This window comes from Rattus rattus, chromosome 17 (assembly GCF_011064425.1).
Source record: "Rattus rattus isolate New Zealand chromosome 17, Rrattus_CSIRO_v1, whole genome shotgun sequence".
Taxonomy (NCBI): Eukaryota; Metazoa; Chordata; class Mammalia; order Rodentia; family Muridae; genus Rattus; species Rattus rattus.
In genome coordinates this window covers 10,082,373-10,154,461 of record NC_046170.1, presented here as the reverse complement: position 1 = coordinate 10,154,461, position 72,089 = coordinate 10,082,373, and the positions used below count along the sequence as shown (strand labels likewise).

At 37.9% G+C, this 72,089-nt stretch overlaps 1 pseudogene; it reads left to right on the top strand.

Annotated features, from left to right (window-relative positions):
* Positions 1-34,200: 34,200 nt before the first annotated feature.
* Positions 34,201-57,881, top strand: LOC116886601 (annotated as a pseudogene).
* Positions 57,882-72,089: the final 14,208 nt, after the last annotated feature.

Here is a 72,089-nt window from a genome sequence, read left to right as displayed (position 1 = left end):
CCCTACCCTGAGGAAACAAGCCTTCAGAGGACCAAGGGCTTCTCCTCCTATGGACGCCAGACAATGCTGTCCTCTGTAATGTATATAAGGCTGAGCCATCGTCCTCCATCCATGACTGGTGGTTTAGTCCCTGGAGCTCGGGGGGGGCAGGGCCTGGCTGGTTGATATTATTGTTCTTCCTATGGGGTTGCAAACTCCTTCAGTTCACAGACACTGTTGTCCTCAAGCGGTTCACTCTGCCTGATTCCCTTGACCCTCTTCCCTTTCCGGGAAGGGCGGTTGATCCTTTGCAGTGCTTGCTCCTCCTGTCCAGTGTATGCTCACACCCTGCTTTTGCGAGCCTCATGGTGCTCCTGGAGCTTTCCAGGCTTTGACCCTAAGGTGCCTGCTTCTTCCTGTTCCCTGGAGTGCCTCCTGTTTTCTGTGTTGCTGGGTGTTTCGTTTCCGGAGAAGAATAGCAGATTCTGTGCAAGAAGTGTGGAAAAGGGCTGTCCAGGAGAAAGGGCAGTAAAAGAGGTTCTGACATTCATCATTTGAGAAGGGGACGAAGACTCTTCCTTGTTGTGTGAGCACCCACCCGGTGCTCCACTTGCTGCCTGCACCCATAGGCCTGCACATAGAGTGGTGCTGAGTCATCACAGCTGGCCTTTTTAATTTGAAAAAAAAAATAATTTCTCTTAGTTATTCCTCTTTTTTAACTAAGGAAGGACTCTCTAACAAATGCCTACCTTTGTGCACCATAATTGTTGGCCTAGAAAATACATTGCATTCTATATGCAGCTCAGATTATTTTTTTTAATACTTGGATCTTTTTCATGTGTAGAGTACATTTAAGAGTTATGTCTATGATAGCTGCCACAAAGGACTCTAATTATGTTTACTTTTTATTTACAGCCATGCTTTTAGAGCCGAGAGAGTCCTGCATTTTACTTTATATTCTCAGTATCGAAATACACAGCAAGGCATTTGGTAGTGAGATCTTGAATGATGGGTTGACTGAACTGTGAATGGACAAACCTTTAAGAAACACTTTGTTTTATGGTTTCAAGACTTTAAAAATGGACATACATTTTAAAAGAATTGCAAACGTATTTCATATTAGTATTCAAAAAAGCAAGTTTAATTAAGAATACGGTTAAGGACAACATGTAGACTAACAGTGTAGGTTTTTTTCCCTAGTCTTCTATGATGAGACTAAGGGTTTGGATTTTACGTAATCAGGAGTAAATGAGAAGCACAAATTCAATTTTAATGGAGGAAAAGTGGAAAAGAGAGGAAGAATAGGAAGAGACAGGGGAGAAGGAAAGAGAGAGAAGAAGTAGAGGAAAAGGAAGCAAAGGAGTGATGTGTAGGGGAAAGATAGAATAAAATTTGTGGGATAAGAATTGGGTATATTTTGTAGATGTTATTGGAAGGAGAGAGGACGAAAAAATATTTTATGAATTTTTCAAAGAATTAGTACAAGTACTGAAAATGTCTTGTACTATTCACAGGTGTTGATTGATCACAGGATCATGAAACATCCATTCATAATGTCAGGACTGAGTGAATTTAACTCATCTGAAAGTAAAATGTTGGAAGAGATATTATTGAATTGCCTTCTATGATCTGCATTACTTAGAATTTGTTTCTTTTTTTAAATTTGTTCATTATGTGGTTTTCAGTATACACTTAACCTATTCATTCCCCTGCTTCACTAACAGAGATGTATGTTGAAATAAATTGTCTAGTAGTTTGGGGTGAGAAAGGTGAGATGGCACAGAAATACAGTGCATTGGAAGAAGAATATCTGAAAATTTTTCATTTATATTATTTGGAATAATCAGTACATTATTGAGATCTATATATACCCTATTATACTTTAGATTACCAAACTTGTATAGTCTCTCTGGTTGTCCTTTACTGTAATTGTCCAACTCTCTGGTAGTCTAAGACCCTGTTCATCCTAGCAAATAATAACCTCTCTTCTATTCTCTGAATAAGATAAACTTTTCACAATTTCATACATATATGAGATTACTGTATATCTGTCCTTTTGCACCAAATTCCCCAGGTTCATTTCAATCACACACACACACACACACACACACACACACACACACACACACACACACATTCTCACTCTCCTTAAATGCTGGGTGGAATTTTAACCTATTTATATGCTACATTCTCTGATAATTCAAACATTAATAAAATTAGTATGTTGAAGAGATGCTGACACTCATGTTTATTGCAACACTTTTTATCTTATCCATGGTATGGCATCAACAAATTGAGCATAAAAGTATTGATCTTAATATGAATTACATAAATGAAAACAGCATCGAGTAGAAGCAACACTTTGTCTAAGAATTATTGTAAGGAAAACATCAGGGTGTATTGAATTTCTTGAAATAACATACTTAAAATGTGAGTTTGGTACAAATGCAAGAAAAGAATTCTACAGATGCTGAGGGCTGATTTTCAGAAAGCTACTGAAGCCTGAAATTTTCATTTGACAAAAAAAGGCTGTGACATAAATAGGAGATTTATTAAATAGCACAAAGTCTTTCTTGGAGCTTTGCCTTTTGCAGTTTCCAAGTGAGCAAACTTTCAGGGTTAGGATGCCTTACATGAGTCCACAGTAGCCATGTGTGCCACTGATAAAAACGGACTTGGGGACTTGAGAACATTTTGTTGAATGATTGAAAGGAGGTATTTGTGGGGACGATTTATTTTCCTCTGAGCTTTCAATTGTGGTGTCACATTCTTCCACAAGTGTGATAGCCATGGAGTCCATCAGTAGCAAGAGCTCTCCAGATTGACAGAAGTGCATCCTAAATAAATTGCCAGAATAAATACTGCAGTGTGGGAAGAAGAGGCAGAGGGGATAAAAAGGAAGATGTCCTTTCTTGTCTCAAATTCTTCCAACTGGAGAAGTAAAGAGTGTTATGATCAGAGCTTAATTGTAGAGTACATTCTAACATGCACAAATCTTAGTGCTCACTAATGCCACAAGAAACAGGAAAATGAAAACTAAGTCAACAAACGGACTCAAGTAGTTTTTTTACTATGAAAGAATAAACTAGTAGAACTTAGTGGCTTCAATCACTACTGTATTGTTAAGATATTCCGAAACATGTCTTTGGGGAATGGCACTTTAAGAGCCATGTCTGTGCTGTGTGTCACTGGGGTTCTTATGGAAGGTAGAATGACTGGAATGCCTCATACCAGCTCTCCTGGGGTGTATATATCTATTTTACTTTCTCTCTCCTCCTATTCTATTCTCCTGTGTGCTCTTTAAAGTGGCTAGATTCGGTTTTAAAAGCATTTTACCACAGATTAGTTAGAACTTCTTCAGGATCTTTTGAAATTCTGTACGATACAGTAACTTATAGCAGGCCTTGGTTACTCAAAGAACTGTCATCACGACATATCTGTTGTAGGTAATGTAAGTCACAGACAAGCTCAGACCTAAGGAATGGTTTGATAGACACAGTTTCCCAGGGAGAGAGTCTTAAAATTTGTGTGACCATTATTAATCAGCCACACCCAACCGTCTAAATGATGCCAAAACTGTGTTCAAAGAAAGCTGTAGGAAGCAACTCTGTTTTGCCAAATTAAATAAAGCAACAAGCTAAGGAAAAGCCATAGTCTGCAAGCATAAAAATGGCCTAAAGGAAATGAACTTCACTGAAATTATTTGTGTTTCATTGATTTTAAACTCAGTACCTGTTCTTTGAAGAACTTTATCTGGAGTTCCTTGTCTTCTACAGGATTGAATTTACTTATGTCCAAATAAACATCACCAATAAAATTTTGTACCTTTATCTTTATGGAATGAATTGAGAGGGCGAGTTTCATTCAGAGTCTCTACTCATCCACAAGTTGATAACCACCAGAAGTTACACTGATCATTAAATCTCAAAGTTTCTATAAATACTCTGAACACTGGTACCAATCTTGTAGGATTGTTGTGCAAAGTGCACTATAAATCCCATGCAATGGACACCTTTGGACACCTAGTCAAAATCTCTTATTCAATCGATTTTCAGACTTTCCAATAAAAGATCATAATTTGGACAAATTGCTATTGTACAAAGTTGGAAAAATATAAACAAATACACGTATATTAAATCAGCTTCCATGTGGTTTGGATAAATAAAACAGAAATGCCATATTAACTGTCTCTTATTACACTACTACCTTGGTTTCATTCATTTTTATATTAAAAATAATCATGTTATATCACAACTAAACTTCTATCTGTGGGGCTATTTTATGTATTTATTTATTTTTATTTAATCTCTTATTATAGTCCAGACTTTATCCCCCTCCTGGTCCACCCTCTGACTGTTCCATATCCCATACCTCCTCTCCCCTGTTTCCCTGAGGATGTCCCCACCTCCAACCCCACCACACCAGACCTCACACCCCTAGGGCCCTCCAGTCTCTTGAGGGTTAGGTACATCTTCTCTGACTGAACCTGGACTCAGCATCCCTCTGCTGTATATGTGTTGGTGGCCTCATATCTGCTGCCAGGTTGGTAATTCAGTGTCTGAGAGATCTCAGGGATCAAGGTTAGTTGAGGCTGCAGTTCTTTTTATAGGGTAACCCTCTTCCTCAGCTTCTTCCATCTTTTCCACAATTCAACCATAGGGTTCAGCATCTTCTGTTCATGGCAGCATATGAGTAATTGAATATGATGAAAATTTTGGGTGATCATACTGTAAAGTCCTCAAACAAACAAAAAGCATGTCTGGGGTATAATCTTTATTCTGTCAGTCATTACAACATTAATAAATTATCGCACCTCTCTGTGGCTCAGTGTATGCATCTGCAAACACATATGCTGTGAGAATTAAATGGTATCATACATGTAGAGAACATGGAAGATTGCCATGCATACTAAATACTTTTATGTCAGTCAAAGTTACAAGGAAATCAGTGGGACATTGGGAGGTGAAGAAAGATTCAGAGAGGTCTTTAAATTTTACAGGGAGAGATATCTTTTATAGGTTAAAATTGGGAGATATTTGGGTGATACTGAAACTTTTTTCCCCCACAAGAGTAGCATAGTCCCAGCTTTGATTTAAGAAAATATTAAAACATCTTCTAGGTACAAATGTGGTCTTTGCCCAGGCAGAATACCAGTGAGCCACATCTGTCAAATAAAGAGGTGTTTTGCTTTTTTTTTTCTTTTCTTATTTGTAGTTGGCAAAGTTCCTGTATGTACATAGTTAGTTAAAATATTCCATAATCATGATTATTTTAAGTGTATGCCTCATAGTAAAGGAAAGGACCCACCACCCACCCACCCACACATTTCTTCATTCTCCAGGTGTGCATAGTAAAAACCCATGAACATATTTTGGATATAAAGTCCAAATCTAGACTCTTAAGTATGACTTCATGACCTAGATTACATCACTATTTTCTTCTTGAAAATGAAATGGATACTTTCTGTATCCAGACATGGCTCTAAGTCTTCCATGGCAAAAAGACAAAACAATTACCATCCGTCACTTTTTAATGTGTAGATTGAATTTGTGTTTTCTTAGAAAACACCAATGCTATGTATTCTATTTTAATGTTCAACATGTTATTTTAACTCATTTATTTAAGAGACTCATGAAAAAGAAAAACAGAATTGATTCTTATGTGCTCTTAAGATGATAATATTTTCTTCCTGTCTCCGTCTGTGCCCAGAGCTAAGGCTGTCCACATCCCCCTGAACCCAAATCCTGCCATGAGAGAGCTGGTCCCAGGAGTGCCCTAACTTGTAAGCCCACAGGTGAGACCCAACTTCGCTCCAATACTTGTCCATGGTGCAGCCTGGGGCAGGATTTTTCCTGTTTCCATCTGTACCCAGAGTTAAGGCTGTCCTAGAGCCTTCTGAAACCGAATCCTGCCCTGAGAGAACTGTTCTTCTATGAGTGCTCTCACTCCTAAGCAAACAAGTGAGACCACACTTTTGCTCCAATAACTGTCCAAAGAGAGACCCGTCAGGAGCACACAGGGCATAGAAACTGTGGAGGAACAAGGGATAGGATCATTTCAATCTCCATCTGCCCCCAGAGCTAAGGCTATCCCATAGACCTCCTTAATGAAATCTCACCCAGAAAGAGCTGGTCTCCTTGGAGTTCTCTCACCCCTAGGATCACAGGCTCACAGGCACACAGGAATGACAAGCTCATTCAGAGACAGCAAGGCCAACTTACACCAGATATAACCAGATGGTGAGAGGCAAGTGCAAGAACTTAAGCAACAGAAACCAAAGCCACTTAGAATAATCAGAACCCAGTTCTCCCACCACAGCAAGTTGTAGATTACAAAATATACCAGAAAAGCAATATTTGTATTGGGATTGAAAAATCACATGTCATAATGATAATAGAAAATTTTAAGAAGGACATTAATAACCTCCAAACCCAAAACTCCAGCAATTCCAGGTCACAATGAGAAGACCAATCCTCTCAATAACCATAGATGGAGAAACCAAGATATTCCATGACAAAACCAAATTTACATAATATCTTTCCACAAATCCAGACCTACAAAGAATAATAGATGGGAAACTCCAACACAAGGAGGGAAACTACATCCTGAAAAAGCAATAAATTAGTCTTTCAACAAACCGAAAAAATATATCCATACAAACACATTTCTACCTCTATCAATAAAAATAACAAGAAAAAATCACTATTCCTTAATATCTCTTAACAACACTGGACTCAATTCTCCAATAAAAAGACAGACTAACTGACTGGATAGGTAAAGAGGACCCAGCATTTTGCTACATACAGGAAACGCACCTCAGTGACCAAGACAGATACTATGTCAGAGGAAAGGCTAGAAAAAAATTTCTAAACAAATGGTCCCAGGAAACAAAGATACTCTGTTATTTATGCTCATTAATTCTGTGTCAATCCATGCCCATTAAAGTCCAGAAAGAAACCATTAATTTTACTTTATCATACCCCAAGAAGACCTACTGAAAAATGGTGGTAGGAAAATGATGACTCTCTGACATGCAAAAATGCACAATAAAATTCTCAAAAACAGAATCCAAGAATACATCAAAGAGATCATTGACCGTGATTAAGTAGGCTTCATTCCAGGGATGCAGGAATGATTCAATATAAGGAAATCCATCAACAAAATCCAATATATAAACAAACTCAAAAAAGAACCCACATGATCATCTCATAGATGCTGAGAAAGCATTTGACAAAATTCAATACCCCTTGATGATAAAAGTCTTGGAAAGATCAGGAATTCAAGGCCCATACCTAAACATAGTAAAAGTCATATACAGCAAACCAGTAGCCGACATCAAATTAAATGGAGAGAAACTTGAAGCAATCCCAGTAAAACCAGGGACTAGACAAGGCTGCCCACTCTCTCTCTACCTATTCAATATAGTACTTGAAGTACTAGCCAGAACAATTAGACAACAGACGGAGGACAAATGAATGGAAATTGAAAAGGAACAACTCAAAATATCACTATTTGCAGATGATTTGGTAGTATATTTAAGTGACCCCCAAAATCCCACCAGACAACTACAACAGCTGATAAACAACTTCAGCAAAGTAGCTAGATAGAAAATTAACTAGAACAAATCAGTAACTTTCCTTTACTCAAAGGATAAACAGGCTGAAAAAGGAATTAGGGAAATGACACCCTTCACAATAATCACAAAAAATATAAAGTACCTTGGTGAGACTCTAACCAAGCATGTGAAAAATCTGTATGACAAGAACTTCAAGTTTCTGAAGAAAGAAATCGAAGATCTCAGAAAATGGGAAGGTCTCCCATGCTTTTTGATTGACAGGATTAATATAGTAAAAATGGCCATCTGGCGAAAAGTAATCCACACATTCAATACAATTCCCATCAAAATTCCAACTCATTTCTTCATACAGTTAGAAAGAGAAATGTGAAAATTCATTTGGAATAACAAAAAACCCAGAATAGCAAAAACTATTCTCAGCAATAAGAGAACTTCTGGGGGAATCACCATCCCTCACCTCAAGCTGTATTACAGAGCAATTGTGACAAAAAAAAAAAAAAAATACATAGTATTGGCAGAGACACAGGCAGGTACATCAATGTAATAAAATTGAAGATCCAAAAATGAACCCACATTCCTATGGTCACTTGATCTTTCACAAAGGAGCTAAAGTCATCCAGTGGCAAAAAGACAGCATTTTCAACAAATGGTGCTGGTTCAACTAGTGGTCAGCATGTAGAAGAATGCAAATCAATCCAATCTTATCTTCTTGTTCAACGCTCAGGTCCAAGTGGATCAAGGACTTCCAGATAAAACCAGATACACTGAAATGCATTGAAGAGAAATTGGGGAAGAGTCTCGAACACATGGGCACTGGGGAAATTTTCCTTAACAGAACACCAACGGCTTATGAGCTATGATCAAGGATCAACAAATGGAACCTCATAAAATTCAAAGTTTCTGTAAGGCAAAGGACACTGTCAATAGAACAAAACAGCAACCAACAAATTGGAAAAATATTTTTATCAATCCTGTATCTGATAGAGGGCTACTATAAAATATATACAATGACATCAAGAAGGTAGACTCCAAAGAAACAAATAACCCTATTAAAAAATGGGGTGCAGAGCTAAACAAAGAATTCTCAACTGAGGAACACTGAATGGCCATGAAGCACCTAAAGAAGTTTTCAACATCCTTAGTGATCATGGAAATGCAAACCGAAACAACCATGAGATTCTTCACCTCACACCAGTGAGAATGGCTAAGATCAAAAACTCAGGTGACAGCAGATGCTGGCGAGGATGTGGAGAAAGAGGAACACTCCTCCATTGTTGGTGGGATTGCAGACTGGTACATCCACTTCGGAAATGTGTCTGGAGGTTCCTCAGAAAATTGGATATAGTACTACCTGTGGACCCAGCTATACCACTTCTGGACATATACCCCAAAGATGCTCCACCATACAACCAGGACACATGCTCCACCATGTTCATTTTAGCCTTATTTATAATACCCAGAGGCTGGAAACAACACAGATATCATTCAACAGAGGAATAGATACAGAAATTATGGTACCTTTACACAATGGTATGCCATTCAGCCATTGAAAACAATGACTACATGGCATTCTTAAGCAAATGGAACAAACTAAACAATATCCTAACTCAGGTAACACAGTCACAAAAGAACACACATAGATACTTATGGTATGCACTCAGTGATAGGTGATTATTAACTTTAAAACTCAGCATACTCAAGACACAATTCACAGACCAAGCTCAAGAAGCTCAAGTAGAAGGAAGACCAAAATATGGATGCTTCAGTCCTTCTTAGAAGTTGAAACAAAATACTCACTGGCAGAAATACAGGGACAAAGAGTGGAGCAGAGACTGAATTAAAGACCATTCAGAGACTGTCCCACATATGGATCCATCCCATATGCATCCACCAAACCAGGCACTATTTCTGATGCTAAGAAATGCTTGCAGACAAGAGCCTGTTATAGATGTTTCCTGAAAGGCTCTGCCAGAGCCTTACTGATATTGCTTAAGATGCTTGCAGCTAACCATCAGATAGAGAATGGGGTCCCCAATGGAGGAATTAGAGAAAGGACTGAAGGAGATGAAGGGGTTTTCAACCACATAGGAATAACAACAGTATCAACCAACTTGACCCTCCATTCCCAGAACTCCCGTGGACTAAACTACCAACCAAAGTGTTGGAACATGGAGGGACTGGTGGCTTCAACTGTATATGTAGCAGAGGCTGGCCTTGTCTGGTATCAATAGGAGGAGAAGCCCTTTGTCCTGTGAAGGCTCTTTTCTCCAGTGTAAGGGAATGCTGGGGTGTGGAGGTGGGAGTTGGTTGGTGGGATGGAGAACGTCCTCACAAAAGCAAGAGGAGGGGGAGATGAGAGAGAAGGAAAACTGGGAAAAGGAATAACATTTGAAAAGTAAATATATAAAATATCCAATAAAAATAGTAATTTAAAATTAAAACCTAAATAAATATTTTTTAAAAAAAAAAAAAAGATGACAGTATCTCCATGTTAGAGTCATCATTTCCCTATTGCCATTCTTCAGTAGGTCTACTTGGAGTCTGATAAAGTAAAGGTGAAAAGATAAAGAAAGGCTTTCTCTCTGGACTCCAATGGGCATGGATTGGCACAGGTAATACATAGCTGCTCCAGAATTAATGAAGCACAAATAACAGAGTATCTTGGTTCTGTATGTAAGTACAGTATGAGAACCATGCATGACTGATACGGCAAGAAAGTGCTGATGGTCTGTGACTTGCTAGATGACTGTGAGAAAAGTGAGATGAAGGCAATTTACACATGAATCTGATTATGATCAGAAGGACCCCATCTCTCAATACATGTTATGTGAGAAAATTTTATGAGCAGCATTGATGTAAAGTAACTCATGACTAGTTGGTATTTGAACATTACATTCAAAATGGAGACACCAAGAGAAGAACTGGAGAATTAATTCTCCAGTTGGAGAATTAATGTCAAATGAAAGCTTTGTTAGGAAAAGAAAAATGGAACTGTCAATCATCGATCATTTTCTGCCATCATTTGGATGCTTCTGAAGATGCATCTTGTGAGACTGACTTCTGCGATATGGCAATCAATACCACACTTCTCAAATGTGGATTCTAAAGTGACAGGGGATTTTGACAATGTTGTGCGGGCAGGGATAAAGGAAAAAAATCTGACTTTTCCTGTTTCTCAGTGTCTCTCCAGCAGTTAAGCTTTTCATTGGTAGCCTGCAATCATCATCACAATCGTTCTCTAATTAAGACAAAGAGCAAGAAGAAGATACAGGTAGTGAAGGTGATTGTTAGAAATCTGGTATGGGAAGGTCACATATTACTTTTAATCATTTCTTGTTGTCTGTTTTTATTAAATTTATGTAATAAAAGAAGTTTTTATAATAACAGGAAACAGGATAGAAATGATTTATTAAAAAGAAGAAAAGAAAAAAAAAGCAATAGCGCTTCTTCTGCAAGCACAGGTACTCAAATTTGAAGTCCAGTATTCCTGTAGAAACATGGATAGTGAGATTATATGGGTTTTTGATCTGAGATTTGTGAAAGTGAATATGGGCAGTCCATGCCTGGGGCTAAATGCCCAACAACCTATCCTACTTGGCAAGTGCCAAGATCATAAAATGGACCCTCTCTTAAAAAGTAAAGTGGTGTAGACTGAAGAAAATATCAGGATAATATGATTTCAGGCCTCTGTGTACACACGGGCATACCCGCACCTTACTATGGCACACATATGCATACACACACATGCACACATATAATCACAATCACATGCTTCAGTTTATTAAAGTAATAAAAATGAAATAAACTAATTACAAACAGTCTCATAAACAAAAGCTCTTAGAGCAATATTAACTATGGAAATAGGATGAATTGATAGCTGCCTGAATATTTTAATAATATGAAATTTTATATTCTATTGCCCATGCAAGATAAACACAATGGCATAGGTTATTTCAGTTTCCCTTTACAAAAATCATTTTGAAATCCTTAGGTACCATAGAATTAAATGGATTATATGAAATCTCATTAATGAATTTCAGAATTAGTGTATGAACTGAAACTTAGGTTCACAACACAAAATAATATAGATTTCTATGCAAATGGAGTCTGAAGATTAAATTATTTTTCTTAATATAAGGAAAAGAAAAGGAAAATAGGGAATGGTAAAGGTGACAGGGGAGATAATAGCTGTAATTAGACTCAGCATAATAATAGGGCAGATAAAGAGTATAGTAGCAACATCAGGACACCAAACCTAGTTTCAAATTATAGTAATATATAAACTTCTCTAGAATCCTTTAACTCCTAACGTGGCCTTCACATTTCATCATGGAAAACAGCATTAGGGACAGAGAAGATAGATATGTTGGTAAATTGCTTGTATGTCCCTGCAAGCATGAGGATAAAAGTTTGATCCATTTCATCAACATAAAAATTAGCAGGATGTGAGGATGTGTGCATTTAATGCCCGTATTGCTGGAATCCTACTTGATGAGCTCCCAGGCCAGCAAGGGAGACACTGTTACACTGTTAACAAATACAAGCATAATACCTACATAATACATACATAAATACATATATACACACATATATACATAATATAAAAGATTAGCCCAGGAGGATGGATCAGTGTTTAAGAACAATAGTTGTGATTCTTGAGGATTCAGGTTAAATTCCTAACACATGTAATGTACATCACAACCATCAATAACTCCAGTTTCCAGGCATTCAACCTTGTCTTATGCCTTTCTTGCTCACCACTCAGACATATAGGCAGGCAAATCACTCAAACAGAAAATAAATTAACAATAATTGTTGTGGTTTGCCCTGGAGTTATCTGTATTTTGATGCTAATTCCACTGCCCCAAGGACTGCTGCCTAGTCACTACTCAGGAATCAGGTGACTTCACCATAAGGAAGGAGAGACAGGAGGGGGAGAGAGAGAAGCCATGGCAGGTGATGTTCAGATTCTGCTCTGTGTATTTACAGGTTGCTATTAATGTTCTTAAGGGATGGATGGTACTGGGCTCTGTATGTTTAGGTGGATAATTATATCTTATCAATTGGATCTGAGGTTATTGTGTTGTGTGTTCTTTCATGTGCAGATTTAAGTGTAAGGGAGTGTGGGGCGGCTGCTCTGGGCCACTATTGAATTGGAATGTGTGCTTCTGGCAAGATATCTAGCAGATATCTTGGGGCACCGCGGTGTCGGACCTAGTGGGTGATAAAAGAGAGCCATACCTTTTTTTATTTTTATAGTTTTACAACAACAACAATAACAACAACAACAACAGCATCATAATAATAATAATAATAATAATAATAATAATAATAATAATAATAATAAACAGTGTTAAGGAAAAAGAAAATGCACAAATTATTTCTCCTGAGGAACAATACCCAAAGACATTATGGCAAGAGCAATAAAGGCAGCAACAAGAAACATATTCTGGTTGATCTGTGGAGCTTATGTTACTTAGAAATGTTTGCAAAACCATGTCCAGTAGGAGACGAAAGTATATATATAGGTATTTAGTAAACTGCTTGGAAACGACAGTACTGTCATCTTAAAACATTCCAACAATGCTTTATGATTAGTATATCATACAATATTACCTAATACATTATTATTATCATCATTTTTATTAATTTTCCAAATTGCAGTAATACTGATGGCCCAAATAAAATTGCTGAGGCTTGGTTAGCAATGAATATGAATGATATATTTTTAAAACAGGGAGAGTGTACATAGTATTGCAAACAGTGTGCTAAATACATAAAACAATGAGAACTGTGCTAAACATGGATGGTGATGATTCTGTATCATAACATCTACTTAAGCCAAATGTATTAAACACCGTCTGTAAACAAACAGTTTATTAATCGACATTTAAGTAGTCGAAATGGAGCTTTCTCATTGCATCTTTCTTTTTTTCCCTAATGCTCTCTTTTCCTCCCTCCTGGTACTTTTATTGACTTCTCATCCAGGATCATTCTTTTCCCTAAGATAATCAATACGATAGTAATGTCACTTTCACAGAAATGGAAATTTAGCCATAGTGTCATTTGTACATTCCTAAGAATTACACCTGTTAAGTGATAGAACTGGAGATGTATTTACTTGGGTAACACCCAAGCTATCCAGTCAAAATTATTCTTTGTTCATTTCCCATTTTCAACTATCCCCTTCTTCCAGGAGATCAGTTTTTGGTAAAATTCTGAGCCATAATAGTAGAATGATAAAAAATGCTGGTTACTGAAATGCTGAGATTACATGTCAAAGGAGAACCATATTGAACCCAGAACATGTGATGGAAGGTAACACAAAGAATAAGGAAACAGAGACAAAAAGATGAGGATGAAAGACTTCATGTGGATACTGCATGCAAAGGGAAAACACAGGTACTGCTGACTTCTCTGTCAGTTTAATAGTTCTTATCTTTTAGTGGAAAAACTATGTCACCTTGGCCAACTGTGCTGTGCTTGTCCTTACTAAATTTTCTGGATCTCATAATTTTTCAACATAAGAAAGATAGTTCAGGTACATGGGTGTTTGAGGATGAGAAATCTGTAGCAGAAGAGTTAAAATATTAAAGACTTTGCAGACCTTTCTTTAAGGGTGGAAGATGGAAGGATTTTAGAGAGATTCTTTTGATAGTGATGGGGTGGGAAAAGAAAGGTTAGCACATGTGTACTAAATCTCTTCCACATGCCCAAGTGCTCACTGGACCCCTACACAGCCCATTCTTCTTGAATCCCATGGAAACTCTTAGCCCCGTTTTAAGAAAAGGAATTAGGTCTGGGTAATGGTACTTCCCACAGCTTGTAAGTGACCAAGTGATAATTGAAATTCTCCTCATTCCAAAAGCCACAGTTATTCCAGTTTACCAGTTTTTTTCAGACCTAAGAGAAAAGCAAATTTCCTGCTTGCCTTGTTTTCATTTACTTCTAAGATAAAAATAGTTAAAATTGAACTTCTTGCTCAACTTCTTCTTCCCATGGTTGGTTTTTGCATGAGGGAAGGAGTCGGAGATATTGATTTCCAAATCTTAGATGATGAGTCATGCTTTAACATAGAACTTTATAGCATTCAGAGACTGAGTTCTTGGTTAATGTGTAAATGAGAATTATTCTACATTTATGTACATGAATAAGAAAGATGCTTTATTCCATATTCAGAAATGAGTTCTCTTTTGTAAAGCCAGACACCTTTATAGGTGTCTTCAGAATTTAAAAGATTGACATACGTAGTAGTTTCCATAAGCTGCTCAGACACCAAATCATGCAGTCAGGATGTGGCTTTTCTATGGCATTTTGGTCAGCTTTATAGAAGTTGGAAGGAATGCACCAAAAACCTCACAGAGTAATTCACATGCAAACACAGAAAATAAATTAAAATCAAATCAAATTGAGTTGAATGTATTTAAAACATTTTATCTCAAAAGTTATTATACAAATATTCACACTGGTTTTATTACTTCCCAGCAGGTTACCTTAAGCAAGAAATAGCCATTCTACTTCCTCACTTAAATTGGTAGGCAAATACTACACTTATCATATGAGATTACAAGTAAACGTATTTGTGTTCAGAATTGACAAGCATTGACAACAAATTTGGAACATACTGTAATTTGACCTATCATTGACATTCTACTCTTGACTCTTGTTATTGTCCTCACAGTTCTTCTTCTTCTTCTTCTTCTTCTTCTTCTTCTTCTTCTTCTTCTTCTTCTTCTTCTTCTTCTTCTTCTTCTTCTTCTTCTTCTTCTTCTCTCCTCCTCCTCCTCCTCCTCCTCCTCCTCCTCCTCCTCCTCCTCCTCCTCCTCTTTTAGTTGCTCTCAGGAAACTGAAGGCTATGAAGGGATGTGAGAGGTGGTGACCTAATTTGCAACCAAATATTGGAGGAAGAATCTGACAAAAGCCTGTGGAGATAGTGGGAGACTTAAAAAAGCCACAGCATGCTTAACTTTGATACTGAGAGATAACAGAAGGAGGTGAAGGGAGGATAGAAGAGAAGGCTGAAAAAGGGCAAAGTAAAAGAAACAGCATACTTAATTTTAAAAAATCGAAATAAATATTTATTTCTCCCAAAGGTTGCCTACTGACTCAATGTTTCCTTCATGCATTTTGATAGAAATTTAGAACAGAAATAAAGAACAATTTTTATAGTTTTTTCCATCAAAAGTCAAATACACATATTTAAAGATAGTTCCCAAGATGACCATAAGTTATTTTATGCGAAGAATTAGAAGGACTGAATAATTCAATTATAACTCTAATATATCAACGTATGAGAATAATTTCAGTAGGGCCAACAAAATGGCTTAATAAATAAGGATGCTTGTTTCCAGGTGTGCTGAGCTGAGTTTGATCCCAGGACCCAACTGAAAACAGAGAGAACAATTGCTTTCAATTTTTCCTCAGATCTATACAAACTCATACACACACACACACACACACACACACACACACACACACACACACCACCACCCCCACACACACACCACCACACACACACACACACACACTCACACACACACAGCGCACCACACACACTCACACACACACACACACACACACGAATGCACACACTCAAACACAAACTAACTACATCTAACAGTCATGTATTAAAAGATAAATCTCAACAATTCCACATTGTTGTCTTTGAATCTCTGTGTACCACTTTTTGCTGTTTAAATCTCTTCCTTTCTCTATCTATTGAAACTTTGTATTTCTATAGAAAATTATTGCACCCAATCAAAAAAATCAGTTTTAAATGAAAATGTTTAAAAATGTCAGTTCAAAATTAATAACCTAAATGTCATCCTTGTTTTATTTCTTCTCAGCAGGTGACCTTGTACAGCAAGTAGCCATTTTACTTTATTATTTCCTCACCTAAAAAAAAAAAAAGAGAAAATATCTAGGCTAACACTGTGATGTTGAGTAGCTGTGGGAATAAAGAGACATTATGCATCACACAAAAAATCTAGCCTCCTTCTTATACTAATCATCAGAATTTTCTGTTCTCCAGAAATTACGAGACCCAGGCTTCCCAGTACCATACAATTATAGACAGCATTTTCCTCTGATCAGAGCTTCTTGGTGAAATCTTTCCAGTGATGCTGTGAAAGTACAGCCTCCAGCTGGATGTTAAATGTCCCTCTTACTCTGCAAAGATGAACCAGGTCAAGCTACCCACTTGGCATCCTACTTGCAGGCATAAACCATTACCATCCTGACATTGGTGATGGGCATAAGAAATCCCAGAGGACTCAACTTCCAAGCCCACCATAAGCTTAAGAAGTATTTAGTTTCAATGCTCACTTGACTTAGAGACGACCTCAGACTTTGCACTTCACTAGAACCATGGATAGAAACTATTCTTGACCCAATTTTAGATCATTACTTCTTTGACTTAATAGAGAAACCCTTTTGGAAGTCCATTTATGGCAATAAAAATGAAAAGAAAATAAATCTTGTTTGCACACAGCTTCTATAATTGGAATTGTCACTTACACATTTTCCTCTTTCAAACCCTCCCCACTTCTCTTAGTGTCATCAAGTGAATAAGGCATTGGGGAATTATAGCCTTGCCTGTTACAGCTCTATGTTGACATTGCAATGAGGAATATCTTGTTTGTGTGTTTGTTTGTGGTTTTTGTAAACAAAAAGAGCTATTTTATTAAAAACCCCATTCAAGAATATACATTACCTTGAAACAACTATTTTGTATTTGTCAGCACCGGATAAATAAAGTTAATGACATGTATAGATAATATGACTGTAAAACAACATTACTTGGTCTTTTAAAAACAATCTTAAAAGGTTAGAAAATTTTTAGTCATATATGTGATATGTATCAATAGTAAATTGTATTATTAGATTATATTTAATTTGTAGTCTTGTAATTGTAAGCTCTAGGAATTACTTGCAAGATTCCTTGATTTCAAAGGTCTCTCTTTATACTGTGGTCTAAACACCTTATGGAAAAATCTGAGAACTGTACAAAAATAAATAAATAAATAAATAAATAGAGAAAGAAACAAAGGTAGATCAAATAGGTATTATTCTTAAGGTATATCAACCTCTAGTTAAATGAGTAAAGGTATAAAGCTATTTGACTGGTGACAAACATGTGTAAATTTCTAGTATTGTTACATTTCTGAGGTCTTTTGTGATAGTTGATATTGATTGCCATCATGAGAATACCTTGGACCACTGCACAGACAAACATAATTCCATGTCTGTGAAGTAGTTTTTAGACTGGGTTTATGTTGGGGACTGGTCTTGTGCACTGTGTATTCAGATGCTGATTTCTATACCCAGACATCTGTCTACAGTCTGGAAGATGGTATGGTCATGAATCTCTGGTCTTGCTCTCAATGTTATGTAAGAATGTTTTCTATCATCTCTGACATATCAATAAAACGCTGATCCAGTTCATGACTGGGCAGAAGAGATAAGAAGACTGTACTTCATATCCCACTCAGGGTTCCCAGGTAGAAAGAGTAGGACAGAAAGATCATGAGGAAAGAGATCACCTGGAGATGGTACACGAGTGACGAGCAGATTGCCAAGGGATTAACCATTACGATACATATAGAGTAGTGCAAGCCAGGGCAAGACTTAGATGTCAAGTAACACAGGACCTGTGGCTGGGAAGTAAGTAACTTAGAAGGTTAGAATGGATGAATAACTACCTAGTCATAGTGTTTAAAACTTGATAATAAACTCAATAATCTTTGTATCAATTATCTGGGAGCTAGAGTGGGAAGAGGTATGGCTACCATGCTTAAATTACTGATTACTGGTTAATTAAAATGCATAAAAATCATTCTGTTAGTAGGCTACAGCATTTTATGCATTTGGGGATCCAGACATAATAGAAGGGATAAAGGAATCTGAGACCCAGCATTCATCCTTCTTGGCTTCCAGTTTGTAAGTGCAATATAGTCAGCTGTCACGGTGGAAGAACCCCAAACATATTAAAACAAACACTTCCTGCCCGGACCAGCGGAGGATCCCTGCCTTCAGCAGCTCTCTGCTCCCAGGCCCCCCGGAGGGGAGTTCTGGCCCCCTGGTCGGGCGGGCACTCCTGAGGCAGCAGAGCGGAGGAGACCACCAACGCTGCCCACCTCTGCCCACATCCCTGGCCCAGGAGGATACTGTATACGGCCTCTGGGTACCCGTAGAGGAGGGCCCAGGAGCAGCAGATCCACTGCGCCTGAGACACCGCACCTGAAGGACCGACCGGATAAACAGTTCTCTGCACCCAAATCCCGTGGGAGGGAGAGCTAAACCTTCAGAGAGGCGGACACGCCTGGGAAACCAGAAGAGACTGCACGCTGCACACAGTACTGACCCCAGAGGAAAACAAAAGCTATCTGGAACCCTGGTGCACGGAACCTCCCGGAAGGGGCGGCGCAGATCTTCCTGGCTGCTGAGGCCGTGGAGAGCTCATAGGCAACACCCCACTAGCAAACTTGAGCCTGGGGACCACAGGTAAGACAAACTTTTCTGCTACAAACGACTTGCCTGGTGAACTCAAGACACAGGCTCACAGGAACAGCTGAAGACCTGTAGAGAAGAAAAACTACGCCTGAAAGCAGAACACTCTGTCCCCATAACTGGCTGAAAGAAAACAGGAAAACAGGTCTACAGCACTCCTGAAACACAGGGCTTATAAGACAGTCTAGCCACTGTCAGAAATAGCAGAACAAAGTAACACTAGAGATAATCTGATGGCGAGAGGCAAGCGCAGGAACCCAAGCAACAGAAACCAAGACTACATGGCATCATCGGAGCCCAATTCTCCCACCAAAGCAAACACGGAATATCCAAACACACCAGAAAAGCAAGATCTAGTTTCAAAATCATATTTGATCATGATGTTGGAGGACTTCAAGAAAGACATGAAGAACTCCCTTAGAGAAACACAGGAAAACATAAATAAACAAGTAGAAGCCTACAGAGAGGAATCAAAAATTCTAAAAGAATTCCAGGAAAATATAAATAAACAAGTAGAAGCCCATAGAGAGGAGTCACAAAAATCCCTAAAAGAATTCCAGGAAAAGATAAATAAACAAGTAGAAGCCCATAGAGAGGAGTCACAAAAATCCCTGAAAGAATTCAGGAAAACACAATCAAACAGTTGAAGGAATTAAAATGGAAATAGAAGCAATCAAGAAAGAACACATGGAAACAACCCTGGATATAGAAAACCAAAAGAAGAGACAAGGAGCTGTAGATACAAGCTTCACCAACAGAATACAAGAGATGGAAGAGAGAATCTCAGGAGCAGAAGATTCCATAGAAATCATTGACTCAACTGTCAAAGATAATGTAAAGCGGAAAAAGCTACTGGTCCAAAACATACAGGAAATCCAGGACTCAATGAGAAGATCAAACCTAAGGATAATAGGTATAGAAGAGAGTGAAGACTCCCAGCTCAAAGGACCAGTAAATATCTTCAACAAAATCATAGAAGAAAACTTCCTAACCTAAAAAAGAGATACCCATAGGCATACAAGAAGCCTACAGAACTCCAAATAGATTGGACCAGAAAAGAAACACCTCCCGTCACATAATAGTCAAAACACCAAACGACAAAATAAAGAAAAGAATATTAAAAAGCAGTAAGGAAAAAGGTCAAGTAACATATAAAGGCAGACCTATCAGAATCACACCAGACTTTTTCGCCAGAAACTATGAAGGCCAGAAGATCCTGGACTGATGTCATACAGACCCTAAGAGAACACAAATGCCAGCCCAGGTTACTGTATCCTGCAAAACTCTCAATCAACATAGATGGAGAAACCAAGATATTCCATGACAAAACCAAATTTACACAATATCTTTCTACAAATCCAGCACTACAAAGGATAATAAATGGTAAAGCCCAACATAAGGAGGCAAGCTATACCCTGGAAGAAGCAAGAAACTAATCGCCCTGGCAACAAAACAAAGAGAAGAAAAGCACACAAACATAACCTCACATCCAAATATGAATACAACAGGAAGCAATAATCACTATTCCTTAATATCTCTCAACATCAATGGCCTCAACTCCCCAATAAAAAGACATAGATTAACAAACTGGATACGCAACGAGGACCCTGCATTCTGCTGCCTACAGGAAACACACCTCAGAGACAAAGACAGACACTACCTCAGAGTGAAAGGCTGGAAAACGACTTTTCAAGCAAATGGTCAGAAGAAGCAAGCTGGAGTAGCCATTCTAATATCAGATAAAATCAATTTTCAACTAAAAGTCATCAAAAAAGATAAGGAAGGACACTTCATATTCATCAAAGGAAAAATCCACCAAGATGAACTCTCAATCCTAAATATCTATGCCCCAAATACAAGGGCACCTACATACGTAAAAGAAACCTTACTAAAGCTCAAAACACACATTGCACCTCACACAATAATAGTAGGAGATTTGAACACCCCACTCTCATCAATGGACAGATCATGGAAACAGAAATTAAACAGAGACGTAGACAGACTAAGAGAACTCATGAGCCAAATGGACTTAACGGATATTTATAGAACGTTCTACCCTAAAGCAAAAGGATATACGTTCTTCTCAGCTCCTCATGGTACTTTCTCCAAAATTGACCATATAATTGGTCAAAAAACGGGCCTCAACAGGTACAGAAAGATAGAAATAATCCCATGCGTGCTATCGGACCACCACGGCCTAAAACTGGTCTTCAATAACAATAAGGGAAGAATGCCCACATATACGTGGAAATTGAACAATGCTCTACTCAATGATAACCTGGTCAAGGAAGAAATAAAGAAAGAAATTAAAGACTTTTTAGAATTTAATGAAAATGAAGATACAACATACCCAAACTTATGGGACACAATGAAAGCTGCGCTAAGAGGAAAACTCATAGCGCTGAGTGCCTACAGAAGGAAACAGGAAAGAGCATATGTCAGCAGCTTGACAGCACACCTAAAAGCTCTAGAACAAAAAGAAGCAAATACACCCAGGAGGAGTAGAAGGCAGGAAATAATCAAACTCAGAGCAGAAATCAACCAAGTAGAAACAAAAAGGACCATAGAAAGAATCAACAGAACCAAAAGTTGGTTCTTTGAGAAAATCAACAAGATAGATAAACCCTTGGCCAGACTAACGAGAGGACACAGAGAGTGTGTCCAAATTAACAAAATCAGAAATGAAAAGGGAGACATAACTACAGATTCAGAGGAAATTCAAAAAATCATCAGATCTTACTATAAAAGCCTATATTCAACAAAACTTGACAATCTGCAGGAAATGGACAATTTCCTAGACAGATACCAGGTACCGAAGTTAAATCAGGAACAGATAAACCAGTTAAACAACCCCATAACTCCTAAGGAAATAGAAGAAGTCATTAAAGGTCTCCCAACCAAAAAGAGCCCAGGTCCAGACGGGTTTAGTGCAGAATTCTATCAGACCTTCATAGAAGACCTCGTACCAATATTATCCAAACTATTCCACAAAATCGAAACAGATGGAGCACTACCGAATTCCTTCTATGAAGCCACAATTACTCTTATACCTAAACCACACAAAGACCCAACAAAGAAAGAGAACTTCAGACCAATTTCCCTTATGAATATCGATGCAAAAATACTCAATAAAATTCTGGCAAACCGAATCCAAGAGCACATCAAAACAATCATCCACCATGATCAAGTAGGCTTCATCCCAGACATGCAGGGATGGTTCAATATACGGAAAACAATCAACGTGATCCATTATATAAACAAACTGAAAGAACAAAACCACATGATCATTTCATTAGATGCTGAGAAAGCATTTGATAAAATTCAACACCCCTTCATGATAAAAGTCCTGGAAAGAATAGGAATTCAAGGCCCATACCTAAACATAGTAAAAGCCATATACAGCAAACCAGTTGCTAACATTAAACTAAATGGAGAGAAACTTGAAGCAATCCCACTAAAATCAGGGACTAGACAAGGCTGCCCACTCTCTCCCTACTTATTCAATATAGTTCTTGAAGTTCTAGCCAGAGCAATAAGACAACAAAAGGAGGTCAAGGGGATACAGATCGGAAAAGAAGAAGTCAAAATATCACTATTTGCAGATGATATGATAGTATATTTAAGTGATCCCAAAAAATTCCACCAGAGAACTACTAAAGCTGATAAACAACTTCAGCAAAAGTGGCTGGGTATAAAATTAACTCAAATAAATCAGTAGCCTTCCTCTACACAAAAGAGAAACAGGCCGAAAAGAAATTAGGAAATGACACCTTCATAATAGATCCAAATAATATAAAGTATCTCGGTGTGACTTTAACCAAGCAAGGGAAAGATCTGTACAATAAGAACTTCAAGACTCTGAAGAAAGAAATTGAAGAAGATCTCAGAAGATGGAAAGATCTCCCATGCTCATGGATTGGCAGGATTAATATAGTAAAAATGGCCATTCTACCAAAAGCGATCTACAGATTCAATGCAATCCCCATCAAAATACCAATCCAATTCTTCAAAGAGTTAGACAGAACAATTTGCAAATTCATCTGGAATAACAAAAAACCCAGGATAGCTAAAACTATCCTCAACAATAAAAGGACTTCAGGGGGAATCACTATCCCAGATCTCAAGCAGTATTACAGAGCAATAGTGATAAAAACTGCATGGTATTGGTACAGAGACAGACAGATAGACCAATGGAACAGAATTGAAGACCCAGAAATGAACCCACACACCTATGGGCACTTGATTTTGACAAAGGAGCCAAAACCATCCAATGGAAAAAAGATAGCATTTTCAGCAAATGGTGCTGGTTCAACTGGAGGTCAACATGTAGAAGAATGCAGATCGATCCATGCTTATCACCCTGTACAAAGCTTAAGTCCAAGTGGATCAAGGACCTCCACATCAAACCAGATACACTCAAACTAATAGAAGAAAAACTAGGGAAGCATTTGGAACACATGGGCACTGGAAAAAATTTCCTGAACAAAACCCCCATGGCTTATGCTCTAAGATCAAGAATCGACAAATGGGATCTCATAAAACTGCAAAGCTTCTGTAAGGCAAAGGACACTGTGGTTAGGACAAAACGGCAACCAACAGATTGGGAAAAGATCTTTACCAATCCTACAACAGATAGAGGGCTTATATCCAAAATATACAAAGAACTGAAGAAGTTAGACAGCAGGGAGGCAAATAACCCTATTAAAAAATGGGGTTCAGAGCTAAACAGAGAATTCACAGCTGAGGAATGCCGAATGGCTGAGAAACACCTAAAGAAATGTTCAACATCGTTAGTCATAAGGGAAATGCAAATCAAAACAACCCTGAGATTTCACCTCACACCAGTGAGAATGGCTAAGATCAAAAACTCAGGTGACAGCAAATGCTGGCGAGGATGTGGAGAAAGGGGAACACTCCTCCATTGTTGGTGGGGTTGCAGACTGCTGCAACCATTCTGGAAATCAGTCTGGAGGTTCCTCAGAAAATTGGACATTGAACTGCCTGAGGATCCAGCTATACCTCTCCTGGGCATATACCCAAAAGATGCCCCAACATATAAAAAAGACACGTGCTCCACTATGTTCATCGCAGCCTTATTTATAATAGCCAGAAGCTGGAAAGAACCCAGATGCCCTTCAACAGAGAAATGGATACAGAAAATGTGGTACATCTACACAATGGAATATTACTCAGCTATCAAAAACAATGACTTTGTGAAATTCGTAGGCAAATGGTTGGAACTGGAAACTATCATCCTGAGTGAGCTAACCCAATCACAGAAAGACATACATGGTATGTACTCATTGATAAGTGGCTATTAGCCCAAATGCTTGAATTACCCTAGATGCCTAGAACAAATGAAACTCAAGACGGATGATCAAAATGTGAATGCAGATCGCTCATGAGAGACACAGCCAGAATACAGCAAATACAGAGGGGAATGCCAGCAGCAAACCACTGAACTGAGAACAGGACCCCTGTTGAAGGAATCAGAGAAAGAACTGGAAGAGCTTGAAGGAGCTCGAGACCCCATATGTACAGCAATGCCAACCAACCAGAGTTTCCAGGGACTAAGCCACTACCCAAAGACTATACATGGACTGACCCTGGACTCTGACCTCGTAGGTTGCAATGAATATCCTAGGAAGAGCACCAGTGGAAGGGGAAGCCCTGGGTCCCGCTAAGACTGAACCCCTAGTGAACTAGACTGTTGGGGAGAGGGCAGCAATGGGGGAGGGTGGGAGGAACACCCATAAGGAAGGGAGGGGGGAGGGGGGAGGAGGGGGGGGATGTTTGCCCGGAAACCGGAAAGGGAATAACATTAAATGTATATAAGAAATACTCAAGTTAATAAAAAAAAAAAAAAAAAAAAAAAAAAACAAACACTTCCTTTACTAAGGTGCTTGTCTCAGGCATTTTTTAACAACAGTGAGAAACAATTTATGTTACCTCTCAGAGTAAAACACTGGTATACAGCCCCAAAATTGCTCAGAATAGACATTATGAATCAGATGTCATTAAGGGACTGCCATTTTTCAATATTTCTCCATGGTGCTAGCCTTTCTCCAAGTTTGAATCCACTAGTAAATCCTGGAGCAATATTCATAGAACTAGTGTCTAAGTACTAAAAGCAGGATAATGTGGAGAATTGCTGTTGCTTAGATTTAAAGTAACCCTGCCACATGCACACTGAAAGTCCCATATTGAACATCTAGCCCCTTAATGATAAGCTTAGGGACAGGGTTTAGGGGAAGTGATTGAATAACAAAGGTTGTGCTTTCTTCCACTATTAGATTCTAAATTTAAAAATAGAACAGAATGTTGGAAAACCATGGATCTATGGATGGTAGATGTGAGGGGATAAACTAGTTCAACAAAATGTATCCTTAATGGTTCCTTAATCTTACCCTGTCTCCGTCTTCGTAAGTTTGGCTTCCTGGCTTCCATGAGGCTCTAAAACCTGCTCTACCATCACTTTTGCCATTGTGTTTTACCTAATAGCAAGCCTATAATGAAAGAGATAAATGTCTATGCATTGTATCCATGAACAAAAATAGATGCTTCCACTGTTATATTGTTTTACTTTGTTTTGGTCACAGTGACACAAAAGCATGCTAACACACTCTTAAATAGGAGACTATCACAGGTTCTATCCTTAAGTGTTGGAATCAGAATTATAGTGGTCTGCACCTAAGACCTGTAATTTTTGAGAACACTGCATTATTCTTAAGCCCTATACAATTTCAAAACCACTAACAAAGAGTAAAAAAGACAATAGGTATAGAAAGAAGGAGTGACACTAGGTCTCTAATGAAATGTGCTATTTTCAGCATAGTCACAGAATCCAAAAAATTTATTTTCACTTCCTCTCCCTAAAGTTATGTGAAAGCAACAAAACCAAGTATGTTTGATCTGTGTAGAGAATTCCTCTACATTCCCAATGTTGTGGGTATTTCCTATTGAAGATATTCAAGTAAAGTTGTCAGGCAAAGGTCTGCATTATCTTCTCTTTCTGGGCTTCCTTTTTTGTGGCTGGCAAAAACAGTGAGAGAAGGAAATGGGCACAACTGTGTTGATCCTTCAGATGGCTACTGTTTGGAATGACTATAGATTGAATCCTGGCTCAGCCATTTTTAACATGGTAATCTGTGCAGCTCTTGATTCTCTGAGGGTTAACATAGCTATGGTGCTTTGCATAAGGTATACCCTAATATCTAAGGCACTTAAACACTTGTTCTCCAGAGGGTGGCATTGTCTGAAAAGTTTAACAGGTGTCACCTTTCTCGAGGAAGTATGTCACTGGGCAGGATTTCAGAGTTCAAAAATGCATATAATTTCTAGTTCACTCCCTCTGATTTTGTACTAGTAGTTCAAGATACAAACCCTTAGCTGTCCGCTTTTACCAGGAGCCAGTTGCTTCTGTTCTACCATCAAGAATTCTAACCCACTAAAACCTTAAGAGCAAATAAAAATCTTCACTCTCTAACTGTGATATCCGCAGTGTTTTGTCAAATAAATAGAAAAGCAAGTAACACCATAAGGATATTTCGATCAACCTAAATAATGCAATTCTGTGTGTTTTTCATGGACAGATGTATTGATCATCATGCCATGGTGAGACAGGAAGGGAAATCTACTTCCAAGCTTCTGCTTCATTTCACCATCACCATCTTAGAGAAATTCTAAGATCAAAACATCACAATTTCTCATGGGGCTTGCATAAATTCTGCTCCTCCTTTTAAAAACGAAAACAGAAAACCCACAAGATGACAAAAGAAAAATGAAGGAGAAGGAAGGGTTATTTAACTAAGTGAAAAGGAAGAGGAGAAAAGAAAAGTGAAGTGAAGCCAGGGAAATGAGCTTTATAGCCTGTAGTAGTTCATGCATTAGTCCTTAGGCCCTCTATGGTAAGCAGAATGTGAAGATTACACCTCATCTTAAAATTTTTCTGCAGGCTATGCACATAGACATTTACTCAGTTTCATTCTCTCTAACCCCCTAATTCTCTGCCCCCAATCCCTCTGTCCATTTAAAAACTCTTCTCTACATTTTACCAACATACATAACCCTTCTGATACTCATCAGGAGTAAATCTTGGCCATCGATCCTCCTAAGATCAAAGCATGTCTTCCTTGGTTTAGCAAAAAAACAAAATATAGCTCTTGTTATTTTCATAATTCTGGAGCTTGTAGAAGATGGTCATCTGTATGGGAGGAAGCACTCTAGGTGCACATCCGTCAAATTTCCAGCCATTTAGACTTTTCAGATTGTTCTTGAAACCTTTAAGAAAGGATTCCTCTGTACAGGGTGAACATTTTTTTTTCAATTTAAGTCTGGTACTCTATTTTCAAGAAGACAAAAAATGCATGGTTAATATTACTATGATTTTCACCATCCTAATTTTTGGAAAATGATTGATTTTTGTATTATGGATATATTATAGTTGAAGAACCACTGGGGAAGATTTTGAATAATACTAATGTATCTATCCTATCTAAGGCAAACCGAATTAAAGCATTAGAGCTATTTAAAATTTTCCCCCAGGTAATTTTAGTGTTAATGGGACTTGAGGCACTGTTTGAGAAGTAGAGCATAAGTGCTTGCTAGCCTGCCTTCATTAGAAAGAATTCAGTGAAAGACAAGAAGGTCTGGTTAACTTATTTATCGCTGAATGCATCTTACCTGATTTAAAACAAAAATCATCTGCTGGAAGAATAGGTTAGCAAACATATCCAGCACTTTGCATCAATTAAGTTGTTGGTTTCTCAGATTAACTACATTTTACTTTGTGTGTGTGTGTGTGTGTGTGTGTGTGTGTGTATGTGTGTGTTTGTGTGTTTGTGTTTGTGTATCTTTGTGTGTGTCTTTATGTGTGAAACCAGTTCTTAACCTGGCATGTAGTTGGTACTTTAGAGATTTTTAAATATATTTTCTATTTTGTCCTATAACTATAACATCAAGAAGTGAACATGTGCTCACATTGACATGTTCCTGACACAGGGACTTTATAGACCTCTCAATATTGGATTAAAGTTCTTCCTAAATCCATAGCCCTGAAAGTCAGTTTACTGGTATGAAGAATGCTTCAATAAATCTATTTTATAGAATTGCATGAGTGAATCCCCTTGAAAATGACTGGAGCATAGGGGATCAGTAAATGTTGGTGACCCTACCTGTGTGCTCCATATTTAACACTGTTTCTGTTTAGCTGTCTGGAAGAGTCAATGTTAAGACTTCCATTTTCTATAGATTGAACATCTCCCAGAATACTAACAAATGTCAGTTCCCCCTAGTTATTTGTGGCTGCTCTAATTCTTGTTTATAGAAGCTGCCAGCCAGTGCTTTTAGCACGTCCTAATAATCACAGCCCTTCTATATCCCCATTAAGGCTTCTGAAATGGCTGCTTCCCCCTGAAAAGGTCTGTTGTGTTGGTTTCTATACCGGACTTCATAGAGCTGAAACCCGGTTGCTCAGAGTGCCTTTATATTCCAATTTGCCAAGTCATCCCTTCAACCAATACTCTGTGTTCCCTGCTAGTATTGTTTTTTTATTTTGTTTTGTTTTGATTTGATTTTTTACTATTAATAAGCATTCATTTCCTTCACTCAAATGGACCATGTGCATAACAACTGTCTATTCATACAGATTCTAAACATCTATCCTAATATTTGCAGTTGTTTTCATTCTCATTTGGTCATTGAACGTGACTCTGTGTTTTCATGTTTTCCATGGTAATTGCAATGGCCAAGATAAAGGCATGTTAGCAACCTATAACTTCCATATGCCTTTTAGTATTCATCATTTTTCATCATGTGGTATATTTCTCATACTCCTTCCAAGTTAAAACTAAACCCATTTGCAAAACATTGTAAAACCTCCTGAAGTGTTTGTCATCTGATAGAGTTTGAATGATAATCTCCCCAACAGTCATATGTCTGAATACGTAGTCTTAGCTTGGGGAAGGATAAGGATGTGTATCACAGCTGAGGGCTTGGGGTTTTCAAAAGACTTTCATTATACACAATATCATATAATATATAGTATATAATAATAAGAGAATACTCTGTATTCTTTTTGTGGGTTACTTGTTGCTTCAGTGTTGCTTACCCACTACCTTGCTGACTAACATGATGGCTTTGGACTTCCATTACTCTGGAACTGTAAGACACAAATAAACTGTTCTTTCTTTTCATTGGCATGGTCATGGTGTTTTACCACAATGAATACAGAAGAGCATGCCATGGAGTGGCTTATCTCTGTGTAAAAAGAAATTGATCATGTTGCTTTTTAGAGGAATGTGAGAGACTTTGATACTTTGAACTAGAAAAGTATTTGACCAGCATAAGCATAGCTTAATGGGTTATCCTAAAAGGAGCTTAGAAGACAGGGCTGGAAGAAACACATGCTGTGCAGATCAAAAGGTTTCAGAATGGAAGAATGTCAGCAACTGAGTTAAGAGACTGTTACAGACTACTACTGTGATATTTTGGCAGAAAAAGTGACTGTCTTCAGGTATGCCTCAATAACTTGCCTCAGGGTAAATCTGATAGCAGACTAAATTCTTCTGCAAAAAAAAAAAAAAAAAGTTTCGACAATGCCTAAAAGTGACTATCTTACATAGTTATTAGTAATCACTCTGATGCTGATCTATGATGAAAAAAAGGCATGTAGCCATGAAAGAAAAAACGTGTAGTTTGAAAAAAATTTAGAACTAAGACTTGTCCTTAAATGATTTATATGGAGTTCTGATCTGCTTTGAAATGAAGAGAAAGGTGCTCTCAGTGTAAGACCTTGGACCATTTCTCTGTCATCCCCATTAAGCTTCTACCTTCTGAACAAAAGACCTGCCTTCCCAGAAGAAAAGCCAATCAAAGTTGCTGCAAATGCGACTCAAACTGGGGAGGCAGTATTTATCCAAAGTTTCTGGCCAAAGTTGTCAGTTTCTTCCATGGGCTTTTGATTTTTGAGTCATGAAGGATCTTTAAGGAAAGGGGTTATAGAATCTTCCTCCATGGTTGACAAGTGCCCTGCACCAAGCTCTGTTGCCAGGCCATGTTTGGCAAGGCACTTCCTCCCTGAAGATTCTGACAGAGCAAGAAGCTCTGAAAGTTGAGTACATGAAGCTGAATATAGAACTAGGATTGTGCTAGGAATCCTAAGACATCATGAATGCCAGAATTGTGACACATTTGCCAGGGACACTGAGTGGAATCGGCCAAGCATAAAATGCTATTTTCCATTTAGTAAATCTGGAAGGACAACTTTTAAGACTTTGGATGTTTCCCATGGATCCAGAGGATTTGGAGTTTGACTTTCTGGCATTCAATTTTGCTTTGTTCCAGTATTTCTTCATGGTGTCCCAATACCTCCCATTGGCGGGTGATAATTTTAGTTCTGTCTTGTATATCAGAAGTATGTAATTTTCTCCTCTGTTTTACAGAGGAATCATAACTAAGACATTGTCCAACTCACAAAACTAACAAATAAAACAAAACAACTAACAAACAAAACAATGAACTTTGGATGTTAAAACATGGTTGAGACAGAAAATCTATGATGATATTGAAGTTGGAGAAGATGTATTTTACTTTTTGAGATGAACTGGAACTTGTAGAGGCCAAGAAGTAGAATAAGGTCATATAGTTGAATGCTTAGTTCCTAGTTGGTGGATGTGTTTGGAATCGATTATGAAACCTGGCCTTTTTGGAGTAGGTGTGTCATTGAGGAAGCTTTTAGGCTTCAAAGGACTTGAGACATTCATATAGCACCCTCTACTTCCTGTTAATGAACTCTTCGTGAGCTCTCAATTGCAGTTTCAGTGACAAATATGTCTGCTACCCATCATGGTGGTGATGGGTTGAAAGCCTCCAATAAACCCTTCTATAAATTTTACTTTATAATTTTAGTTATGCAGTTTTATCACAGTAATAGAAGTAATTAATGCATCAGTTTATAATCCTAATCTGCATATAGGGATTGGATTACATTGATTTTGTCAATTCTGCTTCCACTTCAAACACTACCAATAATGCTTATGCCTCAAATATTTCATCCCTAGCATTTAATACCGTTGCCTTTATTTTCTGATCTGTATGCCTTCTGAATTTCTTTTTTAGAACTCTTAAGCTAAGAAGTACTCCACTCCTGTTTCAGCCTTCTTTCAACATGATTTTGCCTTATTTTTTAAAATTTTTATTGTTATTTTGTTTATTTGCATATCAAATGTTATCACATTTCCTGGTTTCCTCTCCAAAAACTCCCATCTGACCCCTCCTCCCCCTACCTCCAGAAGGATGCTCCCTTACCCACCAGTCTTCTCATGCTATACCACTCCATATTCCCCTACACTGCTGCATCAAGCCTTCACAGAACCAAGGGCCTCCCCTCCCTTTGATGCCATACAACGACATCCTCTCCTACATATGCAGTTGGAGTCATAGGTCCCTCCATGTGTATTCTTTGGTTGATGGTTTAGTCCCTGGGAACTCTGGGGTTGGGGAGTTGATATTGTTGGTTGATATTGTTCTTCTTCTTATGTGGTTGCAAACCTCTTCAGCTCCTTCAGTCCTTCCCCTAACTCCTCTGTTGGGGTCCCTGTGCTCAGTCCTATGGTTGGCTACAAGCATCTCGATCTGTGTCCTTAAGGCTCTGGCCAAGCCTCTCAGGAGATATCATATCAGGCTTCTGTCAGCAAAAACTTCTTGGCATCTGCAATAGTGACTAGTTTTGGTGTCTGCATATGGAATGGATCCCCAGGATAGCCTTTCCTTCAATCTCTGCTCTACTCTTTGTCCCTGTGTTTCCTTTGACAGAAGCAATTCTAGGTTGAAATATTGAGAAGGGTTGGTGGCCTCATCCCTCAACCCGGGGCTGTGCGTAACTTCTGGATATGATCTCTTCAGGTTCTCTCTTTCCTTTTGGAGGTATTTCAGCTAATGTTATCCCCACTGGGTTCTGGGAGGCCCTTGCTTTCTTGGCATCTGGGGCTTTCTGTTGGCTACCTCCGTTTCCCCATCCCTCATTGCTACACACCTCTGTTCAATCACCCATTTCCTCCCACACCTGATCCTGCCTCCCTATTTCCTCTCTTCCGTCTCTCTTCCTCCCAAGTCCTGCCCACCTTCTATCTCCTAGGATTGTTTCGTTTCCCCTTCTAAGTAGGACTGAGGCATCCACTCTTTGGTCTTCCTTATTCTTGAACTTCATGTAATCTGTAAGTTGTATCATGGGTATTCTGAGGGTCTTTTTTCCCTAATATCCTCTTATCAGTGAGTGCATACCATGTGTATTGTTTTTGTGACTAGGTTACCTCACTCAGGAAAATAATTTCTAGTTTCATCCATTGGCCTGAAAATCTCAGGAAATCATTGTTTTTAATGGCTTAGTAGTACTCTGTTATTTAAATGTACTACACTTTCTGTGTCCATTCCTCTGTTAAGGGACATATGGGTTGTTTCCAAGTTATAAATAAGGCTCCTATGACATAGTAGAGCATGTGTCCTTATTATATGTTGGAGCATCTTTTGGGTATATGGCCAGGAGTAGTGTAGCTGGGTCCTCAGGTAGCAATATGTTCCAATTTCTGAGGAACCGCCAGACTGATTTCCAGAGTGATTGTGCCAGCTTGCAATCCCACCAACAATGGAGGAGTGTTCCTCTTTCTGTACATCCTCACCAGCATCTGCTGTCACTTGAGTGTTTTTTTTTTTTTTATCTTAGTCAATCTGAGTAGTGTGAGGTAGAATCTCATAGTCACTTTGATTTGCATTTCCCTGGTGTCTAAGGATGTGGAATACTCCTTTAAGTGCTTTTCAACCATTTGAGATCCTCAGCTAAGAATTCTCTGTACCCCATTTTTAATAGGGTTATTTAGTTCTCTGGAGTCTAATTTCTTGAGTTCTTTGTATATTTTGGATATTATCCCTCTATTGGATTATGCTTTCTTAACTGCATTAGAAACATTGCCCAGGGTCTGGACAGATGGCTGAATAGTTAAGAGTGATTTCTAATTTTCCAAAGATCTTAGTACCCATGTTGACAGTTCATAAACTGCCTATAACTATGGCTCCAGGAAATCAGATTCCTTCTTCAGGCATCTGCACCCAAGGCACTCACACACACACACACACACACACACACACACACACACACACACTCACACACACACACACACACACTCACAGAAGAGAGAGGGAGAGAGAGAGAGAGGGAGAGAGCTATGCACATATGCAAGCATGCACACAAGAATGCATGCACGCAATCTCATGAACATGCAGAAGTGTTTTAATTAAAGCAGAATCTTTAAAAGCTAATGTTTTTTTTAAAGATTAATTTAGTTATTATATATATATATATATATATATATATATATATATATATATATACTGAAACTGTCTTCAGACATACCAGAAGAGGGCATCAGATCTCATTACAGATGGTTGTGAGCCACCATGTGGTTACTAGGATTTGAACTTCAGACCTCTGGAAGACCAGTCAATGCTCTTAACCACTGAGCCATTTCTCCAGTCCAAGGTCATGGTTCTTAGTCACTATGCCACACCCTTTCATGTAAGCTCATATGCTCTACAAATTGTGTTGAGCTATATTTCTAAAATAATAACATTGTTCCACATTAATGTAGTTACTATTAATGGTGAATACATCCTGGCTGATAACATGGATCATGCTGTTTCCTATAAACATATTTATCATTTTTTTAATTTGAGATTTTGACTTTCAGAATTGGCATAGATTTTATACTGTTCTTCTAAAAATTTTATTATTCCTTCTTTTTTTTTAATTAGTTAAAATATTTTTCCTCCATCTTTATTAAATTGGGTATTTCTTATTTACATTTCAACTGTTATTCCCTTTCCCAGTTTCCAGGCCAACATGTCCCCCTGGCCCCTCCCCTTCCCCTTCTATATGGGTATTCCCCTCCCCATCTTCCCCCCATTACCATCCTCCCCCCCTTACTGCCCTCCCCCAACAATCACGTTCACTGGGGGTTCAGTCTTGGCAGGACCAAGGGCTTCCCCTTCCACTGGTGCTCTTGTAGAGGGCCGCAATAACATACGCCACCACTAGATGGCGCTGGCTTCCACTGCCCCCCACGTGGAAGGCCAAGTCAGTCAAGATGGCGCTAGCCTTCGCCGCGCCAGCCGGCCCCCCTTCAGGAAGTTAACTGTGCGCATGTGCAAGAGTGCCCTCGTGCCAGGTCTTTGCCCATTCCCGGGTGTGCCTGATGAGGTCATAAGTAAGCAACCAATCAGGTGTGGATGCGCGGCGTTAGGGGGTTTATAAGCGCACCACGTTGGCGTGGCAACGGGGGCTTCTCTTTGAGATAGAAATAAAGTTTTACGCATAGCTAGGATTTCTATGTCCACGTGCTTCTTGCCGGCGGAAGGTCTCGCGTGGGACAGCTCTTACTAGATTATTCATTGCTACTTATGAGGTTGGAGCCCAGGGTCAGCCTGCCCCACATGTGGCCCATACATATACAGCCACCAAACTAGACAAGATGGACGAAGCAATGAAGTGCAGGCCGACAGGAAGTAGATGTAGATCTCTCCTGAGAGACACAGCCATAATACAGCAAATACATAGGTGAATGCCAGCAGCAAACCACTGAACTGAGAACGGGACACCTGTTTAAGAAATCAGAGAAAGGACTGGAAGAGTTTGAAGGGACTTGAGACTCCATATGAACAACAATGCCAACCAACCAGAGCTTCCAGGGACTAAGCCACTACCCAAAGACTAATCATGGACTGACCCTGTTGATCATGTTCTTATGCTTGTGTCTTACCATCTGGTTTCTCTGGTGTTCAGTGATCTGAGTGTCCTGGATTGGAGCAGGGCTCCCAGGAAGCAGTTGGTGCTGTGTATTCTGGATTAATCCAGACCTTCTGGGAAGCAGGCAGAGTTATGCAGTGTGGTACACCGATCCCAACTTCATGTGTAGGTTTGGATCTGAGGGAGGATGGAGCTAATATAGGGCAGGGAAGAACTTATGAGTACTGGTCTTGCTAAGGACCCAGAAGGCAGGTGATTGGGGCAGGAGTGGGTTAGGGATCATATCCGAGTATGTCAGGTTAGAGCAAAACTCCTAGGGGTATGGAGACAGGCACAATTGTGGGGTAGGTTGTGGATGGAGGTCTTCTTCAAAGCTTTATTATATACAGGTTTCAATGGTATATATAGATAGCACAAAAATCAGCATCTCAGGTCTGCATCTCTGTTTTGAATTCCAAAAATTCCTTTAGGACATAAAAATAGGAGAAAATTCTTGGAGTGTTTTGTGAATAGATCAGTAGTTAAACAAATTTTAGCTTGGGTCTGTATGGAATCTAGGAAGATTTTGGAAAAATCAAGTGAAAATCCTTACTTTTACTTCAGAGTATTAACAGAAATATAAATAGAAGCCACGGAGTTAATCTATAATATTTAGGGGATCAAATTTATTAAGCAAAAGAAATAAGTAAAATTAAATGTAAAGATATTTTATTTAACTCAATGTATGTACCATGCTTCATCACATTAATAGATATAAGCAATAATGAGATGTGTCTCTTCATCTTCTTAACTGTCTTTTACATTCTGTGTGCATTTCACAGTCATGGCTCATCCAGACTCAAAAGTCAGTTTCAGTTTCTCAGTTGAGCTAATTACATTTTTTGAGCTCATTAACCACATGTGGCTAGTCATCCTGAGTCAGGCATCATGGCTGAAGTGAAGAGAACTCACTTCAGGTCCTCCAGCAGGAAACAAATGCAATAAGATGAGGTTTTTGAAGTCAGATAAAAATATATACTGTCCTAACTTAACTGGCAGCATTAACCATTTCTTTCACTTAAGCAGACATTTAGCTACCTTTGCAAGAAAGAAAATAAGACCATAACAGCAGGAGGGGATAATAATCATTAAATTGCCAAGCCTGGCCACAGGGTACACCCACTTGTCAGACTAGGCAGGACAGAGTTGGGGTTGCGGTCTGAGGTTTCCATCATGGAAGCCACTCTACTTTGCCCTCACATCAAAGCATGTTCCTATGATGTCCCATGTTGTCCACCAGCCTGTAGGACACAGCTCTCCTGTATGGTAACAGGGAAGACCCTACGAGTCTTTGTCATGTAGTGCTGAAAGCCAAGCCCGCAGTCTGGAGCTGTCTAGATGCTGGTTTCTCACTCATTTTAAAACCCAAAACTCTTAATAAAAATTTTCTACACTGGAAAAAAATAATCATTAAATTGTTCAGACTTAAAAAAAAAACAATACTATAACATGTGCCAATAGGTACAATAAATTACACATCAATATTTAGAAAATTTTGCCATCTATTTTCATGTAAATCATCACATGCTGAGAGAGAAGCTGTTTGTGTTTTTGTTGCTGTTGTTATATTTGTTTGTTTATTTCTAAAGTCAACAAATTCACTTACTTGACTCCCTTTTCTTGCAGCTCCTGTCTATCAAATCTTGCAGCAGATTGGATGGGAAGTAGATCCCTGATATGAACACTTCTCACCTGATTATGGAAAGGCACATTGTAGTTGAAAATAATAAAAGAGAAACCGTGTCACAGAAAGCAAACGTGTTTCATGTTAAATTTACTGCCATATGACCTTGATAAAAATAGGATTTTTCTATTGCTAAATAGTAATAGGATTGAGTTGAGGACTCAAATCCATCTAAGACATTTCCCAGCTTTGGGCATGCTAGTCACAGAAATGCAAACATGCCTGCAGCCTTCAGCTTACCTCCTGGTTTTTTGACCTTGGATTTATCCTCACTCCCACATGTCAGAGCAAGAAACGCAGGCAACAGCTTGAAGAGGCAAGGAGTATAATATAAATACAATGAAATCTTTGCCCAGATAACTTGTATTGATTCTCCAGGGCTTTGAGCCATGCCACATTGAATTTTTTTTTCCTTTCTAGTCAAGCTGACTGCACATGCATTTCACTGGATTTATATGACGTTGTCAAGCCATCGGAATGCCAATTAACAAAGTGCTAATGCTGTACATGATCCAGTGGTCACAAACAATTAATTTTCCTCTGGGGAAGCCTAAATCCTGAGGAATATTCTATCCTATGGGAGAAGTAACCTGGCTGGAGGATGGGGGTCATGGATGCTCTGTAAGGATGATATCACAGCCTGATTATATTATTCCTCCCACCCCACCCCACCCCCGCTCCTTCTGAATGTCACCTATTCATGTTTATTTCTGATGAACTTAGGGAAGGGAAAATGAAGAGGAAAAATAAGCCCAAGGCTTGAATATGGTTTTAGAAAAGGAATCGGGTATATAGGAGGACCTAGAGAGCATTTGTATCTCCTGTATTTTTAATCAACAAAATAAAGCATTTCATGCCTTCTTTGGGTTAATCATGATGAAATCCTCTTAAATCAAGCCTTACTTATAGCTACCTCATGTCTTCATAGAGTTGTCATTTGTAAAATGTATTTCCTTGCCTGTAAAAGACTATAATACCATGTCTAAATACCATGTCTAAGGAGAAAGAAACAGAATTAATTAGAAAAAATAATTTATTTGGGTTTCATGTTTACTTCCTTAGAGTAGGTAATATTAATTGCTAGATATATACATTAATCTCTTTAAATGCCATGGTTAGCTGAGAAATAGGGTATTTTTTCTTAAGATATTCAAAAACTCTAAAAATACAGTGTCTTTGACAATAGTCAGATATCACCAACAATTAACCAGCTACCTTAAAATAAGGAGGCCAAATGAGTCATTCAAAAAATAAGTTGAAACAGAATTTACTGTTAGAATGCTCACCTATGTGTGAGCCTTATCTTCAACCCTTTTTATTACAAAACATAAAATAAAACCAATTAACCATAGATAAAACATCCATCTTTGGAAATTATTAGAGGGAATTTAAATATCGAGAGGTAGAAATAGTGAAAGTATTACCTTTCCCATTCTCTCCCTGAAATTTGAAGACTCATCTTAGGGAGTAGCTACTACCCAAACTCTTAAACCAATTTGTTTCAAGGAACGGAAAATTACTTCAGAAGCAGCCCACGAATGAACCAGTATAGGCATTTCTGTTTAAGGGTCTATGAATATACTAAAATAGAACATAAGTCAAATATATCCATGTATTGCCTATAGGATCTGAAAGAAGGGCATATTAACTAAGAAGCACAGGGTGAAAGTTGCCCTGTCCTTTCAGGTTTTGTGCTACAGAAATTATTATGTGATCTGAAATGCCATGTTAAAATGTGGAAATAGCACTGTTGATGGGCTCCGCCTGAAACTTCAGTGGTACAAATTAAGGTTGGCAGGGGGAAAACACTCTGTTTTCTAGAGCCATCAACATCTGCTCAATCAGATGACCTAATAAAATCAACACACAGATGCATTTTATGGCTTGGGGGGTGTTTTCTCAGGGAATGGATTAGATTCAAATAATGAAGGCCAGATAGTCAGCTTCATGCCCAGGCTGGCCCTGGGTGGCATGCCTGGCCAAGAAAAGCTCAATAACTAAATGGCAAAGAGGAACAGCTGAGTTCCATAATTGGCAAAGTACAATGTACTGGGGGGTAGCTACAGGGCTGGCTGAGTTTAGTGATACTAATTTAAGTGTGATCTTTCATAGATGCTTGGTAGTGCTAAGATTCAACAGGCTTCTCTTACACTGCAAGAAAATAGAATGCTAGCATTTGGTTACACAGAGTTCGAATACTAATTCTGTTGCCAGACTAGCTTCTAAGTTATCCATGACAAATAATTTCATGTGTGTTTACCTATGTGTTATTAGTATTTGGTTTTCAATTCTACAGCTTCTTATGATCTATTGCTGTGCTCAGACCTTACCTAGAAAGAAGGTAGGGTACAATTCAGAATGTTTCCGTCTTAGGGTTACTATTGTTGTAATGAAATACCATAACCAAAAGCATGTTTGGAGGGAGAAAATTTGTTTTTTATTATATTCTCCCACAACTGTTAATTATCAAAGGCAGTCAGGGCAGGAACTTAAGCAATGTATGAATGTGGAATAAGAACCACACATAGAGGAATTCTGCATATTGCTTTGCTCACCCTATATTTTATAGCTCCCAGGATCACCAGCCTAAGATGGGTACCGCCAACAATGGGCTGGTTCCTTCTCCATCTATCATGAATTAAGAAAATTCCCTACCTGCTTTCCTATAGCCCTTTTGTTGGAAACCTTTTCCAAGGATAGGTTTTCTCCTCTTAGATGACTTTAGCTTATGTCAAGTAGACATAAGTTATTCCCCACTCATATCTATATAGATTCTCCATAAAAAAAGAGGAGGATTTATCCCATAAGTCTTTTTTGGCATTTATATAAGAGATTCAAAGGGAAACCAAAATTTTTGTAAAAAATCTATTCTAATGATGTACATGTTGATAGGTAACGCTGTTTTGGTTCCTTGTCTGCAAATTCCATTTTTCAGTGTGTGAATCTATTAGCTGATACTATGCTACATATTTTCTGCTCCTCCAAAGTTTGCATTCTACTCCCAGAAAAGATAACAAAACCACTATACACTGTAACATATCTAGCATGAGAAATTTACATGGAACTCAGATTTAGCACTGTTGATGGTGGGACAAATTAAGTATAAAATGAGAGAAGTAGAGAAGAAGTTAATTAAAAAGTAACAGTTTGCAGTCATGTATCAGGGTGACATACAAGGAGTGTGAAATCTATCTTGTTAGTGATAAGGAGAGTTTGGGAAGTTGTAGACAGTAGTGAAGTAACAGTGCTAATAAAAGAAATAGAAAAACAAGAACAGAAAACCACAAAGAAGATGGAGGAGAAAGAAGAAAGAGAAGAAATAAGGGATTTATTAAGAAGATACTATGTTGAAAGACCGTTTCGGTAGAACTTGAGTTTTAGAAACTCAATTAAAAATAATATTTGATGAAATTGAAATAATTTATTTTAAATATGTCCAAGCTGGCTTGCTGATGCAAGCCTGATGGAATCCAGGCATTGGAAGGTAGCAGGAGGATCAAGATTTCATTGCCAAACTCAGATACATAACAAGATTGAGGACAGACTGAATGAATAAGTGCCTATATTTTTTAAAAAAATGCCAAATATCACAGTTCACTTGTCATACAGTTCATCAGAACCAAGGTAGTTTTTTAGATTTTGTATCTTACCTGATTCTTCTACTTACTTTCAGTCACCTCACTGCTTTATATTAGGCAGTTTTTTTGCAGACTAAACACCCACTGTTGAGTTACAAACCACAGAATTGATTTTACCAAATGGTGGTGTCATGGAGTAATAATCCAGGAATAAAGGTGAATTCAGATTAAATTTCTTTTTTTATATATAGTAGACTCAGGTTGCCAGTTATATAATGCACTTGTTTTCCTTCAGTCTTAAGATATTAGAAAAATAATTTCTTTTGGAATTTCTGTAAAACGTCCATCTTGTAGTCTAACAGATAATAGATATCGGTCATTGAGAGTGACTCTTACTGCCTTTGTTTTTGTTCCTATCCTTTGCCATCTCCATTTCTTGTTCCCATATCCCTTTCCTTCTCCATCTTTCTCTTCCTGTCCTTCTCTTCCAGCCCGACCTCCTCTCCCTCTCTTGTTCCCCATGTCTGTGTGTACACATTCCTCTGTATTTACTGTTATTTCAAATGGCCCCAATCGTGGTATTATTTCTGCTAATGCCTTAATGGTAGTACTCAAAATTATGTCATTTTCATGTGCCAGCTGAATTATCTCCAATTGTATTTGGATAGTGGCTTTCTGTTTAGATGTGAAGTCTGAACAAATATAAAATACCCCAATCCTTTTTCTTGAATATCATTGATATCCTTTCTGATATACATGAGAAAGGCCATAAGCATTATGAGGCCAGTTTAACTACATAGAGCATTGTTTTACTTTGGGGGAAACTCATGACTAGTGATCAAGAAATGCAGACTCAAGGAACCTTTTTTGTATTCGTACAAAATTATTTGATAATGTGTTTTTAGTCACAATATTTTTTGTCTGTTTTAGAAATACAACTCACATTAGCATATGGATGTTTATTCAAATATTAGAGAAGACCTTATATTTCCATGATGAATGTCTGTGTGTTTAAAAACATACCCCAGAAACTTGTGAATATACTGAAGTTCCACATTTCGTAGTTGAGTGGATATCTTGAATATGACCTTGATCTAACTATATAAAGACTTGTCTGAACTTTCAATACATATAGGAGAAATTACCCAATGGGATGGCATATAAATACAAATTTTTACCTGTCTCCAGGCATTCTTTTATTGTCAACAATTCTGTTCATCTTGCCTTTTATTGCTGAAGATACTCCTTTATTTTGTGTTAAGTTAGTCACCCAATGTCCATACATCTATATCTTTTGGCCTGAAATTCAATAGACAACTGACCATCTTACTTCCAAACTAAGAAGATCCAACTAAAATGATCTGTAAAATGAGTTCTATAATCCACATACTGAGGGTGGTGTGCACTTAATAATAAAGAAAGCACTTGAAGGGAACAATTTCGTCAAATAACATGTGATGCAATAATAGTAACCAAGGCAGTGATAGAAAATGTAAACTGTTGAGAAAGTGAGAAAGACAGAGAGAGAGAGAGAGAGAGAGAGAGAGAGAGAGAGACAGAGACAGAGACAGAGACAGAGACAGAGAGACAGAGAGAGAGAGAGAGAGACAGAGAGACAGAGACAGAGAGAGACAGAGAGACACACAGAGAGAAACAAAGAGAGACAGAGAGGGGAGGAGAGGAAAAGGAGAGAAGTAGAAGGAGAGAGACAGAAATAGAGAGACCAAGAGACAGAGATAGAGCCATGGAAGAAAGAAAAAAGGAAGAAGTGCAAATGTTGGAGGGAGGAGAAAGGGAAGGAGGTTATAGGAAGGGGAGGAAAAGAAGGAAAGATGAATGAGGGAAATGCAAATCAAAACAACCCTGAGATTTCACCTCAAACCAGTGAGAATGGCTAAGATAAAAAACTCAGGTGACAGCAGATGCTGACGAGGATGTGGAGAAAGAGGAACACTCCTCCATTGTTGGTGCGATTGCAGACTAGTACAACCACTCTGGAAATCAGTCTGGAGGTTCCTCGGAAAATTGGACTTTGAACTACCTGAGGACCCAGCTATACCTCTCTTGGGCATATACCCAAAAGATGCCCCAACATATAACAAAGACACGTGCTCCACTATGTTCATAGCAGCCTTATTTATAATAACCAGAAGCTGGAAAGAACCCAGATGCCCTTCAACAGAGGAATGGATACAGAAAATGTGGTACATCTACACAATGGAATATTACTCAGCTATCAAAAACAATGACTTTATGAAGTTAATAGGCAAATGGAGGGAACTGGAAAATATCATCCTGTGTAAGGTAACCCAATCACAGAAAAACACACATGGTATGCACTCATTGATAAGTGGCTATTAGCTCAAATGCTTGAATTGCCCTAGATGCACAGAACACATGAAACTAAAGACAGATGATCAAAATGCAAATGCTTCACTCCTTCTTTAAAAGGGGAACAAGAATACCCTTGGCAGGGAATAGGGAGGCAAAGATTAAAACTGAGGCAGAAGGAACACCCATTCTGAGCCTGCCCCACATGTGGCCCATACTTGTACAGCCACCCAATTAGACAAGATGGATGAAGCAAAGAAGTGCAGGCCGACAGGAGCCGGATGTAGATCTCTCCTGAGAGACACAGCCAGAATACAGCAAATACATAGGCGAATGCCAGCAGCAAACCACTGAACTGAGAAGGGGACCCCAGTTTAAGGAATCAGAGAAAGGACTAGAAGAGCTTGATGGGGCCCCGAGACCCCATATGAACAATAATGCCAACCAACCAGAGCTTCCAGGGACTAAGCCACTACCTAAAGACTATACATGGACTGACTCTGGGCTCCAACCTCGTAGGTAGCAATGAATATCCTAGTAAGAGCACCAGTGGAAGGGGAAGCCCTTGGTCCTGCCAAGACTGAACACCCAGTGAATGTGATTGTTGGGGGGAGGGCGGTAATGGGGGGAGGATGGGGAGGGGAACACCCATATAGAAGGGGAGGGAGAGGGGCTAGGGGATGTTGGCCTGGAAACCGGGAAAGGGAATAACAATCGAAATGTAAATAAGAAATACTCAAGTTAATAAAGAAAAAAAAAAGAAAAAAGAAAATCAAAGAAAAAAACAAAATAAAAATGACTGGTAACAGAAAGTAGGGAAAGGATAGTGCAGGAAGGGAGTGCGAATGGAGTGAGAGGCAGAGGCATAGGAGGGGTGTTAGGGAGAAGGAAAGGAGGGATGGGTGAGGAAAAGAGGCATAGAAGAAGGAATTAGGGGAGGGAGGGGTGCACAGAGAAAAGGACAAAGGAAGAGAGCTATGGTGGTACGCATTGGAGATTTGAAGTGGTACTATTTGAAGCGATTTGGGTTTGTGGTTTTATGGGAGTAGATTGGGCCTTGTTGGGGGAAGTATGTCACTGGAGCTTTGAAATTGTAGATGCTCAATCCAGACCAAGTGTCTCACTTTATTCCATCTGCCTGTAGAAAAAGATGTTGAACTCTCACCTCCCACTCCAGTACCATGTCTGCCTTTGTGATATCATGCTTCCTGTCATGATTCAGAGTAAACCTCTGAATAGTAAGCAAGGTTCCAATTAAATGTTTTCCTTTATAAGAACTGCCATAGATATGCTGTATCTTCACAGCAATAGAAATCCTAAGACACGATGATGGAAGAAGTGAAGAAGCAAGAAGAAAGGAAGGGAGGAGAAGAGGAATGGCCTAGTGTGAATGAAGGGAAAGAGTTGGGGGGGATAATAGAAGGGAGAAGAGATAAAGAAAGAGAAGGAATAGGAAGTTGAGAAGGAGGAAAGAAGAAAAAGAATGAAACGTAAGGAATGGGGGACGAAAGTGAAGGCGGACAGGAGGAAGGGAGGGGGGATGACTAGAGGGCAGGAGGAAGGGGAAAAGGAAGAAAGAATGGGGAGAAGGGAGAGGAAGGATGGAAGAAATTAGAAAGGAGGAAGAGAGGAAAATAGAGAAAGTGAAGGGCAGAAAGAATAGGGGGAAGAGGAAAATATGATGAATGGAGAGAGGGTGGAGGCTGAAATAAGGGATCAGAATATAAGAAGGGGAGGAGGGAAGGAGCAAAGCAGAGAGATGTGTGAGAGGGAAGGAAGGAGAAGAGAGGCAGGGATGAGGGAGAAGAAAGTAAATAATGGAAGCAGAGAGGAAAAAGGAGTGAGTGAGAAAAGGAAGAAAGAAGGAAGAAGGAAGGCTTGTATAAGGGAGGGAAAGAAGGAGCGAGGGGAGGAGAGAGGTCGGAGGGAGGCAGGAGGGGAAGGCAGCATTGGAAAAGTTCCAGTTTTTACATAGAGGATTAATCTCTCATCCATAAAAATAAATCAATTGAGATATTTTTGCTTATACACTAGATTATGTATAGCAGTGTTTTACCTAGTAGGCAAAATCTAACAACCCCTCCCCCATCCTTAGCAATTTGAGCAGTTTGTAAAATTGTTATACATTATAACAACTAACTCCAAATACATACAACTAAGGAATAATGGTTATTAAAAGAGGCTAAAAGAGAAAGACATTAAGAATAGATTTTTTAATACTGTGTTTGTGTAACATTTAAAAAAGGCAAAGATGCACTGATTCTTAGAATTTATATCTGTATTTTGAAAGATAATACTGATCATGCATAGTATCTCTTTACTAACAGTAAAAAATATTGACAACACCTAAAATGGACGTTACCACTGTTATTCAAGCTAACTTCTATCAAACAATACAGGGACTCCTATGATTGTGTCAATCACTGACACTTAGTTTTAACTATAACATTGTTTGTGTGTTGTTCTTCCTGTACAGTTGTTTAGAAAACCGTATGTGCCTTTATTTGCTTTCTGGCATATGTCATGCATTTTTATTGTTGAAAGAAGAAAAAAAGGCGGAGGGGGGTGTTAATTCTTACTGTATCTTCCTACCATGCATATCCTCATGCAGAAGTGAGAGTCATGATTCTAGCTCCCTGGCATCTGACAAGGCTGGGCAACCTGTCCCACCTTTCATCTGTAATTTTTTCATCACAGAATTGAAACAGCCAAATAATGTTGACTAGAAAGCTGGCATAAATATTGACAATAAACACGTGAAAATGGCGGCATAAACAACACTGCCCGTTGGAAGAGAACGCAAGGATTATACATGAAAAATAAAGCCAATGATGTGGTTTGTGTCTCAGAATTTAGGGAATAGGATCTCTTTCAGGTTCTTCTTATTGTGGTAAGGAGAGTTGTAAGCATATACAGGGTCTTCTTACACTGTGTTAACTCTAGGCCCTCAACCTTAGGGATGCTTAAATTAAAACATAAAACTAAAACCATACTCATTGCTTATTTGGGCATTTGAGAAACACCTGAAAAATATTTGAGAAACTACATTTATTCCTGGGTGTCTGGTATAAAAACAAATTATTCTAAAATGCTAATAAATTCACCTTAGACTGCTCCCTATCTGCTTCAACGACGAAGACCTACAGGCTATATCTGTCTTCTGATCTTATGTTATATGACCACGGGCTTCTACTCCTTGCAATAGTTTACAAAATTAAAACATCTGACTACAAGATATCTAGAGAACCTCTCCTATTTGGATTTGTCCTGTGTCATGCTTTAATCTCACGTTCTCATGTTGGGCAGCATTAGGGTCGCTATGGGCATTGTCTAGCTAAAGGAAAACATTTAATTTATATTTTAAAAATGCATTTCTCTGATTTATCATCACATCTAAACCTAATTGTGTTAGTTTAGGCTTTGTGGTATAGAAACAAATTCCAAGGTGCTCGTAATTCAACTTTTACTACATAGGGCCAAATTTCAATGTCAGCATTTCCTAATATGAATATATTTTATAAGCAGCACTCAGAATGTATTGTCACTGGGGTAAAAATGGCATTTAAACTATTCAGGGTATGGAACTAGTCTATGAACTGTTACCCTATCCAAAACATTATAATAAGTAGAAAAGAGTGAGCACTGGTTGCAGTGTTACCTGCTTTCCACCCCAGAACTCAGGAGATCTCTTCGGGCAGACCTCTGTGAATTGAATGCCAGTATACATAGTGTGCTCCAGGCCAGCCTGGATTCATACGGATTCAGACTGATATTGTAGAACCAACATGTTGAGATTTTATACAAAGTAATGTATTTGTTTTTAAAGTTTTATGTTAAGCAACCCAGACATCAGTTAAAAGCCCATCAAGCATGGAAGAGGAAATGCTAATATCTATCCATTCTATATTAAAAATGAAACATTGTTATAATTAGATACATCATTCCTCATTAACAAAATGAAAATCCAAGGGACAAAAAGATAGAGAGGAAAATAAATATAAAATGCTTTTAAAAACCTGTTAAAATGTCCGTCTATTCTTGGGGAAAGGAACACAGGACATGCATTGCTGGCTACATCTTTAACCCAAACCTGAGGAGGTTTTAAGGTCTGTCTGTTCTTCAATGGGAGTTCTGAGATAAAAGGCTACACAGTGAAAATCTTTCCAAAAAAAAAAAAGTCAAAACAAATGAACAACAACCACAAAAAGGAAATACAAAGATATTGCCACAAATACTAAAACTGAGGAAATTATCTGCACCAAGTTTAGAAAAGTGAGATCTTCAAATAAGAAGTAACTGGTACATTAGCAAGGAAGCATCAGAAATTTAGCAATGTGTTGTGTAGCCGTTTTCTCTGAGATTTTCAGGGAAGCTTCTTAAGCAGGAAGGTAATCAATTCAAAATAGCTTCAGATGGTCCCTAAAAGTGACCAGATTCCTGAAGTCCCTTCATTCCAAGACTAAAGGAACCAAGCCGTTTACAGTCTTTCTTAAGCATAGCAGGTTTCCAAGAAAGCTTCAAGACCAGCCCAGCTGCCTCCAAGAAGCCAAGCTGCCTGGAAATGGTTTGAACCAACTATGTCAGTTGAAAATGACACTCTCCAGTCTTTTTAGCTGCCTTTAGACTGTAAGATGTGTTCCAGGTTCCCAGCTTTTGTTAACTGTCAATAACACTAGTGTGGGCTTTAGTGATATAGCTGTCTTTTAGTCATTTCTGCTTCTCTAAATGACTCTTTACTCATATTCCTGTAACTAACCCCTATAAAACTCATGGTTCACAAGTCGAAGCTTTAGGTCTCTTATGGGCTTCTTGTCTAGGGTGAACAGATGTGTGTGTGTGTTGTCTATGCAGAAAAAGTCTTGTCATACAACTCTGGGACTTAAAAGATTAACTGTAAAACACTCATAATGACCTTCTATTTTGAGTATGATACAAAAACATGGATACCTTCACTATGAAGATTGAAAAATAGGAAAATAACACAACTGTTTTTGACATATATGCAAATTCGAAAGATGTAAAATTCACATTTTGGGGCTGGGGACATGTCTAAGTGGGGTGAGTCAAAACACAAGGAGGAAAATTGAAACTACAATTCTGGCACCTATGTAAAACCTGGGCAGGTGCGGGGTCTGACATTAACTCCAGACTCAGGAAGTAGAGAGAGATCTCTGCATTAGCAAAACTGAAGGAACTCTGCATTCAGAGCAGAGACTTTGCAACAAAATATAAGGTAGACAGAAATTGAGGAAAGTAACATCTTAAACTTTTGCTGTTCCCTGCATACAAAACTTGTATCCTTTCACCCATACACTTGGAATCAATCTCTCTCTCTCTCTCTCTCTCTCTCTCTCTCTCTCTCTCTCTCTCTCTCTTGTCTCCCACATGCACACGCTCATGCACACAAGACGCCTCCCTCCCAACAAAACATTTATGTACAAAATTCAAACTGCACATGTGGGTATGACTTAAAGCTAGAATAAAACATACTTGAACATTCTGAATGGTTATATAAATCAATTAAAAGTATTAAGAATGGGAGAGCTATCTCAGAGTTTAAGAGGACTTCTCGGTCTTCTAGAAGACACAGTTTTAGTTCCACATGGCCAACATTAGAAGTCTCAAAGCCACCTAGAACTTCAGCTTTGTTGAAATATGGTGCCTCTTTCTGACATCTGAGAGCACTGACACTTAAAACAACACACACATAATTTTTGAGTATCAGAGATCAAGTGCCTAAGCTTCAGACAGCTATTATATGTTGTAAATTTCTAGAATTTTGTCTAAGAAAACAAACATATATCTACATTTACATGTGAATGTGAGTAATGTCATCATTCATTGTGCCCAAATTATAGAAACATTAAACATCTACTGCTTGCTTTGTGTGTAAACTTTACCTCTCAATTGAAGGTCTCTTTGCCCAGTGGGCTCTCTGCAATATAAAGAAGCCTAACTTTGCTTCATCTGGCAGTAGGGATGGGTGTCCACACACAATGAACTGAGAAAAAGATACATCTAAGAACTTCCATACAGTTCTATTTGGACAGCTTTAAATTTATAAAACAACATTTCAGAATAGAAAAATGATTCTTTGCCTGAGGCCCAGGACTGTCAGGGGAGCTGCATACAGGAGAAGTGAGAAAGGTTCGAAAGTTGACAAGAATATTCTCAATGTTGATTGTAGTAATAGGTATATTATACATGTGTGCATTAAATCCCATTGAACTATACACACTTAAAATTTGTAAGTTCCTTTACAGAAAAATCATACTTCAATTCATTCTTAAAATGTCTATTTACTGACTAAGGCTTTTGCAGGGGGAGGTAGAGTCCAAAATCTCTATTCATTTTTGTAAAATAAGTAAGGACTTTCTTTTTGACTCTAGCATATGTGTCTCAGTCAAAGAGCAGAAGCAATAACATTGGCTCTCCATTGTGGAAGAGGTAAAATGGAATCTTCATCCATAAAAATGTCTCCTATAAATTATCTCATTAGTGTCTCCTTGACACCTTTCTCATCCTGAGCATATGGAGTTGTATGAGGCCTTCTGTTATATTTGTACCTGGAATATCTTGAAAAGTCATGTTGTAGCTCCCCCTTTCCTCCTGTGTTCCCACATCCTGGTTTCTGCATTTTCAAGACCCTAGAACTTCCTTGGCATTGCCAATGCTTTGCAAGTTCCATTGTGAAGGCCTGTTTGTAGAAATTATTGTAGTTAATTTTAGCTTCCAGCAATTTACTGACAAACAATTTAAACTGTAATGAATCCTCAGTCTGCAGTAGTCATGGCAGGTACCACCCCAGTGTTTCTTGGGCAAGTCATACAAAAGGTCAGATATAAATGTACTCCTATCACCACCTCATATCCCACTCCTCCTAGCCCCAGGCCCAATTATTCTCATTTTGAATGTCAGCGTCTTCATCCGCATTGAATAGCATAATGAACAATATACTGAGGTGACAGTTTTTAGCTGGCAGCAGATCTGATTACTGAGGCAAGTCTGAAATTAACTTTTCCTCTTGCCATGTCGATTTTCCAAGTCATGTAGATTTCCCTGTGTTATATCACCCATTAACATCTTCACCACTGATAACTGTGCTGAAAGGTAATCCATTTTTCACGGAAACACCCATTCATCCATGTCCTATTACCCCTGTAAATAAAACGTGACATGATTTGATATTAACAGATTTTTTTTTATTTAGGGATCATCTTATTCAATACAGTATTTCCAGAATATATGTTGACTATACATATACAAGTGGACACAGAATGTTTAAAACACTAATAGATGCAACCCGATGAGAAACATAGAACACTGTAAAACAGAAATATTTGACATGTAATTACTGGGAATTGCAGGGATGCCATACACATTTAAAAACATAATCAACCATGTAACAAAAGGCAGAGTGCCTTTCCCATCTAAAATTAATTGTCCAGAGGAACTCTTCTGCAAGCTGAAATCGCTTTCAGAGCTCAATTTAAAAAAAAAAAGTGGTAAGTGTTTCAAATTTCCTCATTGTCTGTCTATATTTAAGAAAATTCATTTGGCCTAGACCCACAGAGCTTAAAAGCAAATGGTGCATATTATCACATAATTAGAAGCAAATAAGTTCAAAATCTGCTGCTAGGAGATGTGTTTATAATAAGTGTTAGTTGACCAAAAATTACCAGAATGGTTTTCAAAAACGTTAAACCATAATTACTAATTTCTTTTATGTCACATGGAAACAGTTACTTCTTAGGTATCATCCTTACTAAAGACAATTAAAATGAGGTCAGTTTTACCTGAAAGTAATTATTACATATCAAGTGAGAAAATTATAGGTTATTTAAATTTCCACAATCTCAGGAGAAAGCAGTTTCTATTTTATAAGGTTAAAAGAAGGTAGTGGGCATGGTGGTACATACTCATAATCCTAATACCTGGGAGATAAATGAAGATAATCATAAAATCAAGGTCAGCCTGGGATGAGGGCTGGAAACCTTGAATTAATTAATTAATTATTTAATTAATTAGAAAATTATTACACATAACTGCTGGTACCATACTACTTGGTCTAGTGTGTAATGCCTAATTTTCAATAGATACTAGCTAATAATTACCATTACTTTCTTTTGTGTATATGTATGATGTATGTGTGTACACATATGTGTGAGACTGAGTTCTCTGATTAAGAAATTAGACTTTGTGTAAGATAACACATCACAGACTCATTAGGTAGTACTATAAATTGTATAAAGGATATTTATGCCCAATGGCAAAAATCCAGATCTTTAGTACAGGTAAAATTATTTAGCAAACAATTCTACTATTGCTCTAGTTGTGTAAAGCATAAACAGGCCTTCCTTAATTGTTCTACATTTTTGGCTCCAGGCCCTCCTGTGTGTTCAGCAAACTCCACAGTTGGTTTGTGAAGATCATAAGAAATGTGATGGGATGTTTTCTAGAGAGAAAGAGTCAGGCAATGTGACTGATTCAGCAATCAGGAGGTAGAGGCAGGATGCATGAGAGAAGTCTTAAGTGAGTCTGGTCTGCATAGATAGTTCCAAGACAGCCTATGTTTTAAATATAAAAAAACTTATCTTAAACAGATAAGCCAAAAGCAGTAAATAATTAATCAAATGAAGGCATGCAGGATGGCTTAGTAGATAAAAGTGTTTGCTTTATCTACCTGGTGATATCAGTTCATACCCAGAAACCTCAATTTAAGTTTTCCAATCCAGTAGCTGGAAGGAGAGAAGCAACTCCACGAAGTGATTTTCTGGCCATGGGCATGGGCATCGTGTCTCCTGGACATCAAATACACAAAAAGTTAAAAAGATGATGATGATGCCGACAATGACAATGATGTTAGTAGATCACTTAATTTTTGGAAAGTGAAATTTACTATTCTTCATATTAGTAGATCATTTAATCCTTGGAAAGTGAAATATATCATTCCTCATGGATATGAGATGTTTTATTAAGAAATTTTAACTGAAATGGTACCAAGGGATATTTAGTAACTGGAAACTAGTGTATTTTTGTTACTGTATTGTGGGTAATTTTGTAAGATACTATATAGGGGAATATTGTGAAGCATTTCCCACTTGGTAAGCTATCCAGTATAAGTAACTGTGTTGTGAGATGACATTTTAAGTGTTCAAGTAGAAGTAATGCCCTACAACAATTACTGGGTCCTCTGAAATCAGCTCAAATGTTTTTAAGGAAGAAGATAGAGAAGAACGGAAGGTTGGAATAGAAAGAGGGAAGAGTCGAAGGAAAACAAATTGGACAGGAAACTGGCAGAAGAAGGAAAAATATACGCAGCAATAGCAATTTCAGCATAAATAAAATATATAAATATTTTATATATGTGAATTTATTACATATATTATAAAATAAAGTTAACTATCTTTTACAGGCTGCAATGCAAATGTTAACTAGTTATTCTTTCTCTTAGAATGTAACTTTTATCCACTTTCTTCTCTTCAAGCTCATAATTTACATTCTTGTTAAAACTAGTACTGTCAATAACATGGCATTCAACCCTTCAGGCTAATGCTTGTCCAACTGTACTTTTTAATGGTAAATAAAACAAACTTCCTGTGTTATCTTAAAGACTAAGTGTTCTAGATGGCTGGACCAACTAGAAAACAGCTGTCATGTTTGATAAGTAACTGTGCAGACTGGTGATAACTCTCATGTTTTTTATGCATTTCCTTCAGACTAAGAAGTCTGAAGCTTTTATGTCTTTACTTTCTCAAAACTATGCAAAATCGCATTACTTTTACACATGAGAAATATAAACCCTAAAATTGAAAAAAGAGATAAAAAAGACCAGTCAGGATTCAAAGTTTGTTTGCTGGGACTGAAAGTTTCCTGTGTTTTGAAATTTATATGATACTATACTAAAAGAGCAAAGGAGTTTACTTTGGGACAAGATTAGAAAGATTTCTACAAAAAGGATAGTATGATTTGTACTTCACCGTTCCTCTATGAAATGGGTCAAGTCTTGCATTATCTGGTGGCAATCAAAACATATGGACATGATAAAATCCCAAAGAACCTTAAAATCTTAAGAAAGGAGTTGGAAAGATTCATATGTGATTGGAACACTTGTTCAACAAGCATGAAAACTACAGTTCAATACTCAACACATTATAACAAGCCACATTTCTGTGCATATGTGTAACCACGGGGAGGAGAGGGACAATGACAAGTGAATTATGGGAGTTGGTGGGGCCTTGCAGAATTCTAATTTTAAAACATAACAAAGCAAACAAACAAACAGAAAATAACAACATGAGCCTCATTCTCAGGGAGTTTCCCAGATTCAGGAGAATTGTAGGGAGTGTTACAAAATACCACAAATTTTCATCTAGCCTCTGGTGGCACAAAAACTTGGGGGTACATACATACATACATACATAAATACACACACACACACACAAACACACTAACACACATACCACTGCCATACACTCAAAAGATAAATAGATGCATAGATGCACACATTTATACATATATATGTATGCATGTATTATATATGTATATATTATCAACACAGAGAGAAACATGGTGCCATGCAGGCGGTCATCATGCTGGAAAAGGAGCAGAGAGTTGTATATCTTTGTCTGTACACAGCAGAAGGCTCTTTGTTATATTGTGCATAGCTCTAACATATAAAACCTCAAAGCCCACTGCCACAGTGACATACTTCCACCAACAAGGCCAAAGCTCCTAGTAGTTCTATTCCCTATTAGCCAAGAATTCCAGCACATGGTCTATGGGAGCCATTACTATTCATGCCACCCACCTACCTCCACCAACATTTTACATTCTTTATTCCCTGAATTTTTTATTCCTGGAGTTACAGATATATGTATGAGAAAATATTTTCTATTGGATATTTTCATTATTTACATTTCAAATGATATCCCCTTTTCCTGTTTCCACTCCAGAAACTCCCTATCCCAACCCCCTCCCCATCATGCACCCACTCCCTCTACTTCTTTGCCTAGCATTTCTCTACACTCGGGCATCGAGCCTTCACAGAATTAAGGGCCTCTCCTCTTTTGGTGTCCGACAAGGCCATCCTCTGTAACATAGGTGGCTGGAACCACGTGCCCCTCCTTGTGTACTCCTAGGTTGGTAGTTTAGTCCCTTGGGTTTCCTCACTCAGGATATTTTCTATTTCCATTTCTATTTTCTATTTTTTAGAGTTTTTTGTGTTTTTCTTTTCTCCTAATATATGTAATTAACACATAGCATTATAAAGGCTCTTAGATTTTTAAAATCAAAGAGAGAAGCTTGTCTAGTATGTACCACGATAGTGTTATATTTCTTAGTGACTTATTTCCTGTACTTCTGTATTTTTATATGAAATATTTTATAACACATTTTTATAAAACATGATTATGTCATGATGATTACAAGCTTAGAAATCTTTGTGGGAATATAAATTGTAAATATTAATTTAAAACAATGATTTAGAAGGACAGCGATGAAACTGAAAGTAGTAAGGGTGCCATAGAGGTCATCGTCAGTGATATATGTGGGAGAAAACCAATGGTTTGTGAAATTGACTGAAATGAATTGTATAAATGAAACTGATGAACAATAAAAGAGAAAGTAAAAAACGCACTCTGTCATGTAATATCTAGAGATCTAATATTTAAGTTATTTTAATATATTTTAAATTAAGATGAAATTACAAAAATTTTCCCCTCCCTTTCCTCCTTCCCTATTCTCACAGACACCATCCTTCAATTTTCAATTTGATAGATTTGATTAGCATGTATCTATCCATATTTATCTCTATCTCTATCACCTTTATTTGTATCTCTCTATCTCTCTCTAGAGAGAATCTGCTGAGTCCATTTTTGTTGATGATGTGTATATGGTTTCAAAACTGAGCACTATGCCCTTAACAAACAATAAGAAGGAACACCCATTCAAAGCCTGCCCCATATGTGGCCCATACATACACAGCCACCAAACTAGGTAAGATGGATGAAGCAAAGAAGTGCAGGGTGACAGGAACCGGATGTAGATCTCTCCTGAGAGACACAGTCAGAATACAGCAAATACAGAGGCGAATGCCAGCAGCAAACCACTGATCTGAGAACGGGACCCCCGCTGAAGGAATCTTAGAAAGGACTGAAAGAGCTTGAAGGGGCTCGAGACCCCATATGAACAACAATGGCAACAAACCAGAGAGCTTCCAGGGACTAAGTCACTACCCAAAGACTATACATGGACTGACCCTGGGCTCCGACTGCATAGGTAGCAATGAATAGCCTAGTAAGAGCACCAGTGGAAGGGGAAGCCCTTGGTCCTGACAAAACTGAACCCCCAGTGAACGTGATTGTTGGAGGAGGGCGGTAATAGGGGGGGACGGGGAGGGGAACACCCATACAGTAGAGGAGGGAGAGGAGTTAGGGGGATGTTGGCCTGGAGACTGGGAAAGGGAATAACAATCAAAATGTAAATAAGAAATACCTAAGTTAATAAAGATGGAGAGAGAAAAAAATGGACATGTTAATATAGAAAGAGGGAAATTTGAAAGGTTCCTACCAATAAAGAAAGAACTATCAGCATCTAAATATGACTTAAAGAAGGAGAATTAGTCTCTTGCAGAAATCAGTCTACGTATTGGTTGTGCAGTGCAGAGATGTGAGCCTTGAACAATATAACCACCGACAACCATGACAATTACCAAAGTGACAAGATATGCGTAGAGTTGGAAATATATGGCACTTCTCAGACTGATGGCAGCCAATAGCAGCTTAAGTGAACACAAGACACAGAAAACAGGAAGGAAAGATTACCTGGTACTGGAAACCTAGACAACTTTCTGGGGTTATTGAAATCAAGGAGTTTAGTGAAAATTCTACTACTGCTATTGTCCTGGGCCCCCATCATTTCTTGCTACATTCTAAGTCTTAGCTTTAGTCCTAAATATAAATATAGCTACCACACCTAATCAAAGGGCTTCTCTTTAAAGAATAGAGACCATTCCAGAAGATTATAACTGGACATGTTGTGATGCTTAGCACCAATGGATACATGTATATCGTAGCTTCTGCATATAAGGTAATATCACAGAAGGGACAAAAGCATTATAAAGTTCAGAATATGAGGAAGTCTGCTATAAAATAAGTCTCATAAAAAAGGATATATAAGTGTATAATATTTTTATGAATTCATCTATTTGGAGATTATAATAATGTAAGTTAAGTAGCCACACTTTCTAAGTTAGTTTAGATTTTTAAGTTTAATGCAGAGTTGCACTAACTTTCTCAACATAGCAGAAACCCATTCTACAGTCCAAGTAGGACTTTAAACTTGTGATTTTCATGCTTCTGCCTCCTCTTTCTACCACAAAAGGCACTGCCACAAATCCATTCATGAATACAAATTTTGAACAAAAAGCCCTAAATTCAAACCTCAGCTCAGCACTTGGTGATAGAAAATTTGTATTCTTTGAGCTGATATTCACTCATGTGACAGCTGGAGAATTTAATTCCAGAATAAGGGAATTCAGCGAGATATTATACATAGAAAACTCTAAGGTCACTGGGAGCACAAGCTTTGCCTATTAGCCAACCTGTATATATGAACACAATTTGTGTTAAATTCTGGTTGAGAGAAGAAAAACCACTAACTAGTCTCTGTCACAATGGCAGGCACCCGTCTTACCCTGATACTCAATGGAGATAGAAAGGAAAGCTTTTGATAATGATATTTAGCACTTTCTATTTATGAAGGGAAAAATTCTAAAGTAAACAATTTGTACTAAGACTCCCCTCTCACACACTTGGACCAGGGAGATTGACATTGTTCTATCCTTACAGAATGATCAATTCTCCCTCCTTACCCTTCCCTGTATCCTAGCACCCATCCTCCCTGGTCCTCAGACCTGCAATTGGAACCATTCATTTTTCCTCAATAGCTGGGATAACTGGTGCTTTAACTTACAGAGAAATTCATCAGCATGAAAAGGGAGGAAGACTGATCTCTCTGGTCTTGTAAACACTTCATTATTTGCCTTGGTATTTGAAGACAACCAAACAGAGCAGATCCTTACCAAATGTTTCCTCAGTAATTACTGCTGGTGTTATCAGATCCAGACTTCTTTCCTCCTGCTTGCATTTCAACTGTTTAGAAGAGAGAGCCTGAGTTAGCCATTTTCACTACTCCCAAACTGGGAAGACCTAAATTCAACTCAGCTGTCCTTGCAGTCTGGCAATCACCCATGTCTAAATGTGCCTTTCCTATATTTGGTGCTAATCCTCCTGAAATCAGTTTGGACAAGAGGACAAAGAGCCAACAACAGAATCAAGCCAGTCTTTCTGCCAAGACAACACCTGCCCATCAAAACACTGCTTTCTTTAATGAGAACATCCTGTGTGCTGTACAGCTGTCCTCACTGTCTTTGCCTGGCATTTCCCAGAAAATGTTTGTTTTAGAATTTTTGCTGTTTTTGTGTTGGCACTATTTGAGGAACATATGCATACTCATCCCCCTCATTATGTTATGTCAAAGTACAGTTTCTGAGAACTTGTAAATGTTGGTTTTATTAGTTTTGGTTTTGTGACTCTTGTACTAGTTTCACTTACAAAGAAAGAAATTAGAAAAAGACTGTGACCTTCAGAACCTACATTAAGCATTGCTTTCTGCCCTTGATCATTATGGGACCTTGAATTAGCAATGTGTGTTCTTTGCTTCAATTTGTCCCACTGAAGTAGCACGAATGGTATTTTGTCCTTTGAATTAAAGACAGACAGGATAGATAAAATTTTCTTGTTTTCTGCTGTTCCTGGTTGTGTTCATATGAAAACCTTGGGAGAAATAAAAAAAAAACAGAGAGAGAAAAAGAGAGAGAGAGAGAGAGAGAGAGAGAGAGAGAGAGAGAGAAACAACAACAACTAAGAAAAACCCAAACCTAAATATCTGGAAACATAGTAGGAGGAAGACATAAGTAGTTTTGGGACCTTTATATTGGAAGAAAGATCAAGCATCTCAAAAGAGCAACACAGGAAGAAGCATCAAGGATGATCCCAAATAGACCAAACCCATGCCACTATATACCCATGTTCAGCACAGAAGTCCCTGTCAGCGCCATGCTCAAATGAAAGGCTGAATGGGGATGCTAAAGGAAACAAAGCCAAGGCGAAGGACGAGACACAGAGATCTGCAAGGTTGTCTGCTAAACCTGAGCCTCCAAAGCCATAGCCCAAGCCTAAAAACACCCCTCCAAAGAAGGGAAAGAAGATATCCAAGGGGAAGAAGGGGAAAGCTGATGTCAGTAAGGATGCAATTAATCCTGCAGAAAACGGAGATGACCAGACAGATCAGGCCCAGGAAGCTGAAGGTGCTGGAGATGACAAGTGATGTCTGGGCATTTTTGATAGCCATGTACTTCTGGTGACTGTACAGTTGGAAATACTAGGTTTTATCAAGTTTTATGAACATGCAGAATTTTGTTTTACTTTTTATTTTAAACTATATTGTTAGCACACAGAACACTTCATTGTTGGAGGGAGGATCATGTGTCACTAACAAAATATCACCCAAGTTGGATTGAGGACCTCTTTCCTTGATAATTTTGAAAGGTTCCTGATGGCTTCCAGGAGAGACATTATGGTCTTGCATAGGTGACCACAAAGGCACAAAATACCTTGTAGTCTGAAAAACTCTCAATTTATTTTTATATCCTCTTCCCCCTGTACCATCAACATAGACTTCATTCCCTTAAAACTGGAGACCTATTGGAACCTGAACCCCTAAATTGTTTTTCTAGTCTATTGGGCAATGTGGACTTTGCAGTGACTTCATTCACTGTTCTCAGAAGATCGCTGGTTCCTTTTATGAAAGATTGTGGATCTTCAGAATTACAATTCTGCCATGAACATTTCCTGAAAGTCCGGGTCAGCTTGTGAAAAATTGTTAAGCAGCATACTTAATGTGAAATGTCAACCTTCACTCTAAGCTACATTCCTCTTTTCAAAGCATTGAATAAAGATTTCATTGGGTTTTATATTGGATTTCAGATTTTGGTATTTTCGTATATTGTTGATTGTCTGCCCATGTCCTGCCTGAAATACCATGACTGTTTATGAAAAGTATCTTTAATAAAGCTGGCTACAGTTAGGCTTGGAAAAATCTCTGAAAATTAAGTTCCCAGTGGACAACTATCTTACAAATATGCTAGACTCATCTGCCAAACCTAATAGGGTGATTACCTGCTAACCTCACAACATAAAGTTACCATACAGAGAAGTCAGAGGATGAGTGACACCACACATGACTATAGTCTTATTACTTAGAGATGGCAGCAAGAGGATGAAGAGACTATGACTAACTTCAACTATACTAAAACTTCAAGATGAGCATGGGCAATGATACTCTCTCTCAAAGTGGGAAAAAAGAAGGAGGGAAGGAAGGAAAATAAAACACAAGAATAACAATGACAACTGCAAACGTCCAAGAAGACCAGTTGGCAATCAGATACCCATCATCCCAAATAGCTAGAAAATCACATATGTGAGAAAGGATAATATGCTTGCTAACACCCACATGTCTCCCATATTGACAAAAATTTGGATTTAAAAATCACTGTCCTGAATAGGTTCCAATAATCAATTAAATTGTTTTCTTGAAATAAATGAAAAGTCAAAGCATGTTCAAAAGCTAAAATTTAAATACAAAATAGAATCAAATGGCAATTAAGGTTCTCGAAATACAGTAGCGTAGATAATGAAAGTGTTCACAGATTAAGCCAAAGTGAGGCGTGGAGGCAAGACTTGGGACAACAAAATGGCGGCCATGTTCAAATTATCTTAGAACTACAAGGAGAGAAAAAAAGCTAGAGAGTTGGAAGAATGTTGAAAAAAATAATCCATGAAAACTTTCCTAATTTTATAAAGTCATCAATGTACAGTCAGAGGGACACACAAGAAAACACCAAGTCACATGAAGCTAAAGAAACTATAGGAGGAAACATGATAAATAATCCTTTAAAAAGGGAAGATAAGACACATAGGCCCATGTGCCCCACTTTCAGAGAGCTCACTCTGTACTCAGGCTTCCCACACGTCCTCTAGTCACTAGCTTAGTTAGTACTCTTGACCTTCCCATCTGATAGAATGCCTTATTCTTAAAATGGCATTCCTGCAGTATTCCAGATTATCTTGCTGGACTTTGCTTGTTCACCTGTTGAATCTGCCTATCTACCTTGAGCAGGCAACTCCAACATGAAGAGACTGAAGAAATGTGGGCTAAATTCTACAATCACTTCTGTTCCTAAAAAGGATCGATGCCATCTTATTTCACTTATCAAGACCCCTCACCTCCCTGAAGAACACCTCTTTGCTGTGTTTCTCAATAAGCATAGTCTCCTCTACTAAAAGAGTAGAACATTGTCTCTGTTTTCCTACTGTCTCTTTAAGCTGCATCAGAAATCTACCAATACCCACACCTTTTCAGCAAAATATTGAATATAAAAAAAACATGCACTAACTTGCTCTCTTTTTTTCTTACTACCATGTAAAGCAGCTGGAAGGGTTGACCAGGTTCCTCCACATGTGTGCTCACTTAACGCACAGCATGCTTCCATGTTAGAGCCAAATTTTTAACCCCACCAAATATAGCTTCAATGTTCCAGGAAGCACTCTCTATACTCCATCCTCTCCCTTCTGCCCACCAAAATTTATGCAACCCTGGCAATGTCTAATCCATAGACTTAGGCTATCTACACAAGCTCTATTTTTCCCAAACATGCTCTGCTCATCATGCACTCAGACTTACAAAAGAATTCCATACTCATTACAAACACCATCAATATGAAAGATCAAGCCAGTAACTTCCCTACAAAATCTAACAATCCTGTAGAAATGTTTGTCCATGATAATAATTAACTATATAAATTCTGGGACATACATTTTAAAAGAAAAATTAGAAGGTTCATCAAAGAAATTAATAGATTTAAAAATAAAAAAAATCTCAATGAAATTAAGAAAAAAGAGCTTAAGGAGAATAATCACCTTAGAGATGCCCAAGAAAACATAAGCAGAAGGCTCATGGAAATGATGAAGATAAAACTTAAGAATGGAATTTAATCAAGAGATCAAAGGATTCAGTATGAAAAGAAGATACAATTGAAGAGCCCAGCAACTCAATGAGAAAACTCAAAGGAAAGCCTTACAAGTGGAATCAGTCAAGGAGAACATAGCCTATCAAGAGTCAAAGAAGTAGAGGATCTAGACCAAGTAAACAGGCATATAAATTAAAAAAAGAAAACAAAAACAAAAACAAACAACAAAACAAGCCAACATGCAAACAAAATAACACCCAGGTAAGGAGCACAAGGAAACTGTGGAATATTGTAAAAATCCAAATCTTAAAATTATATACACACATCATAGAATATTATTGCTAGCCTGTTACATAGATCAGATCTTCAGCCAAATCATAGAAGAAAACTGCTCCCATCTGAGTAAAGGCACATACTTACAAATATGAGAAGCACATAGCACACATAATAGACAAGCCCACAACAGAAAATCCCAGGGCAAATGATAGCTAAATTCCTAAGTATATACAAAACAACAACAGCAGCAGCAGCAACAACAACAACATTAACAACCAGCAATGTGCATTGAAAGCTGCAAAAGAAAAATGCAAATCAGGGTAGGTTGGTACCTATGGAGACCTTCCCTTCTCAGGGTGGAATGGAAAGTAGGAGTGGTGGACTGAGAGGAGAGAATGAATATGGGCTACAATCAGCATGTAATGTGAATAAGTAAATACATTGAGAAAAATATTTAAAAAATACAAGGCACAAATAAGGAAAATCCCATCAGAATAACTGCTTATTTCTTAATGGATACTTTGAAAGTCAGAAGAGCTTTGACCAAGAAATCCCAAGTTCCAAAGGGCTACTAATGTGAACCACCAACCTGGAATGATAGACCAAGGAAAATAAATATCTGTATTGATGAAAGGAAAACATTCCACTGCAGAAATAGTCTAAAAGTACTCTAACAACAAAGAAAAGAAAAAGGAAATACAGTAAGCAGTGTTTGGAGCTGAAAAGAGAAATTCATATGGCACAAGGACTGTGGAAAGGACAAGAAGCAATAATTATCAACACACAAAATACCAATGAGAACACACATTACAAAATAAAAACTCTACAACAAGGTGATCACAAAATACAAATTTCAATAATAACATTAAATATCAATGACATCCATTCTCCTATTAAAAGACACAGGATGAGTGAATGGACTAAGAAAAAAATTAAGCTGTTATCTATGAGAAATACATCTCAGTTTTAAAGAGAGATGTGACTTAAAGAGAGGGGCAAAATTACCCCAACCAAATGGGAAGAAGAGGAAATCAAGTTTTGCTTTCATAATAACTAACAAAATGACTTTAAAAAAAAGTAATGTAATAGTAATCTCAAGAGCAAATTCAAATCAAGGAATGGTTAACAAAGAAGACAGTACTTTCCTAACATATATGTATGAAACTTTAATGATCCCAATTTAATAAAAACAATACTCCTAGATTTAAAGATAGAGATTAATATCCATCCATTAATAATAGGTGAATTCAATATCTTACTTTCTCTTATAGATAAGCCACTTGGATGAAGAATTACGAAAATAATATCAGAATTTGTTCACATCATACACTAGATGGACTTGACAGATATCTACAGAATATTCCACACAAAGACCAAAAAATACACACGTACAACTCTGCCGTATATAAATGAGTTTCTAAAATAGACACCAGCAAATACTTACTAAATAGGACCCCATTTGCACCCAGAATTCAGACCAATACTTTGTAAGTGAAATTTCAAATTAAAATGCTTCTGCATAAATAGAAAGAAAAAATCAACGGGGTAAAGAATAAACTCAAAGAATGGGAGAGAATCTTGGCCAACTATACAGCTGACAGAGGATTAATATCTAGAATATACAAGGGATCTCACAACAAAATTTTTTAAATGGCAAGGCAGAGGGTAAAATAGGCCTGGGACATAAAGAGGGAATTATCTAGAGGAGGAGAGAGAGGAGAGGGAGGGGAGGAGGAGGGAGGAGGAGGGGAGGAGGAGGGGATGGGAGGAGGGGAGAAGAAAGGAGAGAGAGAAGAAGATTTAGTAGATTATACTTGGAATACATATGCATATATGTGTAATAACAATATAAAAAGAGGCTGTGAATTTAAGAGACAGTGCAAAAAGAATGAATAGTAGATTCAGCAAATGTGCTGTACACATATTGACTTCTGGAGAAAACAATCAGACTAACCCTAAGTAATATATTGGAAAAATCAGTCACAAAGAAATACTGTTCTTAAGGTTAAGATATGAAAGTATTAATCTTTGAAGAAAAATCTTCAGAACCTGGACAGGCCAAACTTTTGAACACAATATCATGAGTGTTAACCATAAAAGGAACAATTAACGTATATGTTACACTTTAAAATATTATATTTATTTATATTTATGTACATGGATGTTTTGTCTACACATGAGTGCACTATGTGCATTCCTAGTGCCTACAGTAGAGAGAAGCCAGAGTGAGATTGCCTGAAAATATAGTTATGGATGGTTGTAAGCCACTATGTTGGTCCTGGCAACTTAAACTGGCATCAAGTTTCTAGGGGCTAAGCGCATCATCTCCCACTGAGGCCAGAAAAGGCAGTCCTCTGCTACATATGTGCCAGGGGGCTACTGACCAGGACAAGATGGTCAGTCTCTGGGATCTCTGAGGTGTTCAGATTAGTTCATACTGTTCTTCTTCCTATGGGGTTTCAATCCCCTTCAGTTCCTTCAGCCCTTGTCCTAACTTTTCTACAGTGGTCTCTGATCCCATTCCAATGTTTGGCCAGAGATATCTACATCTGTCTCAGGCAGCTACTGGTAGAGCCTGTCAGAGGACAACCATGCCAGGCTACTGTCTGCAACCACAATATGCTATCAGTAATAGTGTCAGGGTTTGGTGTTTGTACATGGGATGGATCCAGAATTGGGCCAGTCACTGGATTGCGTCTCCTTTAGTCTCTGCTCCATTTTGTCACTGCATATCTTTTAGTCAGGAACAATTCTGGAACAAAAATTTTGAAGATAAGTGGATGGCCCTATGCTTCAACTGGGGCAACTGGGAGTCATGTCTATCTACTGGAGGTAGTCTCAGAAACATACACGTCTACACAGAATGCATATATACTGGGCACACCTACACCATCCATGAATGCATGTTTATAGATGCTCACAAATCCATCTTGTACAATGCACCATGCACATCATGCACACATATACCATACACACATAGCATGCATACATCTACCATAATACACATTTATTATGCAAACAAATCATGTTTACTCACTCCTTGCAAACATACTATGCAACACACATTTTACATACATTCATAATGCATGCATAGAAATAGCTACACAAACCATGTACATACATACACCATGAATACATATGCATGCGGTCATACATATACCATGTACACATAAATAAATTGAATACATCCACTGTGCATGCAGATTTTCATATTAGTAAAACTTGAAAAGTTTGTTTAAGAAGAGTAACTTGTACCATTGTTATCTATCTTCAATATCTATAGATATTATAAGTTTGAATATAAAATTTTTCTCCATTAGTTCTTATAACCCATATATAAATTAAAAATACCAATATACAAATTTTAAGTTGAAATAATAATCAGGATTAATTCAATTAGTGTAATATATACAAGAGACCCAAAAACATATTTAAATCACACTTACATCATTATTTAAAAATTTTCACAGATTCCCATTTTCTTTTCTTTTCTTTTTTTTTGAGCAGTTCATTTTCTTTACACTTTATGACTTAATTGCCATCTTCATTTATCAAAGTTCTCTCAGTCATTTCAGCAAATGTAAATTTCTCCCCCTTCCAAACATCTATGGAAGTCATTCTACTTCATGCTGCTGTCATGTAGTCTTAGAAGAGATCAAATCTCAAAAAAAAAAAAAAAATCATAAAATTCTTAAAGTCAGGGATAATCCTACATTGTGTTTCTGTGTACTACAATAATTACTACAGAACTAGTCACAGAAACTATTCAATTAAACTTTATTAAAATTATGTGTTCTTTTGATAAGTGGTTGTTGCCTGGGCTCTATAGAGATTAATATCTCCCCCAATGGTGCTGAAAATACTCTATCCCTCTTTTTTTTTTTTTTTTTGCTTTTTTTAAATTTACATTTCCAATGTTATCCCTTTCCTGGTTTCCTGTCCATAGCCCTCCCATCCCATCGCCCCTCTCCCCCTTCTTCTATGAGGGTGTTCTCCCACCCAACCACTCATCCTTTCGCACCTTCCCGCCATGACACTGCCCTTTACTGGGGCATCGAGCCTTAGCAGGAACAAGGACTTCTCCTCTCATTGATGCCCAACAAGGCCATCCTCTGTTACATATGCAGCTGGAGCCATGGGTCTGTCCACGTGAACTCTTTCGATGGTAGTCTAGTCTCTGGGAGCTCTGGTTGGTTAGTATTGTTGTTCTTATGGGGTTAAAAGCCCCTTCAGCTCCTTCAATCCTTTCTCTAACTCCTCCAAAGGGGACCCATTCTCAGATCAATGGTTGCCTGCAACCATTTGCCTCTGTATTTGTCATGCTTTTGCAGAGCATCTCAGGAGACAGCTATATCAGGCTCCTATCAGCATGCACTTCTTGGCATCAGCAATATTGTCTGGGTTTGGTGGTTGTATGTATATGGGCTGGAACCCTGGGTGGGGCAACCTCTGGATGGCCTTTCCTTCAGTCTCTTCTCCAAACTTTGTTTCTGAATTTCCTCTTATGAATATTTTTGTCCCCCCTTCTACGAAAGACTGAAGCCTCCAGAGTTTGCTCGTCCTTTTTGTCCTTTTCTTGAGCTTCTTGTGGTCTTTCATTCATGGCTTTTATCTCTTCCTTAACCATGTATGCATGAATCGAAGTTCAGAAACAAATGAACTTGAGTAGTTGGAACACACATTTATAACGGTCCGGAGGTAAAGGGAGAAAGAAAAAAATTTCAAATTCATCCTGTGCTACATAGCAAGTACTCAGCAAGCCTAGGATACAGAAGACCCTGTTTTATAGAAAGGAAAGCCTGAGAGATGGCTCAGTTGGCTAGAGTACCTGCTGCCAACCCTGTGAACCTGGAATTAATTCTGGGCTCACAGGGTAGAAGGGAAGAATTAATGCAATGGGTTGTAGTCTGATCTCCACCTGCACACCATGGAGATGTGCTGCCCCAACTCACATGCTACAATAAATAAATGAAATAAAATTATCAAAAAATATTTAAAGGAAAAGAAAACACTAATACAAAACCAATGAACTTCCCTAACTCTGATGGTTTGCAGTTGTATCTTGTTGAATGTGGCTCTGATGCTCTAAAGGTTTGCCAGTTTATAAACCATTTTATCAACAGTGATTCACATGAAATAGTTACAAGTCATTTCACATGAGTCTATACTACTTAGGCCAGGGCAAGCAACTGACAAATTTAAGGATAATTTTCTCAAGAACTGAAGAATAAAAGTTATCCCTTTTTTTCTACCCAATTCAAAACCAGCTACCTGTTGGATGTTTAACAAACTCAAGCCAGTCGTACTTTGAGTCTAATCCTATCATTCCTGTTAGGGCTTTTACTAGTGGAGGCAGTAAATAATGTATCATCCTTTGAAAATGTTAGAATAATGTGCCTTATTAATAATGTACTGTGAACAATCCACTGTTTGGATTTAAATTTTAACTCTCATTTATTATTGACCACTTTGGGGAAATAAAATCAGATTATCTTTTACTTGAATTGTTAAGAGTTTCACATAATATCCATCCTGAGCCTTTGGATAGTCAAATGGCATAACAAATGCAGAATCAGCAGTACTTATATGTAAAATGTTTTAAGAAAAACATTCAAAGTCTTGAATTTTAAGCTCACACTGGTTCAGTGATCATCCATCTTTCATATCTTTAATATTGCCTTTACATTTCCCATTTGCGAGGTTAACTAAAACACAAACTTTTGCAGATAAATGTGAGTGTGTTGGTGAAGCAGAGAAAACTCTGAGCTCACAAGTTCATCATACTGCAGAGACACACTTGTACAGAAGGTGTAGTTCATGGTTCATTCTGCTTATTGAGAGGTTCACAAAGAGCAAGTTCCCCTGTAAATATTTCTGCCAAGATATATACCGTTATAGATTAGTACAATTTATCAGATTTTTGTAATTTGGTTTATTGGAAAGGAAGAAACATCAATGGAAACAGATTATTAATTTTGAGTACCTATGATGCATGATGTATATCAGAGTGCAGAAATTAATTGAAATAACATCCAAATATTTATAAACATAGAATCTAATTTTTCTGGACTTTAATTGCCCAGAATCAGACCCAAGATTTTAAATTCATTACCTGTGTCTCTTCATGATAATATTTTAATTTCATATATCTGCTTTTCATTTTCAAAGTACAAAGGCAACAGATAATCAAATATTCATAGGTGAATAAATAAATCAATACTAATAAAATTGTCTTCCACCATTATTAAACAAGATTCTGTGTAAATAGGGACTATAACTCAGTATGAGTTAGCTGCCATAACTTATAATTTCAGACGTGTAGATAAGTGTTCATTATTTTCAAAGAATGTTTAGAGGCTTGGAAAAGACAAACAAACAAACAAATTCATAAGCTAGGCTTCAACACAGATGTGATGAGTTTAAAAGCTTTATCAACTTTTATTCTGGTCATGCCTCACCCTAGATTTGCTGAGGTAGAAAAACCCACCCTCAGACTCCTGGTGAATGGAGGACTTGGAGTACTGCTGCTTTATACCCACGGCTAAATATAAACTGTAAATCATATCTGTGGTTGGCAAGAACAATTGTACTTTGGATTTTCAAATATTTCCAATCTGCTTTGCATAGTTTTATAATCACTGAACATTATGTCTGGAAAGAGTGAGAGTGGGATAAACTTAAAGTTTTTAGGGTGACTGATTTTGAACAATTTGTGATATGATATTTTGCCACATGTGGAAAATGCAAAATGGGTTGATATCATAAATAGAAAAGGATAGATTGATTACTTTTTTGTTGTCACTCTCCTCTTATGATATGTTCAGAGTCACAGTGGTTTAATGAGAACTAAGGTTTTTCTATATTAAATTGGCCTTCTTCAAATCATCTGGATTAACAAGGTTTGAGACTTTATGTTCAAGTATAGTATTGGGCTTCTTATTGTGTATGATGATTTGAGTTGTATGAGGATGTTGGAGAGAGAAAACTTTGATTTTGGGATGACTGAAAAAGTTGTAGTGCCACTTTCTCAACATCGGCATCTCCACATGTGAAACAGATATGAGATATAGTTTAGTCGTGGTAGGGGATAATTAGATCATACATGTGACCCTCAAAGTTCTTGACATATTCCCAAAGTTGCCACCTTTTTCCTGGAAACAACCAATTTTGGATAGGAGGCTTTGAATTGGATGCCAAGCTTCTAATGTATTATTATTTCAACAATGTTAAAGGTTCAGGACCATTTCTTCTATGGCTGTCTTGTAAGTTCTTAGGAGACCCTGATAGATTCAAGCTCTGGTGACAGAAGAATTGAGAGGAGATTGCCTTGTGTATCCCACTACTCAAAGACCACTGCAGTTTTGGTGCAATTGTCATGCAATGAGAGCATAGTGGATCACTGTATGAAACTGATAGATTGTGCGTCCCTATTCGTTGGTTCATTGCAGACCCTCAGGGTAAGGGATCTATTGGTTTCAAACTTCAAAATAGAATTCCTTTGTCAAATGCATAGTTAAGCCATACTGGAAAAGGCTTTTAAAGAATGCTTCCTGTGCATGCAATGTTAGCTGCTTTCAGGAACCTAATATATTAATGAGCTTGGGTATATTCATTGTCGTAGGTCAGGCCTGGAAGCCAAAACTGAGATAATGTATATTGTGAGACTAACTCATTAAAGCAATACTCATAAGAAAATAGGAATAGATAGAGGATGGGAAGAAAGGAAGCAAGGAAGGATAGGAAAACAACATACTTATAGATGTGGTTTCCAATTTCTAAATTGAGGCTTACATTCCAGGAACCTTTGAGTAAATATATGACTGTGTCCTCCTCATGAGAGAAGTGGTATTTTTTATATCAGTTTTTCCTCAGCTACTGGTACCTGTGGGGATTGAAATATCCCAACATCATTGAAAGTTGACTTTTGCTAGCCATGAGTTGTGTTTTGGTGAAAATGAGCAAAATATTAGCCATAAGTGCAGAAACTAAAATATAACTGTGCAGCAGGGACAGGAATCTACTAAATTGAACATAGTAGGAGCCCCAAGGCATTTATTTAATTCAACTTCCACAGCCCTATGAATAGGAACACACAAAGATTTTTATCCCCAGACTCCATGGATATAGGACAAAGAATTAAAAAGAATGATTGAAGGCATCAGCAAAAAAATGTCAAAATTCAAATGACATATTTATGCTGAGTTTAAAATGCTAAATGTGAACACATCTTGGATTATCATATTGTAACTGGTACACATTCACATATTAAGTCTGGATCCTTCATCTGTAGTTACACTGTGGTGTCTCTGCACATCAGGGCAAAGCAGAAGCTGCAAGCTAGTGCTTTCTGTCTTACAGTGCAAACTGTAGAATGATCCAAACGAGCTTCCACACAAATAAATCCTATGTTGTTGAGTCTTCTAAGGTTAGCCCCTTGGAACCATTGTCCCTTGCTTCCTCAGCCCTGAGAAGTCTGTGATGGAATGGGATTTCATCTCTATATAAAAAGAGGTGAAATGCAACAAATTTTAGATTAAGGTAACCTGAGTGTGCAGAAAATATTGAACTTAAAGCTGTTGGCATTGTGATCCACATGTGCATGAATTTTGAAGTTCTGTCCTTTCATAAACAGAAATTGGAGTTGTAATTCATATAAGCATGAATTTTATTAACCATTTAAGATGTTTCATTGTGTATTTTCATCTCAAGTACCAGTGTCTTACAGACAAATAAATTTATACCAGCACATCTTATGTCAAGCCCATTCCCACTTACCTTTTCCTTTTCTTCCCCTACACAGTTTCATTTCTACTTTGATGTCTTAACTCTATTCATCTATATACAATCTATAAATCACATGTGAGCAAAAATGTGGGATTTGTTTTTTTTAAAGCTGCCTTAGTTTGCTTAATAAAAATATTGTCTTAGGATTTTGATTGCTATAAAGAGACACCATCCTATAAAGTGAAAAAATGTAATGGTCCTGACATATTTTCAGAGCTTTAGTCTATTATCATCATGGTGGGAAGCATGGCAATCTCCAGGCAGACATGATGCTGGACAAGGGGTTGAGAGTTCTACATCTTGATCCATAGGCGACAAGGAGGAGACTTGGTGACTGGGTATTGCTTGAGTATATATTACCTTAAAGCCCATATTCACATCGACACACTTCCTCCAACAAAAACAAACCTACTCCAACAAAGCTAACTTCCTAGTAGTGACACTACCTTTGGGCTAAGCCATGAAGCACAAGACTATGGGAGGAGAGACATACCTATCGAAACCATTCTAGTTCCTGGCTCCCAGAAGCTTGTAGATATAACATTAGGCAAAAATGCATTCAATCCAACTTCAAAAGTCTCTGTAGTCTATGACAGTCTTAACCTTGTTTTAAAGCCTTAAGTTCAAAGTCTGTTCTGAGATTTTTGAAATCTCTTAATTGCAATCCCTTATAAAATTGAAATAAAGAATCAGATCACATACTTCCTACAATGGCACAAGATATACATTACTGTTTCAAAATGAAGGAAAGGCAGGATAATACTGGACCAAATCAAGAATGAAAATCAGCTAAGGAAATTCTGAACTCCCAGAATTTTTCAGATCTTGGATTGCTCTCAGTCTGTTGATTGCGACGCATTAATTTCTGTTGGTCTGGTTCCATTGCCTGTTAGCAGTTTTCTTCTCTTGTTATCCCATGGCATTTAACAACTCGGGTCTCCAAGGCAATACAGGCTTCACTTCCATAGCTTACACAATGGCCTTTCTAGGCCTCAGTGAATGGACATTCCCGACATACCTGGTCTTAGCAGCTTTTCTTAGACACAAAGGAAGGTTTCATTTACAAAATGGTCTCCTTGCACCTACATGCTGGGACACTTCTGCTACACATCTTTCCTCAACCATACTTCTTAGTCACCAAGGAAGGTTGCACAGCTCTTTATTCTATTCTTGAGTCAAAAGCCAAAGTCATGTGAATGAAAGCACCAAGTTCTGCTATTTACTTGAATTGGAACATGGTCCCTTATTCAATTACATCCCTATTACTTCTAGTTTTGAGAATTTCCTTCACTGTCTAAGTTTGACTGTCTGGAAACATGCTCTGTAGATCAACCATGAACTCAGAGTTTTGTATACTTCTATCTCCTGAATACTGGTATTATGGCATGTACCACCATGACCATGCCTGGACATAGCTTTTCCTTAATTCCTAGTCACAAGATGGAAGTTTAGCTGACTGGGATTTTGCCCTCAGGATACCACTCCCTTAATTCCATTTAATATATTTAATCTTTTTATCTCCATAAACATAGGATTTAGTTCCCTTCCATTTCTTGGTGCCCCTTTAATCCATGAACCATACATTTTGTATTTTTTTCCTGTCTGGACTTGCTACATTTCACCAAAACACTCTTCATCAGAGTGAACCACTGGACAAAGTCTATGCTGGGCAGTTTTGAGATTCCCTTTGCCAATGTAAATCAATCCAAATCTCTTTAACTTAGCTTCAGGGAAACTCTTCAGACAAGGGCAAAAGCCAGCCACATTTCTCACCAAAATAGAATAAGAACAATCTTTAGGCAACATGGTAGGATTCTTCTCTGAAACAGACCCCATAGTTCAAATCATCCTTAGCACTACTACCTTCTATGCTTCTACAAGTGTACCCTATTTAGCACCATTCTACTGCTTTCCTAGTCCAAAGTCACAAAGTACACATTCTTCCAAATAAAATCTTTGTCAGGCCCATCATAATAATACCCCTAGACCCTATTACCAGTCTTAGGGTTTCCATTGCTATGGAGGACACCATTTCCAAGGAAACTGCTATAAAAGACACCACTTACTTGGGTGACTCACAGTGTCAGAGATTTAGTTCATTATCATCATGGTGGGAATCATTAGAGCATCCAGGAAGACATGGTGCTGGAGAAGGAGTTCATAGTTCTATATCTTGATCTGTAGGCAGCAAGGAGGATATTATGTTAATGAGCGTAGCTTGAGCATATGTAACCTTAAAGTCTGCCTCCAAAGCATACAATTCCTTCAATAAGACCACACCTATTCAATCAAGGTCATATTTCCTAATAGTGCCACTCTATATAGGCCAAGCACTCAAACATATGTGTTTAGGAGGGGTATACCTATTCAAACCACCACAACTATTTCCAACATTATCTATTTTCTGTTAAATGAGAGAAGATCATTCTTCTTTATGGCTAAAAGAT